This window comes from Indicator indicator, chromosome 7 (genome assembly GCF_027791375.1).
Source record: "Indicator indicator isolate 239-I01 chromosome 7, UM_Iind_1.1, whole genome shotgun sequence".
NCBI lineage: Eukaryota > Metazoa > Chordata > Aves > Piciformes > Indicatoridae > Indicator > Indicator indicator.
In genome coordinates, this window is record NC_072016.1 from 20,341,015 (window position 1) to 20,411,949 (window position 70,935).

At 42.0% G+C, this 70,935-nt stretch overlaps 3 protein-coding genes across 3 annotated transcripts; all 3 read right to left on the bottom strand.

Annotated features, from left to right (window-relative positions):
* Positions 1-617: 617 nt before the first annotated feature.
* LOC128967895 (dual specificity protein phosphatase 13-like) lies at positions 618-9,485 on the bottom strand. The gene is made up of 3 exons (XM_054382167.1): positions 9,295-9,485; positions 8,394-8,614; positions 618-1,034 (listed from the first exon to the last, which is right to left on the bottom strand). The coding sequence occupies exons 1-3, from the start codon at positions 9,483-9,485 to the stop codon at positions 820-822; spliced, it is 627 nt and encodes a 208-aa protein (XP_054238142.1). The 3' UTR covers positions 618-819.
* A 16,496-nt stretch (positions 9,486-25,981) lies between these two features.
* LOC128967939 (dual specificity protein phosphatase 13-like) lies at positions 25,982-28,917 on the bottom strand. Its single transcript, XM_054382233.1, has 3 exons — positions 28,745-28,917; positions 27,462-27,682; positions 25,982-26,317 (listed from the first exon to the last, which is right to left on the bottom strand). Exons 1-3 carry the CDS (start codon positions 28,903-28,905, stop codon positions 26,091-26,093), a joined length of 609 nt encoding a protein of 202 aa, XP_054238208.1. The 5' UTR covers positions 28,906-28,917; the 3' UTR covers positions 25,982-26,090.
* Positions 28,918-54,695: 25,778 nt separating this feature from the next.
* LOC128967956 (dual specificity protein phosphatase 13-like) lies at positions 54,696-56,658 on the bottom strand. The gene is made up of 3 exons (XM_054382264.1): positions 56,498-56,658; positions 55,980-56,197; positions 54,696-54,895 (listed from the first exon to the last, which is right to left on the bottom strand). The coding sequence occupies exons 1-3, from the start codon at positions 56,656-56,658 to the stop codon at positions 54,696-54,698; spliced, it is 579 nt and encodes a 192-aa protein (XP_054238239.1).
* Positions 56,659-70,935: the final 14,277 nt, after the last annotated feature.

Genomic DNA, 70,935 nt, shown 5'->3' on the forward strand with positions numbered 1-70,935 from the left:
ATGTTGCAATCCAAGAGGAGGTTATTTCTGGTTGGTACTGCTGCTGCTCTGAAGTGCACCAACAGGCAAGTGTGCTCTGAGTGTCCCCATTGCTTTACACCTCCCTTCCCTCTGACCAGCAGTGAGGCAGTCAGTAGCCATGCCCTAGGGTACAGCATCTAGCTCGGACCTCCAGTATCAGATCCTCAGGATTTCATGGTCTGTTTTAAGTTCTGAGTGTTTGCCATACATGTCAACCTAAAAGGACTTGAGAAGGTCCCAGCAAGAGCCTCTGTAGCTTATAATAGAGGGAGCCCAAGGTCTGAGTTGGATTATGACTGGTGTCACAATGTCAGACTAAAGGAGCATGTCAGCTTGCAAAACTTGAAGTCTCACCCTATGCCAGCTGGATGTGAAATGTTAAAGATTTACTTAAAAAAACCTCATGCTTTCTTTTTCTTTTTACTAGTTTAGCCATTTTCCCTCTTGCCATATAAATACAATTATAAGCAAGTAAAAAGGCTTTTTCAAGTTGACTGTGCTTCTGCCTTTTAATCCTGCATGAAAATCAAACTGCTCCCTATGCCCTCTCCAACAGGTAGTTAAATAAACAGGCCCAGGTGGACAAAACTGCCAGTTTGAATCTGTCTTTATTTCATTTTCTTTCCAATTAGTGGTGCGATCCAAAAAATACACATTCAACTCCACCAGCTTGCTTGTGCTCAGCCATTTCCCAAGGAGTTTCTCAGTTAAGCTACAAAGCAGTCCTGACAGCATCCTTGCACTGTCTTCAGTGAGGGCAGCATCTCTTGGTCTGCTGCCAGGAATGCCTCCTTGGCACTAGCAGGCCTCTGCTCCTCTGCCTTTACCTCTTCCTAACTGGAGGTCCAACTCCCATAGCTGCTTGAGGAAGCCAGAGTTGGGGCAAATCCCTCTGTGTGAACGCACAGTCTGAATCGCATCAGCGAGGGTCATGTTTTCACAGATCATCAAGAAAGCAAGGACAAGCGCCGCAGATCGACTGATTCCCATTGCACAGTGAACTAGCACTTTGCCTGGGAGAAGGAGAGACAGATGCAGTTATCCAGGAGCCCAAATGCTGGGGTTTATCATGCTGGAGCAGAGATGGAAGTGGTGCTGAGAAATGCAATTGCTGTATCATGACTGCTTCCTGGGTTTTTAATGTGAGTCTTTGACCCATGCTGGAAGGAGATAATATTCTTTTAAATTATGTGAAATGAAAGGAATTTTTTTTCAAAAGGATTGCTTTGAGATTAAAAAAAATCAGGTTTGTAGGACTTTCTCTCTGGATGTGAAGAGCTCATTCTGGAACTTGAAAGCTTGCATCTTGAGAATATTATAAGATACTTCAACTTTCACACTTTTCATGGTATGAATCAATAAGAAATTTCATATTGGAGAAAAAAAATCCACAAAAGTTCTCTTGTTCTACTCAGTTATAACCAAGCCTGGAAAATTTCAGTGAGGTCTAGTCTTTTCACAGAGACCATGGCTCAGCAATTGGGCATTATTGAAGTAAACAGTGATTATAATCAGATTTGAACTTCTTGACCACCTCATGGAGAACTTTGTCTCCCATCAAGGGGATAAAGACAGCTAAAAAAGTTGTTGACTGTTTTTTTTTTTTCTCCTTTGCAGAGAGAATTAAATATCTCAGATGCTGCTTCTCTGTAAAATGTAAGGAGGGGTAGAAAGGGCAGGCCTTTTGTTTTATTTGTGCTTACAAGCATCTTAGTTTCTCTATTACTAGGGAGCCAGATAAAAATATCCTTGTTGCATGATGAACCGAGATCCAGCCAAAAACCTCAGACTGATTGCCCTCAGCTCCCTGGGTGTTAATTTTGGGTACTTTGTGAACAGCTTTTCATCTTGAATCCCCTTTTGTTTGTGACAGAGTACTTATTTAGCAACCATACAGTTCTGACTAATGATGATGGCATAGCCACATGCTCAGAGAGCATGACCATGTGTTGTAAAGACCTGCTTTGGCCAGCAAGTTGAGAGGTGTTGAATTCCATAATGTGACACAGCCACCTTTCATTATCCTGGCATGAGAAATCCGAGCTCAGCCCAGATTTCTGAGCTAGGCATGTCTTCAGTACAAGTAAAGGAAGAGGTGAAAATAGCCCTAGTGACAGCAGGCTTGGACTGGGCATCAAAACCTTTGGGGGAAGGAAGAGGTTTTTCCAACATAATGTCAGATTTGCAGAATTAAAAGATCAAGTGATATCTACTTGTGTTTTCTCATTCAAATAACATATTCACAGAATTTACTGAGACGCTGATGACATTATTCCAGTTAAATTACATTATCTGTCAATTCCATTAATTCCATGGGGATTCTTGGAAGTGAAGCCCTACTTTTTATGGGAATATAGAGAAATGCTGTGCACCCCTTTTGTTTTCAGTGTGCTTGCATTATCGTTATCCTTCACACCAACCTTGTGGGTTATATATGTTGTATTTTCTTCCCCAGTGAAGGCACTCCAGGTCCAAATAACCGACGTCTGAGATTTTCAGAGGAGTCAGGGGCACAATTTCTCTTTACCATGAATTTATCTTTACAATTTTTTATACTGCAAGTAAGGCAAAGGCCAACCTGTCTTTGGAAAATTCGTGCTGCAGTAGTTTGCAGTAGGCATAACTGCAACATAGTGGCAAGAACTGGTGAAATCCATGCAGTCACCCTAACACACACCCTAGGTAACAGAAGCCTAAAAGTTTTCTTGGAACCATAACTGCCTTTTTTTTTTTTTCTATACTAGGCTACTAACACTGTAAAATTAAAAGATCTTACGTTTATTATTTGAACTTCACTGGGAAAGGGTGAAATCAACCAAACAAAATCAGACGGCCTTGTGTTTGGATTTCGTTTGGAATCACTAAATATTTTGAAAATCCATCTGAATTTAGCCAGATATTGGATGAGGGACAGGAGACTTGCTGTTCTGAACCTAATTTCTGTAAAACTGTTCTTGGATCTGTTTTTTTTGCTACCTAGATGGAGCCTTCTGCCTTGGAGAATGTTCAGCCCCACCCGCACTCTGGAAGTGAAGATTGAGTTAAGCACAGGTATGGATGCTGCTATTAAATGTTGCCTGATGTGGCTTTGTTGGGGGCACAGAAAGCAAAACAAATTCTAGGTGTCTGGCATTTCTACAGGCGGGCTCTGTATCATCTTATATCAAACTCTTTCTGAGGGGTGGAGGTAGATAGTAAGAATACATTGAATTTTCGTTGCTGCTTCTCTGGCTTATCTGCACTTCAAAAGAGTCCTTCTAGATCAGTAACTAGGTTTAGAAGGAAGTCCCAGCTACTACTGATCTTGGACCTAATCTGAATGGCTCTCTAATACACTTGTCTGCAGGAGGATGCAGGTACCTTACCTCTTTTACGTGTGCAATGTCTGTTCCACGTTGTTAGCCTGTGTTTCATCACTCAGAGGCTATGAGAAATGCCGGTATGCTGGCAATAAAATGACTGTTTGTTGCAGATAAGTCAGTCATGTGAAATGATTTAATTAATGTAAAATTGCTTTGATGAAATCAGATTGAATTTACTATGTGATTATTTGTAGCAAACAAATTAATTGAATGTTAAACTTGAGTCAGGAAACAAAAGCTGTGTTGCTGTTTGGTTCTGTTTACAGGCTCAGACCCTTGTGTCTTAGAGGTAGCTGTAAAAGCGTTAAGTGACACTCTGAATCCACCATGATATACTGTATTTGACTAGTGGGCTTGACAACAGCATCAGTTGCATCAGTCTCTCACAGGAGGCAGCTGAGATGCACTGTCCCAGCACCAAGGCTCAGATTCCTGTGTGGCTGCTGGACCCCAGCCTGGCAAAACAGAATTTTCAGAGGCAGTTGCAGTGCACACTCCTGACATAGGGTGGGCAAGGTCATAACCAGGTCTTCTGTACCACATGCCACGAGCTGACATCCTCCAACTCTCTTTCATCCTGTTTGTTTTTAACATAAAGCGCGCAGAGAAGCTGGCCTGATCCCACATTAGAGGGCCATGTTGCAACCTTCTCTCTGAGCGTGTAACAGGATCCCTTAGGAATAATGGGATTAACTGGGGAGAAGTGGGGGCACTTAGCTTCTGGCATTATTAAATCTTGCAATCCTTATTTGAAATGTTGCACCGCACATCTCAAGCTACTTTTTGCAGAGGCAGACAATAACTGTCATCTGGCTGGGATTTGTGCAGAACAATAACACTTAGTTTTTAACAACAGATTATGGATATTATATCCAGCTCATGCCTGCTGTAACTCTACTGACATCAAAGAGTTTGCACTAGGACAAAGCTCACACATTCAATTTTTTTGGCCAAATTCAAGTTGGGAAATTCAATGTTGTTGAACAAATCAGTCACTAAATCACATAATATCTTATTGTCCTTTTGCTATTCATCATTAACTGAGCTAAATGTCCTGAACTAGCCCTTGCTTTCTTGCAGGATGGATTCAGTTTGGCTTAAGACCAGGCTGCAGATCTGCCACCTGGAGTGTACATCCCAGCTGCCCTTGCTCCATTGAATCCAGTAGAATTATGCTACTCACCAGGAGGAGAGCTCAGCTGGGCTAGTGGGCCCAGGGGCTCTTCCCACTCCATGATGGTTTTCTCATCTCCTGTTGCGTTTAGCTACTGTCCTATACCCAGGTGCAGAATCAATTGACTGTTTCTTGATTAATCAAGTGTCTATTTTGTCACAACTGAAAACAGCAAAAAGCCTACAGAGAGCTTTAACTGGTGGTGTGTTCCTTCTTCCCACACTTCCTGGAACAGGTATGGGCTCTCATCTGCTGGGGAGTGGGAGGTCAAACTGATGTGTATAATGCACCTATGGCACAGTAAAGAGAGAGGACCTTTTTTCCTAAATCAAGCTTCTTCAATATCCACCACCACCAGAAGGCAGGAGAGGGAGTCTAGCTTTTTCGTTTGCTCTAGTGAAGCAAAAGAATGGAAATGCCCTTGAGAAGGCTTGCCATTTCAGGAAGCTAATGGATGATTTTTAACCTGCCTGTTTTAAGCATGTTTGGAGGTTAATAAAAGGAGAAGCTCTTTGCTTGGGAATTTTTCTCTCTGCAGGTGTTGGTTTAGCAGTTTTCATGGCATGCTTTCATCTGTGCCCTTGAGTTCTCTTTGCCTCCCTCTTCTGCTAGACTTTACCAAACTCTGTTGATTTACACTTGGGTTTAGCTGAAAAATGCAAATTGTAAAGATGGCCATGCCAGGCAGCAAGGCTGATATTCAAGGTGTTACTCCTTGAACATTAGGGAGGAGGCCAGCAATTCCATGACACCGTGTTTTGACTTGCAGAGGAGGGGGCAGATTGTGCATCCGCTTGCTCTTGGCTGACCCTTCCCACACATGGGCAAAGGAATAGCAGGGCTATGCTGAAGCAAAGGCAGCTAAGAAAGCAAGGTTCATAAAATAACATCTGTATGGCATGGCTGCAGTAGTAGTGCATGTATATTTTAATCTATATGTCAAAGATGATGAAGGATGTAATTCAAGGGTGTGAGGCAGCCATTAACCACTGTGAGAGGAATAGATCCCAATTAGGAGCATGTAAGTGCACACTCTCCTGCTACCTCTTGCTCATACTCTGGGTTTGAAGCAAATGGCTTAATAATAAATTCCTTACATGACCAAAGACAAAGTTGGTTCAGCCAACAAAGTTGGTTCAGCCAAAAATCTGGAATAAATCTGTCCACACTGTTTTCTGGACTTCTGGTGTAAAGCATCATAATTTTTGTTCAGCATGATGGGAGTAACAGTTCTTACTTAATCAATATTTGATTCATAGTTTTAAATATGTTTGTGATTCATATAATTTTAACTTTTATCCTCCCAGGTGGAAAGAAGTATTCAATTTCATTTAAAAAAAGATGTTGAATTCACTTGTAGTAGTTAAGCAGCAACCCTAAATGACTTTTCAGTCAGAGGTACTTTTTTACATCCTGAACTTAATAAGAACAGATATAATTTTTTGTTGAGCATCACTGCCTATAATAAATGCTGTTTTTTCTCTTCTAAATGATGTGAATAATAACTCCCTCCCTTGTCTCATCTCTGCACAGATCATGGATATTTAACTGCTAAATTTCTTAGGAAATTATGCTTCCAGAACGTCTTGTTTATATATTTCCTAAACTGTTGCACTTCCCTTAAAATTATGAATGTCAGCAACAGCTGGACTGCATATGACTGAATTTCACCTCATCGCTATTCCCAGAACCCTGTTTCCATATGGAGTTCAGTAAGCAGTATATAATAGCATGGGAGTGGGGGTAAATACACACTCTGTACACTGAGTTTGTTGTGTTTGCCTTGAGATCTAACTTGTTCTGCATTCATAACTTCCAGTATTTGGCATGCATTGACATGAACAAGCTGGAGAGTTGGGCTGAGGGGAACCTCATGAAGTTCAGCAAAGGCAAGTATGGAGTCCTGCACCTGGGGAAGAATAATCTCATGCACCAGTACAGGTCTAGGGGTTGACCTACTGGAAAAGCAGCCCTGTGGAAAAGGACCTGAGAGTTCTGGTGGACAAATTCACCTTGAGCCAGCAATGTGCCTTTATGTCCAAGAAGGCCAGTGGTATCCTGGGGTACATTAAAAAGAGCATGGCCAGCAGGTCAAGAGAGGTTCTCCTACCCCCATGCTTTGCCCTGGTGAGGCCACACCTGAACTATTGTGTCCAGTTCTGAGCTCCCCAGTTAAAGCAAGACAGGGAACTACTGAAATGAGTCCAATGGAGAGCCACAAAGATGATTAGGGGACTGGAGCATCTGTCTTACAAGGAGAGGCTGAGAGACCTGGAGCTCTTTAGCCTGGAGAAGAGAAGACTGAGAGGGGATTTATCAGTGCTTATAAATACCTAAGGGGTGGAGATCACAAGGGTGGGGCTGGGCTCTTCTCAGTGGTACCCAGTGATAGGGCAAGGGGAAAAGGTTGCAAACTGGAACACAGGAGGTTTCATTTGAACTTAAAGAGAATCTTCTTTACTTTGAGGGTGATGGAGAACTAGAACAAGCTGCCCAGAGAGGTTGTGGTGTCTCCTTCTCTGGAGATTTTCAAAATCTACCTGGACACATTCCTGTGCAACCCTGCTCTAGGTGTACCTCTGTTAACAGGGGAGCTGTCTAGATGATCTCCAGAGATCCCTTCCAACCCCTACCATTCTGTGATTCTGCAGTTCTGTGATCTTGTAAAGCACTGGGTTTGTTTGCTTTTATAGCCATCATGATTCACCTGACATTTTTTTTCTTTTGGCAGTTGATTTGGAACTTTGGGGGTTTTTTGTACACATGCATGGATCTTGCCTTTCTCTGGAGCATCATCAGTAATGACTTCAATTGTAAGTAGCATGGGCTGTAGTAGAAATAAGTGCAGATCTAGATTCCCCAAATATGTTAGTGGTTGCACAAAGACAAATTCTTCCTAACAGGATGGATCAAACTCTCCAAACAGAAGTAAATGCTGAGGTATCTAGCATTTACTATTTACTATGAGGCACACTATTTTCAGTTACTGTTTCCCCTTTTCATAGTTTGTATCATGTGGATCAGATCTGCTAGCTGTATATAATTAGGCTGGGTAGTTAGTATTTTAGGACACTCATTGGTGTTAAAGCTCACCATGATGCAAGCAAAACAATTTGTTGAGCGTACGAATGTTCTCTTAATAAATGCCCACTTTTGAGTGGGCATTTTGAGTGGGTTTTGTGACACAGTGGAGTCTTGGTTTTGTAAAGGTTTGTCCTTAATGATCCCCCACAAGCCCCAGGCTCCTGGCATTGTACCTGGTTTGTGTTTAGTGAGTTCAAAGATTTTAGTGATTATCTTCCAATGTCATGGTTATACTCCTCCTAGCAACAGCATGACATTATCTCCTGGCTGGTGGTGTTGCTTAGGCTCTCTTCTACAGAACTGCTTCTCAGCAAGCTCTTCCCTATCCTGTGTTTGTAGGACTTGCACAGATTGTGGCATTATAGTTGATTCTTCTTACTCAAATATGATGCTTTCCCTTGTCTTTTTACTTTATCCCCGCTTTTGTTTTAAACTCTATCAGTAATTTGAAAAGGTCAAACATGTGTGCCACCTCCCAGGTCGCTGTGTCCCTGTAGGTAATAAAGAATGCTTGCTATTTTGTCTTTTGCTAATGAATAGCACTAGGCATAGGAAAAATCCTTTTGAAAGCCTGTTCAGTTCATCCTTCCCTGTTTTAGGAGGTAGGCATGGTGCTGCTTGGTGCTGTTTCAGGAGGTAGGCATGCTCCTGCAACCTCTGTAGAAGGTTGGTATATGCCATATACTATTTGATAACTTGCCTTACTTTGCTCCTACACAGAAAATATACAACATGCACAGATGGTCTGTTACCTCTTGGGGAACTCAGTGCTGCTTTTATGTATTGAGCAACTGGGTAGAAGTAAATGCTGAGATCAAAGTTTGGGTTGTCCTTTGCTTCTACTCCATAGTAATCCACAGACAAGTCTTTGTAGAACTTGGGTCCGGTGTCAATGTGAAATCGCCCAGCAGCAGCATCCACTACATGGGAGATGCCCATTTGGCTCAGCTGCACTTTGTCACGAGCGATGTGCCTAGAAGAAGGACTGTGGGTTACATTCACCTGCTGCACTGCAATATGGGGCACAACATGCTGCTGGTGGTGCAGTTTGTTAAAACTGCATAAAGTTGTAGCAGCTCTTTTCTGACAGGTTGAACAGATCCGAAGTGTCCACCTAAATGCTTCAAGACAGAGAATTAACTGGTAGCAGACTGCATTTTGAACTTCTTGCACTTTTCTTCCAAACATCAGTTTAGGTTGTTCTTATCAGCTGATGAAAAATAAAAAGTGGTGGTGATATCTGGTTTGCTTTCTCACCAAGTCACTTCTGCTGAGTATCTGTCAGTCCAGGGGACTGATGCTATCTAGCAATGTGAGGAGAAAAGGCAGTTGATTCCGCTTTACCTAGCTCTGGCATAACTGCCTGCAGGACTGAAGCCATGGCCCCACCAGGCTCTTTCAGTGTGGGAAACCTGTACTAATGCAGGAAGAGAAATCAGGAGGGGGAATATTCTTGTCAGATATTTAAGATGCCTTTTCTCTATCCTACAGCATCCTATGCACAGTTCAGCCTTGCTCAACACTTAGATGTCCTGTGAGGGGTCCCCAAATTAGGGCCTAGCTCTCTGTTTTTAAATTAAGAATGGAACATTTGGAGGAAGTAGGATGGGGGCTAAGAGTTACATTAGTGCCTTTAACCCTTCCCTCTCTTACAGGTCTCCCACGTAAAGGTTTGGCCAGACTTCATCCGCATGGCCCATGGGCAGTGTGCGTGTCCAGAGCAGGCGCCGCAGCTCCTCCAGGGTGGGTGTTCTGGCGCTGCGCTGGCTGCCAGCCGGCCCCATTGAGGCGCTTCGTATCTTCGGGCGCAGTAAGTCCCTGCTGCACAAGCAGTCCCAGGCCATCCTAAAAGTGGAAGGCAGACATTCACTACCAGCCAGAGGCATTTCTGTGCTTGTCCTCTCTTCATCTCACATTCCCTTACTCCCTCACAGAGCTTGCCCGCGGTTACAGTAGTAAGCTTTTTGGGGCAGATAACTCCGCTTCGTGTGTGTTCACTGAACGGCTTGTCACAGCAGAGGCCGTGACTGGACTTGGGAATACTGGTGCAAGCTAAACAATGACAGTCCAGTGGCTCTCAGTCTTGTGTTGTGATTCAGGCAATGATTTGAAAGCCTGTATTTCTAAAATAAAGTTTTTTATTGTTATGGTAAATTGGAAGCGAAAGCTTTTGCGAACAACTGGGTCTCAGTAGACTTATTTTGAATGGACTGCTCAACCCTTTTTTATAGGTATGTCAAAACAGTTGATTAAAATATCATGACTATATTTTTAAAGATTTTGTTTGTTCATTTTCTTATAGGAAGCAGGAAAGTTCATACTACTGTCAGGAATTCTAGACACTTATTACTACAATGAAACAGCCCAGATCTTGATCTGCCAGCAGGAGAGTTCTGCTTTCTATGGAAAGAGGTAGTGCTGCATAAAATGTAATTCTGTAGATGTAACGACTCAGTGGGTATATAGAAACATGTTGCTTACTTGGTATGCCAAGCTTTCCCTTTAACCATGTAACCAGAGCTTCCTTATACATTATCTGATTTGTCTTTTGTAATTTGCTTAACAAACTGAGTGAAGCTGAACAGAATTGGTTGTGCAAAATCTTACTCACTTGCCAGCTTTGACAGGGGGAACTCTGTGAGGAGTATTTTGGTTCTTTTTAATCGTAGTTACCAGCCTCACTTTTTGTCCTCATAACAATGTTCATGGTAGAAAAAATCTGAATGAGTAAATTATAGTGATTCCAGCTGCCATTCATACATATTTTTTCACTAAGTTGTTTCATTTTCATTCCTCTCCTCTTGCCCTCTCCAAGAACTCTCCCATTTCTAATTTGAAGTAAATACTTCAGTTACAAGAGGAAACACTTTTCCAGCATCAGTTTATCTCTGGAATTATTCTGTTCTCATGTGATGTGTTTCTTTTGTATTAGTAGTCCTTGTGCTAGCTATAAGTTTGAACTGTTGGGAGGAATTTTTAAGAGGGGAATAGAAATTATATTTTTACTAGAGTTTTGTTTTAAGAAAATATTAAAAATATATACTTCTGTGTTTTAAAATTTAGACAAGCATTACAGAGATATTACAAAGTCTGTCAACTCATGCAGCTGTCTAGGACATGGGTGAAGTTGTAGTCAGTGAGTCAAAGCCCTGTTTTGGCACTGCCTACTGAATGTCTTTTGCATAAAAAATTAGAAGAGTCATTTGAGATACAGCAGTCCAGGACAGCAAACCTGAAACCTGTCTTTCTGCTGAACATCTCTATTGCACTTGAATATTAATCCACTGTTTTGATGAAGGAGAAATGGAGCAACTAAGTCCCTAAAATGTCCACAGAAACACAGGAGGGCAGTACTGACTGTTGTGTCAGTTTTAGGCCACTGAACATTGACTAGAAGCCACTCTTCTGCTGTGCTTTCAGTAAATTGCCTTACCACCCAGCTGCCAAGAAAGGCCCTCTGTTATTTCACTACACCTTCTGCTACCTTCACAGGCAGCCTTGTCCTCTTGAATACTGGTTGAGTTGGTCCTCTTGAATAATGAATTCCTAGGGATGGTCTTGTATTGTTTGTATTACAAAGAGCTCCACTGTGGAATGTGCTCCCTTCCCAAATGTGCATATCTCCTCCAGTGCAGCTTTTACTGTGAAAAAAAAAGCAAATGTTTTTGCCCATTTTGTATGGCTTATGCAAGAGGAAGCAACAGCTTCTTTAATACTGACCTCCCTGGTGCCCCCTGTGCCAGATTTACCTGGCTCCCACTGATGATCTCAGACACCCACACTGACTTCTCTGAAGCCACACAGGAAGTCTGCCACAGAAATGGGACTTGCATTTCTTATGTCCTGACCACAGGGCTACCTGCCAGTTCATTAAATACTTTCAAAAATAATAGCCTTCCCCAATCCTTCCCACCTCATAATATCTGCAGCAAATATTCCTCTTTTTTGATGTATCTCATTCTCAGCAGTGTGGCTAATGACCACTCTAGGGCACTTCTTACTCCCTATGAAGTTGCTTTCAACTGGTTGTTTTTTGGGTTTTGTTTTCTTATTTAGTACTGACTGTTATCTCTTCCTCTTGCTCTCTCCACTGTATAAATATTTCAATTTTTATATTATCTGGCCTCAGAGGACTGAAGGCTTCTGTCAGCCTTGCTTTCCTAAGCCTCACAGGAGCAGAGAATTACAGGGCACTAACCAAAAGTCCTGGTAATGCTGCATCATTCAGGCTGCCATTAAGATGGGGAAGAACAGGTAGCAACTCATTTGCACAGCTCTTCTGGGAGCTATGTTTTCCAGGTCCATAACTCCATCCCTGTAACAGCTGGGCATATAACTGAAGCATAGCATAACTTACAAGAAGTTCTTCTTCAGAGTTTTTTACTATTGTTATTATAAAGTTGTCTTTCTAGAAGTGACCATAACTGCGTAGGCTTGGCAAAAGTATGTAGCACGTGCTAAATGAATTTCAAAAAATGTAGAATATTGGTCTTTATCAGATGGGTGTGTTTCTTCAGAATTACCCTAAGAAGACACTCAGTTTGTGCTCACATTCATGTTGTATCATAGCTAAGAAATTTCTTCCTGTTAAGTACAGACATGAATTGCTCATGCTGTAAACAAAACTTACTCCATCTTCATCTGGTCACATTTTTTCTAATGGAGAACAGCATCAGTTCAGGTAAACTCTGTCCAATAAAAAGGAAGAACTGGAGTTCAAATTTGAAATGTTAAATAATTGGAACTAACAGACTGTGAATGATTCAAAAGCAGAGAAGTCTGCGTTGTTCAACTGATGTGTTGAATAATGAATACACTGAAGAAAAGAAAAAAGCTTTCCACAGAAAATGTACAGACAGGAAAACTTTTTTTCCCCAAATAAATGACTGCTCAGTTCTAGCATCAATCTAACATTTTAACTCACTAACTTCATACATGCAAGTGTCACTTGCTGAAATGCACATATTAAAAAAAACACAATGCTTACAATGCTATCATTAAAATTTTGTGTAACATTTTATAAGAAGCATGAACAGATTAAAACAAATTAGAGTGAAAATTATTACATATATACATACATATTTAAAAATATACTTTTAATGATTCTCAGCTCAATTCCTCTATATGTGCTTTTTATAGTGGATCTTTCTGTGATATGTGTCATATGAATGAGCAATATAATTTTAAAGTACCAGTTTCTGAATAACCCCCCCCATGGCAGGGGGTTGGAACTAGATGATCCTTGTGGTCCCTTCCAACCCTGACTGATTCTATGATTCTGTAATTCTATGATTCTATGAAATATTCCTGATGTTTGCCCTGCTGGAGTTGTACTACACTAATTATTCAATCACATAAGAGAAATTTTACCATTATATTTAGATAATTTTGAATTAGTTTTGAGTACAATTGTAATTGTATCTGAGCTGTGTAACAGAATTTTCTTATTTATTATTATTTATTATTATTAATTATTTATTATTATTTTCTTAATTATGACTAGCATGAGAAATACAGAGGCCTGTTGTAGAGCAGAAGGTCATCCTGGTGATCTAGATTATGAGACAGGCTGTACCTGAAACCACATGATGTCTGCATCTGTAGCTGCCTTTCTGGAAACCCATTTAGTGTCTTTGCTGCAGCTGGACTATGAGAATGGCCAGGTCAATGGTTCCCTGTATATAGACTATCCCAAGAAGAAAGAAGAGTAGTCCTGTGAGAGGTCTCATTCCTAGATGTAGGCTTCCTCTCTTCCCAACAGTGAACGCCCCTGTGGACTGCATATACTGTGGACATTTTGATTGTTTTTCAATTAATTCAGTGAATGCAGCTTTATCTGTAACATAATTAGTGCTGTTCAGTGCCATGCTGAGAAAAGGGCCTTTAGAGACAGATATCCCTTGACATATGTCTCAGTCTTTGGAAACATGTGCCGCCTTTGATCCGATTTCTCCAGCACCACAGTATTTAATTAAATAAGAAAAAAAAATCAAAAGTCAGTGTAATTTGGTAATTTGACATCACATTGGTCCAAGATCTAGCTTAGAGGATGGTGTGAAGGCTGGGAAAGGGTGGCACAAAACCCTGCAGCATGAGGCTGTGAAATCAGGAGGAAAAAACAACTCTTGTGCCTAGAATAGTTAGTAGAAAGCCTGTATTATCCTCTGCTTTTCCTTGCATTTTCCAATACCAAGATAAAAGAGGAATTTCAGTATAATGTAAAGACATCAGTGCTCTCATTTCAATTATGTATTTTAATCATCCTAGGCATTGTATTGGCTTTTGTGTACAAGTGGAACATAGACATTTTCCTGTAAAAATATTTCTGAATTTTTAAGTCCTCAGAAGAAAGTGCTCTACATCCTGGGTTTTAGTTTTGTGGTGTTGTTTTTTTTTCCTTTCTTTCTCAGGCTGGTGTGTGCTACAACCTTGTCATGTCAGTAGAGATACCAGTCTGACTGCACTTCAAATAGACTGATTTGTGGTGGTACAAGACCAGGCTGAAGCCCAGTGTTTGGCCAAAGCAGGTTGTGTCAAGGTCATGCCTGTCATGTATTCAAAAGTCATAACTGTTTCTTAGAAAGCCTATCCCTTGGAATGATTCCTCCAAGATAACATATGTTTGAGAGAGAGTCTTGTGTTGCCATATCTCCACACAAATGACAAGTATTACTGTCATCATTCTTACTTTCTTGGTGTTTAACCCAATAGTCTCAATGGAGCCATAATTTATCAATTGCTAGGAGCGCTGTGGGATATAGATGGTATGAAACAAATACAGCAGTGGCTGAGGTAAGGCTGGCTGAACTTGAAAGCTGAGATGGAGGCAGTTTCCAGGGAGGCATGAGGTATTTGAGTAGCCAACTGTTTGTAAGAAAATCTCTCCAGCAGCTGGAGGATGTAATCTGAACAGCACTTCCAAATTTAGTAGGAGCTTCCAGACCTACAACTTTAACCCAGCCATACATATAGGGTAAGGCACCCACTTGGTGTGACTTGGCAAAATCCATTTAAGTAGGTAGCAGAGCCTATGTTGAGGAGCAGACAAACTAAATTAGCCTCTGTATTGGATAGCTTTGAACTGCACATGGAAGAGGAAAACTTCCTGTTGTTTTTTTTTTTCCCCTCAGTAGTACACTAGTACCAAATTTTCTGTCATAACTGGAGTGAGATTGTGACATGTCTGCTCTGTCCCAGTGTGACATCCAGGGAAATTAGCAGTGACATTTCTTTGCAAAGAAGAAATTAATCAACCCATCCTGTTTCTCAAATATGCTAAATTTGGTGCAGCTTCCACTGATGCTATGAGTTGCCAGGCCTCAGAAGCCTCAAAAATGTGTAATCTTTTCATAGCAAGTCTGTGGGGCAGTCATCATGGCTCAGACCTGATGATCTTGACTGTTTCTGGATGTGCATAGGCATGCAGGCCCTAAAGCAGGATGGCCTCTTTTTTTGTCTGTAATGGTAGCATAAAATATTCTCTTGTCACCAGCTGGTTAATACACTTGTATTTACTGACCATGTGTGATTCCTGATGGTGGCTAGACAGAAGCAGCCATCCTTTCACATGCAGCAGAGTTGTACCAAATGTGCAAAAAACTGGCTACCTCCTGATTTTGCTAATTTTTCTAGATCTTGCATGTGTATTTTATTCTTTACCACAGGAAATACTCTTTGTAGAGCTATTATCCAGCTTTGACTGGATAAAAGAGAAGTGAAAAAAGGGGCAACTAAATGGATTTTCCCTGACTGCTCCTTCTTCACAGAATACAAAACCAAGGCTTTTCTGGACCCAATCACATTTTCGTAATATAAATGGGATCCTAACCACGTTTCTGAGTCTGCACTAGACAGGGCTGGCCACAGAGAGCATGCTTTACAGAAATCGTGGCTGATAGATAACACCACTAAAAGGACTACAGAGATAAGAAAAGGAAATAGCTCATCCACCCCAAGCTTTTCTGTGGCTTCTTCACCACTGAAGCTTAGGTATATTTTGTTGCTGAATTGGACCTTTTATTTACTAGTTAAAAATTTTACATGCCATTTTAATAGCGCACATTGTACCTACTTAAGGCTGTGCATTAAATGGGCTCAGGCACTGTTAACAATCTGCATGTTACAGAGGTTTTTTTGATTTTGGTTTTTTTTTTTTTTGAAACTTCTTGTTATAGTATAAGCCATTAAGAATTTATTACTAGTGCATTTTAGGTGGTGCTTTACAGTCATTTAATTACAGCCATCTAGCAATTATTACATACATGTGCATTGAGAGCAAGAACCCTGGCTTCTACCTGCCAAGACCAGAGTTCAGGCCCTCAGGTGTCGGTGATGTCATCGGCATATGTAGGGAAACACAAACATTTAAAGCTGTGCAGGGAGCTGTGTTCCTCCTGACACTAGGTGTTCATGAAGTCATCAGCTGGAGCTAAAGCACTGTAAAGCTCTAAGGACCTGAACTTGGCTCTTGGCAAGCAAGCAAAGGAAAGTCAGTTCCCCTCCTGCCCTAGTCCCAGCAAAGATGCAGGGCTTTTGGCTGTTAGCACAGAAGTTCAGCTGCAAAATTGGGCCCTCTGGAGCCCCTCGCACTCCTGTGCTCTCAGCCGCCAAGTGCATCCTTGTGCCATTAACCCAACCTGATCTGGTAGAGAATCGAACACACTGCATGTAAGCCAAAGGCAGTGTCTACCACATCTTCATGCTATTTGTCACTGTGACTGTATGCCCATATTTGAGTGTCTCTCTAGCTCCCTGCCAGGCTACTGCCCTACATCAAACATTGTTGCTAGTATCTTCTTCTGCAATGGAGTTCAGCCATCAGACTTGACCAATCATTGGTTCTAACAGTCTGTAACTCCTTCCTCCATTCAGTACTGACATTTTTCACTCCCTTTTGATGAAATAAAAATCCCAACCTGCAGTATTGTAGTACTGAACAGCTCTTGGGTGTGCCACATTCATAAGACACTCTTGTTATTGCCATGCTCCCGCTTGAAGACAAGCGCTTGCCTGAGATTCAGTTCTTCTGTGTTAAGGCTTACTCTTCTCCCATTCACAAGAGTTGTTACATTGCCTCCAGCAATGACTTGTCCTGTGCAAAAGGCAGCATACTCTGAATGGGTAAACTCAGTTTTTGCTTCTGGAAGAACTTTCAGAAGATTACTGAGAACTCAAAGGAGGAAATATTTCTGAAAGACAAGCTGGCAAGTTGATGCAGCTTGCTCTAAATCAAGAGTAACGTGTGCTACTTGGATTTCTTCTTGGAGCTGCTAGCAACCAACTGGCTTGTCTGGCTGACACTGGTGTTTTGGTACAACCACTCCAAAGCCTTCACCGTTCCCAAACAACACACATCCTGGCTGCTTTTTTCATGACTTTTAGTAATGGTTTACCAATATTTGCAGCCTCCAGTTGCAGAGAGCATGTGGTGCATGATGTTAGTACAGCATGACTCTGCAGAGAGGGCTGCATACTCTTCATCGAGCTGATCTTCATTAAGTTAATCTAACTTTCCCAGGACACCTCCAAAATTATCTGAGGAAGAAGTCATGTTTGTTTCTTGCTTCAGCAATGTTCAGAGGCCAACAATTTCCTGTGCTGTGCTTTGCATACAACCCCAGTTGTAATGCAGTTCCTTAGCCTGGCGTCCTGTGTTCCCACCAGAGTTTAGCAGGTCATATCTGAAGGTGAATAAGGCCACTGTAATGGTAACTAATATAGCAGTGTCCTCCATCTCAGCACTTGAAACTACTGACTTCAGAATGCAAAAAATATCATTAATAACGGATGGCTTCTGCCCTAAGGACTTACCCAAAAGGATGGCACAATGCAAAGCCCTTCTTCCCTGTGACTAGCTCTGGTATGTTCTTCTATCTTAAAAACAATATATTGCCTTTTTTTCTTTTTTTTTGGGGGGGGGGGGGGAGAGGGAGGTGAGAGGAGGGAGGGGAGTGGTGGGGGGGTGGTGTCTGTTTTCTTTGGAAGTATTGACAGCTTCTCTGCTCTTTGTTCTTGTTCTGTGGTCTCTACCAGGACCACAAAGATATTTCTATGCTACACAACTTATTCGAGACAGCAGATACATATCCCTATGCTGGCATAGCAGGAGGGTTGAGTAACCTGCTAGGAAGGAAGATGGGAAACAGCAGGAGGTAGGCAGCTGCAGTTCTTGAGCAATAGAATGTGTTTTATAGTTGTCTCATGGTGAGCCTGTGAGGAAGATGCTGCTGTTCCCACTGCATAAGTGGAGGTGGTAAAGTTAAGTTGGACAATTTTTCCACATCTCTCTGCAAGTCAGAGATGGGAAGTAACCCAGGGACAGAGTGCTGCCAAACACTGGTACCTGGTACTATCTTTCTAACTGTTTCTTCATCTTTCTTTCTCTTGCCTCTCTGACCTGAAACTTTCTAGCAATGTGGTAGCCGTGGCAGGACTCAGAGGTTTGGAAGGATAGTTTTAGTAGCCTCTGTTTCCCACCAGTATCTTCCGGCAGAAAGATTTACCACAGAGCTGATAGCAGGCTCCTGTTGACCATGTTTCTGGCTACAGAGCTGGGAAGGATAAACACCTCCTTAAGCACTCCAATATAGAACTAGAATGAGAGAAAGGAATAGAAATCCTCTCACAATGCAATAGCTAGAAGCAACCCAGCTGTTCTGTTTTATTCCCATCATCAGAACTATGGTCAGTCTCAGTGCAAGCTTGGCCACCTGTCAAATCAGGTTTGTGAACTAAAGCTTATTGGAATTTGACACGCTCTTGTCCTGGAGCACGCTGGTGTGATCAATATAGACTCCTTCTATAGCAGTGACACAACACGTAAGCTACCCTTGCAGTTCCAGATGTCCCTCGTAAATCATTAAAATGCTGGCCGGTTCTAATCAGACCCTTTGGGGTATAACGTAATGTACTATTTGAGAACTAAACCAAATAAATCAAGTTAGTACAGAGGTCAGACTGAGACTGAGCAGAGCTAAGACTTGCTTGCTGATGTGTGTAGAGTCTAAGAGATGCGACAGAAGGAGATAAAATCCCAAGTCAGCTAAGCAAATTGCTTTCTTCTCATTGTAAAATCTCACTGCTACATCTGCTGAAGAGAAAAAAAAGCAGAAACTCATTATATTCTGTAGCACAGATGATTTGAAGTCTAGAATTTCCCAGGAATTGTGTTAGCTCTTGGGATTACAGGTATTTGTAAGCATTTGTCCTTTAGGTGAACTGTTACCATATTTCTAAAACAAACTAGCCGTTAAAAATACGTGCCCCCAAATGCCACAGATCACCTGGTACAAAAAGAATAGAACACATTTTTATCTAGAGCATAGAAACCAATTAAGCACTAGCAAAAATAGTTCAGATTGCATTAGAACGCAGCTATTGTGGTTGCCCTCTGCAGTCTTGCCTGGGACACAAGAGGCAGCCTTGTGAAGGTGAAGGTGTGGGTGCTTTGCACTGCCCAAGTGCTGGGAACCAGTAAAAGCCTGTGTGCTGAGGTGTTGCTGCATGAACCCAAGTAATCAATGCTTTCTCTTTGATACAGAAAAGGTGAAGTGCCATCTGCAGTTTTCAAATGTTACGTGACTCTGAGGACAATACAGTATGGAGAACAACCAATCTCCATGGCAAACATATAGTTTGGTCAGCACAAATATTATTTGACAAAGAATGTTAATGAAGGCTAAATCCTTCATTCACGCTCTATCTGCATGTACCTTCCCATTGTACTTTATATTTAGAAGACAAATACCTTATAATTGATTCTTGCCTTTAGGGTGAGCAGTTTGTGGCAGAAGATCCTGTATGTAACTCTCTATGCAACTCTCAGTAGAGCTGTTTAATTCCCCTTGCTTTCCCTGACGCTTTTTTTTTTGGTCAAACCTGTCTGCTCCAAGCCCATTGCTCATTGGGCAGAGTGCTTTTAAAGCCTATACAGCAGAATAGCTTAGCACCTGAGCTTTACCTGTGGAGTTGTATTTTTAGTAATGGTCTGTGGGGAAGGCTGTCAGAGGCCCTGTCAGGCATGAATATCAGAAAAGGGTTTTGCTCTAATCCTGCAAAAGCTGCTGTTATGCTGAGTGCAGGCCTTGCTGTGGGGAGGTGAAAGTCATATGAACTCTTGGCGTTCATGCTGGTGGCTCTTGAGCTGAAATGTCTGGAGAGCAGTGCCAGGAATTGATCTCAGACTTTGCCTTTGGTAATGCAAACCAGTAATCCAGGAAGTCACCATAAAACTGTGAACAAAGTCTCTGTGAGATACTGGCAAAAATAAAAGAGTTAGCCAAAACTAGGGGGGTAAATAACTGGTGGTGACCAGAATGGAACTTCGGCTGTTTGAATGATGCACCTACACCAAAATGGGTGCATGCATGGAACAAGGTGGATTAATATTGTGTTATATTTTTAATTAGATGTAAAATAAGTCTGAATTTCTTTTAGGCCTCATAGAGAAATAGCTGAAACACAGATGGCAACACAAATACCAGTTTCATTGGAGGTGCGGCACAGCTTGTTGTGGGAACTTAGTGAAGATTTGTTGGTCAACAACTATCACCTAACCCACTTAACATGCTCTCCATTTAATTTGCTTTGCTATTGTAGTAAAATTGGAGCTCCCAGGTCAGACTCAGCTTTCATGGCTCTTGTAGTCTCTGCAGTGTCAGCAGGAAGCACAAACCAGAGCCTAAACTCAAGCAATGTGTATTCCTCTTAATGAAACCCAAAGCCAGGTGAAATATTTGGAAGAGAGGAAACAGGATATGTATCCCCTTTGGGGCTAGAGGGGGGTTCATAGTACTCAGAAACTTGGCCCACATTTCTGGTCTCCTCCCTTTCTACTGTGTTACAAAGGACTTGCAGCATTTTTAGGCAAACTTGGATCCGTCGTATGGTGTGAGAGAACCTAATAGGAAATTTGGTGATTCCCGCACTCCAGGCAGAGGAAACGTGTATTTCTGCTTTGTGTTTTTAGGAAAGTGGGAAGATGAAATTCAAAATAAAACACAGCAGATGGGAATCTCATGGAGACAGACACTGGGAATTGTTTAGACAAGCTTTGTCCCCAGTCCTTGAGCTCAGGCTTTAACAACTAAACCATAGAAAGACTTCAGAAAGACAATGAAATGCATTTTGGCTTCAAACACATTTCCTCCAGAATCCAATGAGAGTTGTGCATGTGACTCTGAAGGCAGAATGTAGCCAGCAGTATGGGGAATAGATGTAATGTGAGAAACTCTCATGCTATGTTATTATAGTCTGAATTGTTTCCATCATTTTGGGTTAAGTAATTCCCCACTATCCATCTCAAAAGTGCAAACAGTACAGCCTTGATGTGCCTCAGGGAAAGGAAGCAAACCAGCCTTTGAATCTTTACCCAACCTTACTGCTCATGTTTTGCTTTCTCTTCAAATCCTTTAATATTTCATTCCCATAAAAATATATTTACCAGGGGTTTTTGTGGCAGCAGTGAGCCTGTGTTTATTATTCTAGGAACACCACACGACTGACTTTAGAGAAAAGACAAGGCAGGAGCATAGAGTGCTGCAAATCTATCAGGGAACAGCATGTTTTCCACCTGTTGAGGCAGCAACCACAATAACAGATGCACGTAATAATTACCTCCACCTCAAAAGTGGCACCAAGTCCTGCACCTTCTGCTCCCCACCTAGCAGACAGCTTGATAACAGAATTAGAAGAGGAACACCAAGAGAGTACAGTAGGTAGTGATTTGTAAAGAACTAAAGAACAGCTCTTATTAAAGAACAACTGGAAAGTGGAAGATGAGAAGGAAAGATCTGAGGCACTGTTATGCTAAAAAATGAGTAGAGCTAAGGAAGTCCAGGAGCCTGCCTTATTTTTAGAGTGGTGATCAGGTTTTCACTAATACCTTTTCCAAGGCTGCTCTCACTTGTGCTCTTAACGTCAGAGATAATTTCTACAGATAAGCAGGAGCCACACCTACCTATTAGAGCCCACTCCTTCCCAGAGATGGATGGTCCTGCAGCAGCACAAGGGGCACAGACCCCTGTAGTGTAAGGTGCCTCATTTGAGTAAGTGACGCCACGAGTGACCATAACCCTGTGCCACAATCCTATTCTTCTTCCTCCCCCTGACATCTGGCACTGGGAGAGTGCTGGAGCTGTGCTACTCTTTTGTTTACAGGTGCCCTAGAGCATCTGGTATAAGGAGAAGGGCTGGGGAGAGGAGTAGGGATGCACAGCAGGTAAAACACCTTCAGTTCCTGATGAAGTGCTGAGGCTTCTGAGGCTCTTTTTCTCCCTTTCTTCTGACTACAAAGACGTGACATTTGGCTGGGTGAGGACTACCAGAGCCCAAACTGCGTGAGCTCTGGAGTGGTTTATACCATGGTAGTTCCTTACTTGCAGAAAGGAACAGATCTTTCCTAGCAGGGATTTGCAGGGGAAGGAATGATCTCAGCCCTGATTTAATCTTGACAGAAGCAGATGATGAGAAGACTGTGTGCTGAGTTGGAGTTTTCCTTTGAATTCCTATGGTGTTGAAGGCAGTACTATAAATAGAGACAGTATCCTTTTTACCCTGGTGCAATTCTGTCTCCAGCCTCCCATACAGACAGCAAGTCTGCTGGTAGGTATTTAGCAGGAATTAATTTAACCCAGTCTTCTCTTTCTGTACTTTTTTACTCCAACCATCCCAATGACTTCCACAGCCATACAAACATATTTCCTCAATAAAAATGTTCTGAGGAAGGTTGCTGATATTAAAAATCCCTCTATCCTAGTTATAAATAATTCATAGAAGCCTGAAAATATACAGAGTTGGTATTGGAAAAAAAAAAAAAAAAAAGGGGAGGGGGGAATAATTCCCCTTTCAAACTTCTTAATCTCTCTTTCTCTCTTTCTCTCTTTCTCTCTTTCTCTCTTTCTCTCTTTCTCTCTTTCTCTCTTTCTCTCTTTCTCTCTTTCTCTCTTTCTCCCCTCCAGGTTTTGATTTTGAATAGCACAGCATTTTCTTCATAGTCTGTTTCACATTTTCTCTAGCATAACTGGCTGGCCAATTTCCCTTCCCAGTAAGGACTCTTGTGAACATCAGCTGGAAAGGACACCCAGATACAGTGTTTCATGGCTATTATCTTAAAGATAGATCCGTAAGAAATAAATACAACATGGATTACTGGTTTAAAACAAAACAAAACAAAACCCCAAACTCAAACCCAGCGAACTCAGATTTAAGCATTTTTTTCAGTGGGAGATCCTCAGCTGGCGCATCCAGCTGGAAAGCAAACGAGAATTTCACAAGTATTGGAGTTTCTGAGTAAAATGGCAAAAATGGTAACCTGGCCTAGCCCTGCAGTTATCTCACTGCTTGTGGAGCTGGCTGTAGTTAAATTCATGCTGCTCAGTGCATCTATTGAGTTCACTGGGAGCTGGTTTGTAAACAAGCTTAAAAGTACTTGCCTGGTACTTGAAGCTCCTGCGCTGCGGTGTCTTGGATTACTTTTGTTTGAATAATGTCACTTAGTTTCCTCCTAACATGCCCGTTGCACAACAGATCTCTAGCCTCTCTGTGTTCATCTTATTTATTCAAAGCCTATTTTTAATTGTGTTAATGATAAACCATAATCCCCTACTCGCTTTGGACCTGCAACCATCAGCTCGAGCGAGGTGACTGGAGGGCAGCAGCAGTGGGAGGCTGCGTTGTGCCAGAGGCCGGTTGTCAGGTGGTGTAAGCAGATGTGACCCGGCCGGCATTGCTGGGGCTGCACAGGTCTACAGTTGCCATGCTCGTGCTGGTGGCCATGTTAGGATTTGCACCAGAGGTGTGCAAGGTGATGTGGTGCTTGGGGTTTACCCTAGAGACCCGGGGGTTTGCCTTGTGTAATTGTTGGCAGAGCAGTTGTGGCTCATCCGCAATGTAACTGAGGGGCGACTGGGCTTATTCCAGGCCCACCCCAATAGGTGGGCACCTGCGTTCATCCTTGCGGTGGACTGGTTGAGTCTGACCCTAGCTGTGTGCGTGGGTGCTGGGGTCGGGGTTGCCCCGGCACGCGTGTTGGAAGGTGCCGGGTTCTGCCGCCGGGCGCTCCCTCGGCGGGGCGAGTGTGGGTGGGCTGTGCCCCAGCCTCCCGGGCGGCACAGGGCGCCTGGGGCATGCCGGGGCGGGTGCGCTCCCACGCAGGGCTCCCCGCATCGCCTGCTCCGTTTTCCTCGGCGTTTGACCCGAATTCGGAACAAAAGGACCAAACTGGGCTTGAGGTTCGGGGGCGGCTGGGCAACGGCCACCACTCGCCGCAGTCCCGCCGGCCCTCCGCGGCCCCGTTCCCCTCTTCGTTGCTTGCCGAGGAGTCTGCCGGCCGGGGCCACGCCCGCGCCGGGCCGATGCCGCCACCTGGCGGCTAGGTGCTGTGGCTAGCGGGAGGCGGGGGCCGGGCGAGGGGCCGCAGGGGTGCGCCTTGCTCGCTCTCTGCCTGTATTCTGCCCGCTCTCAACCCATGCCTTGCTTGCACCCTGCCTGCATTGCATCTTCTGGGGGTGAACGGTGTGTGCGGCATCGTGGCCTGAGGCATTGCATGCTGCCCGTTACTCTGCGGCGTTTACAGGAATTTGCCATCAAAGTAAGAGGCAGGTTTTCCGGTTTTAAAACACCAACCAGTGTTTTAAAAACACCCAAGTTCTGTCACGTGAAATGCATTCAGTTTAAATGTTCTCTTCCCTCCACAGCCAAAACTGGCTGACTGGCCTCAGTCCTGCTGCTGCTAAGGCAAGAGAGTTTTTCTGGAGGTTGGGAGTGTGAGAAACACTTGTGCTTGGTGCTGGAGGCAGAATCTCTCCAGTCAGCCCAGGTATTCCTTTTTCACCAATTGAAAGTTGAAATTACTTTATTAGAGTTGACTGGTAAATGAACGTTAAATTTTGGGTTGGGTCTGAAGCTGATCATTGCTACTGCTGTGTTTTTGTTCACCTTGCAGAGCATATTTCCTACTAAAACAAAGGAGCACTCCAGCCCTGCTTTTCTGCTTCTCAGGGATGTCCAGTTCCCAGGGTTAGTCCAAAGCGAACCCCCCTGAGATGCTTTGTGTGAGGGTCAGGACCTCAGTGCCAAATGCTCTGCTTTGTGCTCTGGTTCCTATAGCCTGCCCCACAAAGCAGATGCAGATATCACTGAAGAAGGTTATAAAAGGTGGTGAGCAGTCTGGCCTGAAGGTAGAAGTCTCTCTTATAGGCAGCACTGGGAACAACAAGGAATGTTTTCCTTGTTGCTGCCTTTTCTTGAGTAGCCAGCTCACTTGGTGGGGAGTATTCATGCCTCTGCATTCCTGAATTTGGTACTAAGAATGCAAACAACTGCCATCCTCTGGCTGGCTTTGTGCTGTGAATGTTTGTCTGCTGGGAATCGAGAGCCAGATGTGCTTCACATAGTTTCCGAGCAGCACTGATCCATCAGATGACAGTAGCTATTCAGTGCTCTTATGGTGGCCCGGAGACACAAAGATGAAAGCCTGATGCCTGTCAGCACCTTCCCTGCCGTTCCTGTGTCCCTTCAGTTTTCACTTTAGTCCCCTTACAAAAGTAAATGCCACAGAATGCGATGTTGCAATGTTAATGACATTTTTGAGGAAAAAAAAATCCTAAGTTTTATGATGTTGAACTGTCAGACAAATTTGGGGTACGCTGAACTTTGTTGTCAAATGCTTCCTTGCACCCTCTCCTGTTGCCCATGAAGCTGTTTAAAGCCTCAACTGGGAACCCACCTTCTTCTTCAGAAACATTTTTCTTCACAGCATCTCATGGGTAATTTTTTTCTAGGGAAGATGAACAATATTTGAATGCTATCTCAAGCGAAGGTATTTTTGTGGAAGAAAAAAATACTAGTTTGATGAACAGTCAGAGGGAAAACTTGGAATGATTTCTTCAAGAGTGGCTTGTGTTATTTCCCATCTGCTCTGCCTTTTACCCCCAACTCAGTGGTTCTACCAGTTGTAAAAGCAATAACTAAATAGTGCCAGATTCGAGTCTTAAAGTACAAACCACTTTAGATACAAGGGGCAAAGGAGCAAAAGGCAAGGGGGTGGGGGTTGGTGGTGGTTCATAAAAAAACTTCTAAGCGTTATTGTAGCATAAATAATATGACATATTTCACCTCAAATAGCCTAACACTTCATAAAGTGATATGAGCTTCACTAGCTGCTGAAACACAGCTATTTCTGAAGTGGAACTTGATCTCTCTCTCTTTTTTTTTTTTTTTACCGTTTTCGCCAGCAGAGAGCAATGTTTTAAGGTGGAGAGTGAAGAATACAATGTACAACTGATCAGAAGTGTATTTTTGGAGAGCTTTGCAAAATTGAAAGATCAAGTAAAATCTCCTTTTAGTAATTATATGCATAAATGTTTTTCCTTAGTTTAAAAATGCAATTAATTTAAAACAGATACAGGAAACTCAAATAACATTGCGTCCTTTCTTTCATCAATACTGTCTTACAACTCTTTCGTAGCAGATGTTCTGGTTCCTTTCTTCTCTTCATTTAGTTTAATGTCCAGGTCCCGGAGCTGGCTAAGGAACCCTGAATTTGGGCAGATGTCTCTGTGAGCACTTACTGTTTTCAGAGCATCTACAAGTGTCATGTTTTCATGAATCATTAAAAAGGCAAGCACTAAAGATGCAGAGCGGCTCACCCCCATGGCACAATGAACAAACACCTTGCCTGCAGAAAGAAAGAGGCAGGGCTTTAGTGTTTATAAAACAAGAAACACACAAGGAGGAAAACTACTAGAAACAAGGTGAGAAAATACCAGTGACAATTAGTAGATACTCATGCTTTCAGGGATGGTTAGCTTTAAGATCATGTCATACATCTCAGAGAAGATGGTATTTCATAATGACCTCATGCATCTAACTTAGGCCTCAGATTAAAATAGTTAAAATTTTCTATGGAAGGAGAAGCTTTATATGACTAGTTTAGTTTTCTATGGAAAAGAAAAAAAACACACAACGGTTTTGGCAGAAAATTTTATCCCAGCACTGACTGTGATCACTGACAAGTCCAATAAACTCTGTAGGACAGTCTGCCTGTAAAAATGGACTCATAATTTACTGTATCTCAGCAGTCCAGTGTGAGCTATAACAAGGGATTTAATAAAGCATTCCAGTGAAAGCAGCAGATCTTGCAGCCAGTCAGAGTCAGAGCAAACTCTGGAACAAATGGAAATTATGATAACTAGGCCATAATCCAAACTCTGCTGACAAAAATTCAGCAGCCTGTGGGTCAGGCTCGTAGTTTTTGACTTAGTTCATTAAGTTCTGCTGCCTCTTTAGCTTAATAGACAGTCTGAACAAAGCTCCAGTTCTGTGAAGCACTTAAGCATGTGAACCATTTAAGCCCATGCTGAAGTGCTACTGCTCCCAGCTGAATGCACTGGGAGCAGGGCTGCTGTACATTGGACAGGATTACTGGCCTGGAGCCCATGCCAGTGTGCAAGGGGGGTGTGTGTGTGTGTAGGCACATGGATCCTGCCAGTTCCTGCAGGATGGACATGTGAGGGAGCATCTGCAGTTTCGTAACTTCTGCCCTTCCCTCTCACTTTGCTCCTAGAGTTGGCCCTTGCTCCCAGCATGCTGGGCCTGGGGCAGACAGGCTTCCCCAGCTCCCAGGAGCCTGGCTGTGGCCACCCTCCCTGCAGTACGTGGCATAGGCACCCTTGTCCTGTCCTTTGTATGGTGGTTCTGCATGTGCCTTCTCAAACCATATGGTGAATCCCAGCTTTGCTGTCTGCCTGCTACTGCCAGGAGAAGCCATTTGGCTGGCGCTGAAAAGTTCCTCCCAAAGCTTCTCTTTGCCTCCCTCTTACCTCCTGAAGTGTTTAAGGCTTTGCTTATGAAATTGGCAGCATCATAGAAGAAGATACTTAAATCAAAGGAAGGATCATCAAATGCTTCTACTCCGTAGTACTCTATTTGCAGATCTTCGTAATATTTGGCTCCTGTGTTGATGTTATATGGCCCATCTGCTGCATTAAGGATGTGAGTAATGTTGAGGCTTTGAAGAGTGGTTTTGCTCCTAGCAGCCCACCTGTTGAAAGACATGAAGGGCTTATTGGCAACCCTCCTAACATTTTACTAAAATAGCACGCTTTAAAGTTAGTGCCTGCTTTTGCTAGGGAAGGATGCTGGAACTGCATCTTGCTTACAGAGTAGCAAATTTCGAGAAGTCCATAGTGGCTTTGCATGTGAAAAATGTGATATGCTGTTGTGGAAAGCAGCACGAGCACAGACTTGCCAGTGGGATACTGTTAGTTAAGCCAATGCCTCCCAGCAGTTTATCCCCGGGAACATGGCTTACTGTATAAAGTGATCAATGTTTTCCCATAAATAGTTGTTTAGCAAGTTCTGGAGCTGAGTGTGCATGGGTCACAAGGGCAAGTACACACACAGATGCATCAGCACCTTGTTCCTGGTTCGTGAGGTGGCTACATCATGCACACCAGCCATGTTCTCACTGCTTCCCACCATAAACTGGGACTGAAGTTATTCCACAAAACTTGCTCCTTAATTGACATATTCAAGAGGAGGAAAATTACCTATACAATGTTCAGCAATCAAAATAGAAAGGAATGGCAATAAATAGAAGAATAAGAGATTTGCATGAAAATTCCTGTTTGATATTTTCAATCTAGAAGAAAGATTAGAACTGGACTGGCAAAATCTCTATTGTATAATTCATTCAGGTCCTCCTCCGTCATGACTCTTGATCTTGCTATTCTTATTTGAGTGTGAAGGTTACTGTATTTATCTGCTTCCTTAGAGCACAGTTTCCAGGACAGATAATCCATCTCAGAGTTGACACCACCTGGGATAGGTTTTTTTAAGGACTTTTGTCTAGAATACAAATAATTCTTACCCTGCCAAATCCACTGTAGTTCACAGAATATAGAAAACCCAACTCAGACAGACTTATGAGTAAGTTATTGTTTAGTATATCATGTTTTCCATGATATCCAAACTCCTTATGTTATCAGTTTTGAAAGACTATATAGCAAAAACATTCCCGAAAGCTGATCCCCAGCATACCACACCCCTTCCTCTTCCTCCCAGGGATAAACAACAGCTTAACTATAGGACCATATGTTCTTACGCATCTCCCAGGTAAATATTTGGCCAGACTTCATCCACATGATTATCAGATCCTCCTCTGAACCAAAACAGCCGCTGAAGGTCTGATAGTGCTGGTGTTTCATAGGAAGCTCTGCTCCCTGCACTGCTACTTGGAGATGAAGAGTCGCTGGTGTGAGGCATCTCACTCCTCTTTTGCACGCCGTCTGGATATATTAGAGACGACTTTTCTGAAATAAATTAAGAGGAAATTTTCATTCAGAAATAGTATTCCCTAGAAAGTAGTCCTGTTCGTTACTCTCCAAATAGAATTACATTATTACAACTAATGTGTGCAGCAGGGCCTGCAGGTATTGCTAAAAGCATCCAGAGAGCAGGACTGACTGTGGTAGTCCTCTACAGGCATGTAATTTATCCCCTGAGAAAGCAACAGCATAAGACAATATGATTTAATTTCTTGTCAAGTTATGCTGCTGAAAAAGAACATCCTGTGCCACCTGAATGCAGCATGGCTGAATCTTGTAGGTGCAAGTATTATTTCTGTTACTATAGTGCTGATGAGTGTATGTGGGAAAGCTCCAGGACTTAATGTTGGAGAACTACCAAAGTGGTCGTGTATGTGTGACTCTGGTTCCAGACATGGAAGTCTTTGAACGAATGAATCATGGGACTGACTTATACTTACAAAGCTTGTAGGGCCAAGGTAGAAATCTTCAGATGTGTACTTAAGACATACAGTGTATGGCTATACATACATAAAATGTATGTGCACACAGTTTTATTTCACTTATAGGGATGCATTTAAACACATGTACACACAGTCATGTAGATACAAGTACACATATGAACAGATTTTCACATGTATATATACATATCTATATATGTGTATATGTATATAACTAGAAGTAGAGAAAATTTGAACTAGTTTTTCTCTCTCTTAGGTGAATATCCTGAACACCAGTATACTTGTGTCTGTCTTAGTCTCTCCTCTGGGAGCTGTTCTACTTTTTATAAATAATGTGATAACTATTTTCCTCTGGAGAGAGGCAGTTTCTCTTGTCTGAGGGCTAGGGTACTTACCTGGGATGTGAGAAAAAAGAGCATAACAAAGCTCTGGCTTTGTTGCGGAAGATAAAAATCTTGTTTAGGACTATTTTGCTCCCTCACAGATTATGCAGCGGAGTATAGGCATCCCTTTTGCAATGTTGTTTAGTAATTTAGACCCAGCAAGCTCAGTCCAGCCCATCCAGTCTGACAGAGCCCAGCTGAGAGCAAGGATTCAAAGATATCCAAGCAGTCCCTTCACTGAGACTTCAAGAGCATTTCTTCTGCCAGAATCTCATTATCATGGATTGCTGTTCTCGCCCCCAGAAAATATTGATGAGCTTTCTTTGGTTGCTTGTTGGTATTAAAGTCATAATTAACACGGGAGCCAAACTAGAACTTCTGTTAAAGTGGGGTGGCCAGTGTTTATTCTGATATGGCATCAGCTTTCACTCACAATGCCTGAAAGCCTAAATCTAGAATTAATTTTCTCAGCAATTCTAGAAAACAAATGCAGATGGGACATCTATTCTGTCCCTTGCCCCACAGCAGCAGCAGGCAGATGGATGTTGCTCCTAAAACAACTTTGTTCAAACATTCCGTTTTGTTTATTCTTTGCACTGTAGGCTGTTTTGGGGAATAAGCAGAAAGCAAGTAGAAATGAGACAAGGCATATTATGGAACACATCACATCTATTTCTGTGACCTCAGCCTACATTTACTTCCCTGCCCCCTTCTCCCTCCTCCTCCCCACAAGTGTTAAGAGCAATTATAGCTTTTTGTATGTTCCAATGAAAAGGAAGGCTCCCTAGGGTAACTACTTAATAAGCAAAATATGAAAAGCACAATAAAAATGATGGAAGAGATGGGAAAAAGAGCTGACTGATTTTACTTTCAATGATGAAGGAGAAGAACTGCAGACAAGCAGAGAGCAATAAAGAGAGAAAAGCTTACAAATTTTTCAGGGCAGATAGCATAACACCACAAGCTTTGGTAAAGGAGTATGTTGTGCAATCCCAGCACAGATTAGCATGAAGAATAGCACAGATAAAGATGCTGTGCATTGTCCTACAAGTTTTACTGCTTTGCAAAAGTCATGCACTGTGCTCAAGAGCTACTGCCAGCATCATCATGATGACCTGTTTGTACTTTTATCGACACAGAACATTAAGCTGAAGCAGTAAAAGGAAATCAAGAAAAAGATAATACAGCTTCTACAGCAGGAGATTCGTAAGACCACAAGCTCATTTTCAAGGAGTGTAGCTGACTCTCAGTTGTTGCAGATGTTTAAACACTGAAGTTGTGGAGGTTAGCAGGTGGATACTAAACTTTCAGTTCTCCTAGTCCCTACTGCTTTAAACTGCTGTTGTAGTCTGTCAGCTAGTTACAGTAATGGAGATGATTAGCAAAGAGAATTACATTGTGAGGTCTCTTGTTCAAGATCTGATTTTTAGGAGGTTCTCCAAGCACTGCATAGTTTTGGTGAAATTTAGGAGGTGACTCTAGCCTTTGCAGCCAGGGAAGTGCCTTGAACTTCTCTCCCAAAAGTGCGTCAACATTATTTTCTTCATGTGACTAATGCCAGACAAGTGAGCTCCTTGTGTTAACATGGAGCACAGCTCCTCCCAAGCACACTGCTCTGTCCTGCACTGTGCTGGCCTTGAAATTGAATTGCTCTGTGGAGTCTTCAGGGTAAGCTGGAAAATAGCAATTCCAGATGACTGGACTAATGAGGAAAGTAATATGAACTTTTAAATTGAAGGCCAGGGACTTTGTTGAAGGTTTTATCCTCATACCCTTTCTACCTTATGATACTACAAAGCTAGCAAACGTGCTGTCACAGATTAGATTTCTCAAAGCTTCTTCCTCTGGGTGGCTCCCAGGAGCTGCTCTAATTGTAAAGAGCCAGTGGCTGTGGGAGGGCAGGAGACCAGGTAATTATCTGTCTGACAAGGTCACTAATGTTTTTTGCAGACATCTAGACCATGAATGTTGGATAGGATTACTTTTCTTTTAAACTGTAGCCTAGAAGTACCTTAAGATCATCTCATTAGATTCTTTCTGCCTATAGGAGAATTTGGAGACTGGACAGTGATTTCAAGAGCAATCCAGATATAATAACCTTCTTAATTCCTGGGAAGAATAAAAGGTAGCACAAATTTTAAAGCTATTTTGCCATTACACACAGATTCCCAAACCCCAGAATGCTGGGGTACCCTCCAGATGGCTGGAGCCTGCTTGGCTCCAAGGCTGAGCTGTGAAGCCTGAGTCACTCTTTGATGTCACAAGAGGCTTGGATTTCCCTGGCAGGCAATGAGCAAGCCTGAGATACAGGATACAGGGCCAGTATTGCAGAGCTGTGGGGAGCACCCATGGAGGGCTGTGAGTGCTATTTGCATGTAGCTGGGTGCAGTTCCCAAGGGACTTGGACATTCCAGGATCTCGTCTACAACAACCTAGTTGAGCTTTGATATTATCCAGACATTTGAATACTATTGTCTGCAAGGTTTTGAGGTTTTGTTTGGTTTGGTTTTTTTTTTTTTTTTGGGTTGGGTTGGGTTGGTTTTTTAGTTTTCTTTTCTTTTTTCTTTTTTCTCTTTTCTCTTTTTTTCATCTTCCCCTTTTCCCTTTTTCCATTTTTCCTTTTTTTTCCCTTTCCTTTTTTATTTTCCCTTCCCCTCCTTTTCCCATTTTCCCTTTTCCCATTTCCTTTTTTCCCTTTTCCCATTTCCATTTTCCTGTTTCCCTTTTTTCCTTTCCCCTTTTATTTTCTTTTTCTTTTTTTCCTTATTCTTGGTGTTTCTTTTGTTGTTCTGGTTTTGTTTTAAATTTCTAGACTAGACACAATTGCCATTTTCTACTGAAGATTTTTCTGACAAAGAAAATGTTAAAAAAAGTCCACACAACCCCTACTGACTTGAATGGGCTGTTGCATTCACAGATTCCATTAAAAAAAATCCCAGCAAAGTTCTAAATAAAAAGGCAAACGCTCCAATATTGTAAATTTGAAATAGTTCTTTTTGTTATTTAAAAAAAACCAAACCATTTCCATCTTTCTATTCAAAGTTAATTCAGAAAAAACAAAGTGGCTTCAGAAAAACATGTTTTGTTTAACTAAAAATCAGCTCAAATTAGCTGAGCAGCCACATATTTGCCTAGCCCTAATTTTCAGCTTTGTAACTGGGGTAAAGCCTCTTGCCATTTTTCCATAGTTCTTACCTTGTGTGAGCTGTAGAGAGATGAAATTAATATCTGAAGTACTAAGAAGAGTCTGTGTCAGAGCATTAACTGGGCTCCAAGTCATCTCTCCTCTATCCCTTTTGCTAGCACCTTCCTAGCTGGCAACACAGCTCTGCTTGTGGTTGTGATGATAGCCCAAATGGGAACAGGTGTCTTTCAATAACAAGGTCTTATATGAAATTATGGATAGCCTCAAGCGCTGCAGGTCACTGCTCTTGGCTGGACCTGTGGTTACCGCAATAACATGAACACAAGCTAACAATAACATGATATAGAAAGCTCTTACAGCCAAATATCCTAAATTCCCTGAATTAAAACCTGACAAATGGTATGGTTCCAAATTCCAAAGCATGAGATCATAATAGTTCATGTGAGAAAAACAAAGCAAAACAAAACAAAAAAACCAGCACCCAACCCAAAACCTCTTGGTGCATTTGAAATTGCTGTCTACTCTGGATTTTTTTCCTATGTACTCATCTTTTACACTCCTTTCTCTTTTCTGTCAGGTAGTGCTTAACACTGTGACTCTTTGTCCTCCTGATGGAAAATTCCAGATGGAAAGAAGTGTGGTTCACAGGGAGATCATCATGTAAGTGGAATTAATCTTTCAGATATCATAATATGAAATCTGATCTTCCTTTTTGTTAAGAAGACCCAATCTGTGTCTCTACATTTTGGTCTGATGCTATGAGAACCCAGTAGTCTCTTGAGGTAGTGCTGAAAGCCTCCTGTGCAGAAACAGACATATTTAAAAGCAATAGCAAAGTTAAAACAGCCAGATGGGAACCTAGCAGGCAACCAAGAGGGGAGCTCTCTGTTTTCCTTGCAAGCCTACAGGGGCTTGTTTGCAGGAATTAGAATCTCTCACCAGCAGTTCACTGGAGCTCTAATACCAAGTGGTATTGAAAATGAGAAGCAGGTTATGGCTGATGGTTTAAATGAGGCACCTGTGGGAATTTAGAAATGAGATCCTGGACTCGTCTCTGTGTAGGCCATGCACGTAGCAGAGCAATATTGCTTTCTTGGCTGACTGCATCATATATTATGGCCTTTTATTTTGCCCACACTTAAACAGCAGGGAACAGTAGAAGTTCATTGTTCCTGCTCACTGTTTAAACCCTGATCTACCTCACCAGAGGCAGTGCCCCTGAATAATGGAAAGCAAAATTGGTCCCTCAGCCTCAGTGTGCATATGTGTTCAATGCAGTGCTGTATTAATGCCATTGCCATTATTCTGGAGTGAAGAAAAAAGCAGAATGTACAATTAAAGTTCTGTTTGGTTCAGTTTTTAAGAGAATTTACTACCTGGGGAAATGCTGAATTGAGGGCTTTGGAAAACAGCCCCTTCTTTAACCATAGTGTTGGGAAGGAGCGAGAGCAGCCCTGCAAACCTGCTCCACGGATACCCACTCAGCTCAGGTTGCAGATGCCCCTCGCCCCATGCTGGCAGGTGTGTTTACTGTGTGGAAGAAAATCTGAGTCTTCACACCTCTTTGCTTCTTCATCTCCCACCTGACATCTCCATTCATGTTCAGCCTTGTACATTTATAGTGGGGCCTATGACTCCCCTAAACTGAGCTGGAAGGTACCAATGTCTGCTGGCCTTGAGAGCAAAAGGCTCCTTCCTCCATGAGCTCTCCTGTTTCAAGTCTGCCTGTGGGGCTGGAGGGGCTGCTGCAGGGCAGGGACAACCTACTGCTGTGCCACAGGAGCTGTGTGCACCTGGGAATGGCATGAACATACAAGACTGTTTCAAGATTGGGAATAGGCAGAGGGCTGGGATGGTGAGGGTAATCAGCCTCAGTCAGGGGTTTGGACAGCCAAGAGAGTCCACTGTGGTGAGGCAGATCCCAGGTGAAGTCTGAAGTCATGGGGGTGTGTATCGGTGTGAGCTGAAATTCCCCCCCCCACCGACAATAACCAGGCTAGCTCAGTCTGGAAGCAAATGAAAAGCTGTATTTACAAGCAGATGAAATGCAATGAATATGTACAAATATACAAAATTCACAACATTTACAAATATATACAATCAACAGAAAAACACAACCAATCTCCCTTTGCTTCCCCCCAAGGGGACCCTCCCAAAGGGGGCCTCCCTCTCCCAGGAGCTTCCCCCCCGAACCCCCCTGGACAGAGAAGCAGAGCTTAGTTAGAGCAGAAAGTTGTTAACTTAGCTGCCAAGGTCAGTAGTGTTATCTTCAGCCAGAAGAGAAGAAGAAACAGCAGCCAGACAGCCCAGCAACTGCCCCCACTGCCGAACGCAGAATGTGCAGAGTGCCTACTTTGTTTTGGGTAATAGTTCTTAAACATTTCTATCTATCCAATGGAAGTGTTTAGAACAATCGTTATTTTGCTTTCTTACACCCAATAGTGACTTATTTACATTCTTTCACTTTCTCTGTTTTGAACTTTGCAAGGAAAAATTAAAAAGACAGTTTCAAACCATCACAGGGTGTAGGCAAGGCACCCATAGAGTTGCAAGGTAGGGCAAGTGGAGATGAAGCCCACGAGTTTCAGCTCAGATGGGCTCCTGGTTGAGGTAGGAAGCCCTAGTGAGGCCTCCCACTGCTTGCTCTCACACAGCTGCTTCCAGCAGCCCCATCCCAGGTCATACAACCACCACTGTCCTTGGACAAGGCAAGCCCCAAAAAGAGACAGAGCTTGCAGAGCCAGGCTCATGGCCGTGCCAGCAGGATTCAGGCTTGTCAGGGCAGCTTCACCTGTGCCCTTCTGGTTTCTTGCTGGTTCATTCAAGTGCTCCTGGAGAGCATTTCCTTTCCTGTCCTTTGCAATAAAACAGATCTGCACATCTTTTTCCAAAACCTTCTCTTTTCAAGAGAGGAGAATCTCCGTGCTGGCTCCAGTCCCCTCGTCCTGCCCTGCCACCCCCAACCCTCCCATTTCAGAGCCATGCAGCAGAGGAAGAAGCTATGCACAGGGCTAATCCTGCAGGAAAGGGTGCTTGTAAAATGAGGGTGTCAAGTGGAAAAGTGGGGGGTCCTGCTTGAAGTGACAGACTGTGGCTGTGGCAGGACAACAGCTTTTACATCTGCAGCTTTCAGATTCAAATAAGATTTAAAAAAAAATTAAAAAGAAATAAAAAGAAGTATTACCTTGGCAGCTGGCATCTCTGAGCTATTCACAATGCACCATCCCCAGCAAGACAGCGCTGCCCTCCACAGGCTCTTACAATAACTTCAACTCTTCTGTGGGTATCTGTCAAGCCTAGGGTGAATTTTTCCCCTTTAAGTCTTTTCTGGGGCACTCCTGTCCAGGGTACCACAGCCTTAAATTAACATGCACACACACACACACAGAGACTACTGTTTTTCTTGATGTAGTTTGACCACACTCATGCTTCTCCCTGAACTAAAGTAGCTGTAAGTTTTAAGTCTTGCTGCCAGCAGCCATAACTATGTTATATGCTATAATCAGAAGAGCACACAATCACCATGCAGCTAACTGCTTCTAATAGTAGAAACTTCACTCTAATCTTATATAACACCAGTAATGGAGCAGAGAAGCTGTAGCTTGTGAGGAGCTTAGACAGAAAGCTTCCTCGGGCAGCATGTGCCCTGAGGGCAGAGGAGCTCCAGTGAGAGCAAGAAAAACAAAATGACCTTGATACTGATAACAGTTCAGTGAGTGCTGCCACAGCCAGTGCTGTGCTCACATTTCATCCGTGTCACAGCCGGTCAATAGGTGTAAGTTATGGTTAGTTCTAATACAAATGTTGTTGAAGAGACCGAATTCTGAGAGTGTGTGAGGGAAATGCCTTGCAAGCTTCATAAAAGACAAACAAGGATGTTAATATATTGCTATTAAAAGAGGCTCAAAAGCACTTGCCCTTCAGCAAGCAGTATGGATTTGTGTGACTGCTTTAAAGCTGGGGGGGGGGGGGGGGGAGTGTGTTCTTTTTGATTTACTCCTCAAATGATTATCTGACTGCTGCTGTCAATACGAAATTGGCAATCCTGTCAAGCTTGGAAGGTTTCAGAATATCTGAAGGCAAGAGTACAGGGGTTTTGATATTCCTCAGTCGTTTGGCAGGGGTATCTTTGAGCTGCCTGTCTCTCCCTGCACTTTTAACTTAAGCAGTGAAGTGCTCGCCTTGCCTTGCCTTGCCTTGCTTAAAAGGGTACCACCTTTTCTGAGGTTGAAAAAGCTATACAAACTCTTTGCAGTGGAATCGAGAGCAAAAAGACTTCCAAACTTGACAGTGAAAGGTCTATTTTGGCACTTAGTTTTTTCACGGGTACATTGTACAGCTTTCAAGGGATGTTCTTGGCTTTGTTGGAGTAGAGTGGAGTATTTTTTCTTTAAACGTTTTTAATTGCTGACTTTAAAATCATTATTTATTTTTTGATTGAGTCATCTTTTAAATAGTGATTGCATGTTACGAAGAAATTGACCACTGATGAGGTGCATGAGAACAGTTAAAAGGAGATATTAATACCTAGCACTGAGGTCTACTTTGTCTTGCAAATTTTTTATCATGTATTTGATTAATATTCGGTCTTAATTTCTTATCTTGAATTTGAAAAAATAAAATTGGGGGTAGTTTTCCTGTTGTTCTACCCCAGTATTGGGGTACCAGGTAAACCAGAGCAAACCAGGGAGATGCCCAAATCAGGGGGCAAGGTAAAGTGGTGTGTGCAGCCACCTCTTCAGACTGTGATGTATGAGGGGTCAAGGGCTGTGGGAACATATTTGCTGCACTATGGTGTGTCCAGTCTCAGGGTTAATGAGAGAATTTGTCCTGCCAATTGTTGGCTGGCAGGAAAGAGTTTCCCCACCAGGCTCTGCTGTGCTGTCTCTGTGAGGAGCTGGCAGTACCATGCCGCCTGCTTCCCAGATACCATGCTGATGCCACTGGAGTCTTGCGGTTGGCCAGGCATGACAGGAGCAAGGGTTGTTACATGCTGGCAAGTTTTCGGAGGGTCTTTTCACAATTACCTTGGCAGGTTTTTTGCTGTTCTTCTTCTGATGCTGTTTCCTTGGCGTGGGCTGCAGATCAATGTCAAAGCTGATAGGGTGATGGAGGGAGGAAAAGCCTCCACCAAAGCAGCAGCTCACAGCTTATGGCTCCAAGAGGGAGAGTCAAGCACGGGTAGCAGGGAGGGATGCAGTCTTGCTGGAGGTTGTGCCTGCTGCAGGCAGTTTATAATAGACAGTTTGGGAACAGGCTGCAAACGTAACAGTCCATTTTCCCAAAGCAAACCTGAGTGCCTCCAGCACAACCCTGGGAAGGCTGTCCTCTGCTTGAGAAAGTTGCTGTGAGCAGGAATACATTAAGGACCAGAAGCTTCTCAGGTACAGTGGTAATGGCAGCCACCCATGAGCTATAAATAGCATTAACATCCTTTCTCTCCAAAGCCTGGAATCCCAAGCTGTCATTTTTGCTGGTGCTAGTGAAAATGAACAAAGCTTTGAACAGCCTTTATTTATGTTCTCTTTGCAGGCTGGAATTCTGCAATTAGTTTTTCTTACTGGCTCTGAATTTCTAGTTTATTTTAAGGGAAAATACGGGTATTTTCTCCTCTGCATATTTTTTTTTATATCATCATATATAATTTTCATATTTTAAAGACAACTATGTGGGAAAAGCTATTGTGACAGGAGAGTGGGATCACAAGTACATTTACAAAGACCTTCTGTGTGATTGCAGGAAAAGAGGAAAAAAAATCAGGAACCAAAGGTTCAGGAACCAAAATTTTGTCTTATAAAAATCTTATATACCTTTTTAACAAAATACTGAACATGTTTTGGTTTAGATATGAAGACCTGAAATCAGAATTGGCAAAAAGGACCCTCTCCAAAATATTTAGGGTACATTTGATGAAGCCCTGTTATAAAATGATACAGCCTCACACATTATGAAACTCTCCTTTGACACACAAAAAACCACAAGGCCTACAAAAGAGACATTTTACTCTGACATAACCACTGAACTACTGCTACTATCAAATGCTAGAGCCAGAATAATTAGGCAAGCTTTTAAATATGCAAGAAGGGCTATATTATTTTCCAGTTACGCCAACTGATCTAATTACACACTGCCTTTACTGACAACCCTTGCCTTGGACCAGCACAGCTGTTCCTGAAACGCTGTGATTTTTCATATTGCCAGAAGATGGCAGAAGAAAGCAGTCTTAAATTGTTTGAAAATGACTGGAATTTAAAGAGAGCTGTTACTGATATACCAAGAAACTGCACTGGCTGGGTGCAAGAAAAATGTGAAATGTACTGGGTGGATTCAGCTGGTATTTACCTGGGTGTATATATCACAGTATCACAGTATATCAGAGGTTGGAAGGGACCTCAAGAGATCATCAGGTCCGACCACCCTGCCAGAGCAGGATCACTTAGGGTAGTCTGCACAGGAACACATCCAGGTGGGGTTTGAAAGTCTCCAGAGAAGGAGACTCCACAACTGCCCCAGGCAGCCTGTTCCAGTGCTCCATCACCCTCACTGTAAAGAAGTTTCTCCTCATGTTGAGATGAAATCTTCTATGTTCAAGCCTGAACCTGTTGTTTCTTGTCTTATTACTGTGCACCATCAAAAAGAGCTTGCCCCCCTCCACTTGACACCCACCCCTAAGATATTTATACACATTGATGAGATCCCTTCTCAGTTTTCTCTTCTCAAGCCTAAACAGTCCCAGGGATCTCAGTCTCTCTTCACAGGAGAGATGCTCAAGTCCCCTAATCATCATTGTATATATTAAATGATCTACACTGTATCCTTTCCCATGCAGGTTTTCAGTGCTCCTTTTCCTTATGCACAGTACAGTTTTGTCTAGTTTTGCCCCAGTCAAAATCTGTTGCACAAACCAGTCCAAGATAGAATGCAATCACCCCAAGTAAAAAGGATAGTGATTCTTCTAGTCTTTTATTCTCTCTGTTTCCAAATACATTTCTGTTCTCTTTCCCAGTTCTCCTAGTCACAGGAAGAGTCAAGACAGTGCAAACATCCCCTCCTCTGGCAGCTTTCTGACCTATGCTTCACCTTTCCAGTTCTTTCTGTCCTCTCAGCCTGAGCTAACCACCCTGGGTCAGATGGAGGTAGAGTGTATGTCAGAGGCTGCAGGGGAGACAATTAAAGAGTTTTGTACAAGGACCAGACCTTCTATCCAGTCTGCAGTAATTAAAAGCATCATGAGATTTGTGAAGCAGCCATCTATGGAAAGCCAAAAGCTGGAAGATAATGCAGGGGGAAGAATCACTCTCTCTTCCCCTAGATTCTGCTCTGGGCTGATAGAGAATGATAGACTTGACAGACCTCTAGGTCTGGCCTGCTACAGCACCTTTTCCACCTGTTTTATGAATGAGGTGTCCACAATATCCATTACTAAATATCATATTATATAACATGGGCACCAAACAGCATTTGCCTTCCAGGCTGAGAATACCACTATGAGCCAAGATTCATTTCACAGTTGTGGCAGGGAGGAGGATGACAAGGAATCAAGACTGAAGAAGAAACAAAAATTAAACTTTCAACTTTTGATGATGAAGAATTGATGACATGAATGTCTGTCACCTGGGCAGGAACACCTGTCTGGCTTTTTAAGGTATTGATTCTTATACTGCTTCTTTCAGTAAAAAAGACTTTGTTCCCAGCTTGATTCTGTGATTAGCAGTGGAATCAGAACATGGCTCTGGCACCAGAGGCTGGTGCCACAGGTGGTATTTTGGTTTCTTTGATCATGGGGATGTTTGCACAACACCAAGCCTGCTGGCAACAGATGAAGTCTGTTCTCAACGGGGAAAAAGGCTTCTTGCCCATGAGTTGTTGGGGTGCATCAAGAGGGCTTTAAACTAGGTTTGATGGGAGATGAGTCTAGGGATAGCATGCCAATGTTAGGAGTGAGCTCGATATCCCAGCTCAGATGCATCTACACCAATGCATGCAGCATGGGCAGCAAACAAGAGGAGCTGGAAGCCACTGTGCAGCAGGATAGCTGTGACTTAGTTGCCATCAAAGAAACGTGGTAGAATGACTTTCCTGACTACAATGCTGCAAGGGATGGGTACATACTTTTAAAGAAAGAGGTCAGCAAGGTGAGGTTGTGGAAATGTTCTTTATGTGAGAGAGCAACTGGAATGTATTGAGTTTTGCCTAGGGATGAAAGAAGAATGAGTTGAAAGTGTGTGGGTAAGAATTAAGAGACAGGCTAATATGGCTGACATTGTAGTGGGTGTTTACTACAGGCCCACTGATCAGGAAGAAGAAATTGATGAGGCCTTCTGCAGACAGCTGAAAGTAGCCTCATGATCACATGCCCTGATTGTCATGGAGGACTTCAACCACCCTGATAGTTGCTGGAAAGACAACACAGTGAGGCACAAACAGTCCAGAAGGTTCCTGCAGAGCATTGACGATACCTCCGTGGACACAGGTGCTGGAGGACCCTATGAGGAGAGGTGCATTGCTGGACCTTGTGCTAACGAACAAAGAGGGTCTGGTTGGGGATGTGAAGGTTGGAGGCAACTTGGCTGCAGTAACCATGAGATGATGGAATTCAGCATCTTGTGAGGAAGTAGAAGGGTAGTTAGTAGAATTGCAACCCTGGACTTCAGGAGAGCTAACTTTGACCTCTTCAGAGACCTGCTTGGAAGAATCCCATGGGTTCAGGCTCTAGAAGATAGGAGGTGTGAAGAGAGATGGTTAATATTCAAGCACCACCTCCTCTAAGCTCAAGATTCATGCATCCCCATGAGCAAATCAAGCAGAGGAGGCAAGAGATGAACAAGGAGCCTGGAGAAACTCACATGAAAGAAGGAAGTCCACAGTACGTGAAAAAAGGAACTGGCCATTTGGGAGAAACATAGGAATGTTGCCTGAGTATGTAGGGATAAATGAGGAAATCTAAGGCTTTCTTGGAATTAAATATGGCAAAGGATGTTAAAAAAAAAAACAAGAAGGGCTTCTTCAAGTACATTAACAGGAAAAAGAACAGGCAAAATGTGGGCCTGCTGCTGAATGAAGTGGGTGACCTGGTGACAGAGGACAAAGAAAAGGAGGAGTTACTGAATGCCTTCCTCACTTCAGTCTTTACCGCTAAGGCTGGTCCTCAGCCCCTGGAGGTAAGAGAGAAAGTCTGGAGGAAGGAAGACTCTCCCTTAGTCAAGGATAACTGCGTTAGAGATCACCTGGACAAGCTGGGGACACATAAATCCATAGGCCCTGATGGGATGCACTCACAAGTGCTGAAGGAGCTGGCTAAGTTTATGACTAAGCCACTCCCCATCATTTTTGAAAGGTCATGGAGAACAGGGAAAGTGCCTGAGGAATGGAGGAAAGCCAGTGTCACTTCAGTCTTCAAAAAGGCAGCCTCACCTCCTTCCCTAGAAAGGTGATGGAACAGCTCCTTCTGGAGGTCATCTCTAAGCACATGGAGGAGAAGAAAATTATCAGGAACAGTCAACATGGATTCACAAAGGGAAAGTCATGCTTGACCATCTGATAGCCTTCTGTTATTGTGTGACCAGCTGGATAGATGAAGAGCAGTAGATGTTGTCTGCCTCTATTTTGCAAGGCTTTTGGTACTGTTTCTCATAACATCCTCATAGATAAGATTAAAAAGTGTGGGTTAGATGGGTGGACAATGAGGTGAACTGAGAACTGGCTGAATGACAGAGCATAGAGGATTGTGATCAGCAGTGCAGGGTCTAGTTGGACAGCTAGTGGTGTTCCCCAAGGGTCAATACTGGCCCCAGTCCTGTTCAACATCTTCATCAATGAGTTGGATGAAGGAACAGAGTGTACTCTCAGCAAGTTTGCTGATGATACAAAACTGGGAGGTTGGCTTGCACACCAGAAGGCTCTGCTTCAATTCAGTGAGACTTGGACAGGATGGAGAATTGGGCATAGGTGCACCTCATGCAGTTCAACAAGGTCTAGTGCAGAGTCCTGCAGCTGGGGAGGAATAACCCCATGCATTAGTACAGGTTAGGGGTCAACCTGCTGGAAAGTAGTTCTGCAGAGATGGGCCTGGGAGTTGTGGTGGACAAGAAGTTCACCACAAACCAGCAATGAGCCCTCATGGCCAAGAAGGCCAATGGTATCCTGGGGTGCATTCAAAAGAGTGTGGACAGCAGGTTGAGGGAGGTTCTCCTTCCCCTCTAGTCTGCCCTGGTGAGGCCACACCTGGAGTATTTCATCCAGTTCTAGGCTCCCCAGTTCAAGAAGGACAGGGAACTGCTGGAGCAAGTCCAATGGAGGGCCACAAAGATGATCAGGAGATTGGAGCATCTCTCTTATTAGGAGGGGCTGAGAGACCTGTGGCTCTTGAACCTGGAGAAGAGAAGACTGAGAGGGGATCTTGTCAATGCTTTTAAATATCTAAAGGGCAGAGATCATGAGTATGGGGCTGGGCTCTTCTTAGTGGTACCTGGTGATAGGGCAAGCAGCAGTGGGTACAAACTACAACATAGGAGGTTTCACTTGAACTTCAGGAGAAACTTCTTTACTTTGAGGGTGATGGAGGACTGGAACAAGCTGCCCAGAAAGGTTGTTGAAGTCTCTTCTGGAAACTTTCAAAACCTGTCTGAATGTGTTCCTGTGCAACCTGTGTTAGCAGGGATGTTGGTTAGATGATCTCCAGAGGTCCCTTCCAACCCCTACTATTCTATGATTCTATGAATCAGCTTAATCTTGTGAAAAAAAAACAAGTGATGGAAGCTCCACAGCTGCTAGCAACACAGCAAGAGCACTGCCAGCACCCAGGAGCTTTATTTTGCCCTTTGGCTGCCCACCTCTGAGTTACAGGGTCCCAACTGCTATTCAGCAGTGGATGAAGCCTTTCTGAACGTGAATAGGTTTAACAGAGCACAAAATTACTTTGAATCTGCCTTGTCCAGGACATCCTACAACTGGGTCCTTTTGCCAGGCTTCCAGCAACTGATCATCTAGGTCAAAGTATTTCCAGGATATGCTTAATCCTGCTCTGGGGATGAGGTGAGCAAGCACAACATGCCCTTTACATATTGAGGTTTTAGCAGGTATGTGTGTATGGGAGAAACAACACTATATAGACATCTGTTCCCCTTCCATGCTTAAAAGGAAAATCTCCTTTCAGCACTGAAGCATTAACTATGCTATCTTTTATTAGTGGATGCCAATAGTGAGAAACCACTTTATCCCCAAAACAAAGGCAAACTTGGGGCTGTCCAGGAATTTGAGAGCTCTGTGTAGAGGGATTTTCTATTTTTATGCTACTGGGTAAGGTATATTTACCTGAGTTTTCTATTTCTGTTCTATTGAGCAAGGTTTATATACTTTAGGAGGAACAAGCATGTGTGCAGGTCACCTCAGAAGATAGGAAGCTTCTGCACAGGTGACAAAATCACAGTTCTGGTACTGGATCAGGTCTTGAGAGGGCCACACTGAACTCCGCTCTCCTCTCTTGACCATTGCCACAAATATAGCCTGAAATGTATTTCTGGGACCATCTGAACATAAGAAGGTGGTTGCTGACTTGCTGACTATTGGAACACAAAACCATGCCACAGAGCTGAGGTGCTTTTTTATCCTGACCAGTTACTAAATGCCTGTCCCCTCTTCTTCCTCCATGGTAACAGAAGACTATGATCTGCTGATCACACCTGTCCTTCCTTCTGTCTTTCTAGGGTCAGATGCAATTCTGATTACATTTACTCAATCTTGTCCCTCTGTTAGCTGAAGATTCTGTTAATGAATTGCAAACTCAGTGATGACAGACAAGACCTCAATGGTTAAGAATTCAAACTGGCATTTGAAGGCCAATGAGGATCTCTTTGCACATCTACAGCTTGTATCTGCTCAATGCAGGGTGCTGCATCTTGACCTTACAGCTCCTCTACATCGCTACAGCAGGACCTATTAGCACCAACCAGCTCCCCTTCCAGAGATCTGAAAGCACTCTGCCTTTTGGCACAGGAATGCAGTCTGCTACCCCCAGGGGAAATAAAGACAAAATCCTGGACAAAGAATGAACTATGAGAACAGAGCTAAGGTTATGACTTTCTAAATATTTATCTTCAGTCTGTATTTGATGTCTGGATAATAAGGTGATCATCTCTTACAGAAACTAAAGAGAAGTTAAACAACACAGAGGAAAACAGTGGTTTTCCTGAGCTGCAGGACAGAGGATATGCAGGGCCTCACTATTGCCCACTAGCAACCTTTCTGGCTGAGGATTTCATGCAGTGCCTCTTCCTACACCTTTCCCATCTGAGCTTTAAGAATGGTCGATACAGCTGTACTTGGTTTTGATTTCTAAAAAAGAATAGCTTTCCTTTTGAACTGTTCGCATTTCGTCATGCTGCTGTGGTTCACTCACCATTTTCCTGAGACTGGTAAGGAATCTGTGAAAAAAAGAGTGGAAAAAAGGAAAATTATCAAGGACTTAAAAAAAAAGTATATAGTGTGTATATAGATATAGATATATAGATTCGGGAGGGAGAACTTTCAAAGACAAAAAGGGGAGTCTATCAGGTTAGACACCTAAGTACTATTTATACCCTTGAAAGTCATTCAGTTAGAGTGCTTAATTGCTCTGTGCAAATCCACTGCCAGAGGAGTTAATTGACCATTTTTATAGAAGGATCAGTAACAAAAACACTCCAGGCTATTGTTCTAGAAATTAAAAAAAAAAATAAAAAATTAGGAATTATGGAGAGAATATGTTTTAAAGGCATTAGCCAGCCTTTCCTGAAACTATGGAAATTCACTTGGTGAAAACAACAGCAGATACAGTGAAATGAGTTGTGTATGAAGAACTGAGATCTCAGATGTAATATTATGCAGAAGGTAAAGAGTCTGTACTAGATAAGTAACAGCTCAATGTGTTATCAAGGGTGCACTTTGATTTTGATGAATGTTAAAAGAACCTTTAGCCTTGAAAATAGAGAGGATAATTTCTCTCTAGGCAATGGCTGCTCATGAAAGTAATAAAATAAGAGCACTGGAGCCCTAATTTTATAGTGCTTTTTAAATGATTTTCAAATGGTCCAGCTGCTTTGTGCCATAATAACACAAGGCAGAGATATTTACGCTGGCAATAAGAAGCATGCATCAGCCTGCCTGAGCTGCTCTCTGCAGGCAGCCTGCGCTAGGCGAAACACACATGGAAAGCTGATACTTGCCAATGCAGATTGATCACAACTACACCGTGGCTAGAGAAATCCCAGGGAGCTGCTTTTTCCACCAGACAACTTGATTGTTTTTCTTGTCTGTGTCTTGTCTCTGAAGCTCGGGATGCGTGTGGCTGGTGATGCTGGTTCTATTTTGACACTTGAGAGCCTGCCAGCTCTGTGTGCCCCTTAGGCTGTACTGTCCTTGGCAGGCTTCTTTTTTTTGAAGTAGGAGGGTGAACTCAGCCCTGAGTTGCACCATTGGCTTTTGGTGGGAGTTTCCCCAAGGATTAACCAGGCCCCACTATTGGTGTTCCAATGCTGAATGTGTTATCTTGTACAGAAATGCATATATGCAGCAAATGAGCCCTGGGTAAATGTTACATTGTTCTGCTGAGATGTTGAATTGTCACCACTACTTTCCCCAGATATTTTACTTCTGCATATAGGACTTCAGTCTAAAACTACAGTTTGTTTTCCAAGACCTAATGTATGATGAGAACTACCCCCAGGTGGTCCAGCTTAGTTTGCTAATTTGGGTAGTAATTAAAAAAAATCTGAGTAATATTTGATCTTTGCAGTTCCCTTTTCTTTGCAAGATATTGATAGAAAACAGGATACTAGGAGAAACCTGTTTTCTTAGCAAGAAGACTAGGGTTGAAAGACCAGTTATTTTATGAAAAATTCCTGTAAAATTAAAGAACTTTCTGTGTTCACTAGTGCTAAGGACACATCAATGTCTGTGTAAAAGAATTTTGGTGGAAATTAGGAATTTTGAGCATGAAAAGAAGGCTAATTATCCCTGAAATTTTATTACATGTGCTGTGAATCTTGGGTCCATAAACCTAAGACAGAGCTGGGCAGGAGACATGCTGTGAGGAAGGTACTTCTGGAAAGTCCCTGGCCATTGAGCATCTATTCTCACCAGGGTGGGAAAATTCTGTCCCCCATCTCAGTGACTTGTACATGTTGGACTGTTAACATTTTTCCCTCCTTTCATTTGTTGATTCAAATTCAGCAAAGCCAGTTAGCTTCTTTTTGTGCTCAGGGATATCCTTGAGAGCTTTAACTTTGAACAGAAGCCTGCTTTCTCTTGGAGCTGACTTTTAATGAGCAGAATGGACAACAAACTGGGAATGTATCCTGGAGGAGTTTCTAGCACATTTGTTGTCTCCACTTAACCAAATGATTGAGGAGTATCTGGAGCATATGGATTCAGAAGCCTTCTACCCCCTAAACAGAGAGGAAAGACTGTTATGATGCTAAAACTTTAGGTCATGTTGCTTTCATTTTTATCTCATCCTCAGAGTGTCTGTGTGATATTTCTCCCTGCCACTTTGATCTTTTTTATTTTCCTAAGAGTTTAGAGTTTACCCAGGTGTGTCCTGTATCTCAGTTCAATATGTAAATCTTGCAGACTGATGAAATTACTCACTACTCTTCAGATAGCATTGTCTTGGGGAAAATGACAGAAGATCATAAGCTAAGTCAGCACAAGGGAAACAGATCTGCTTTTTCTATGAACACAATGAATGAACCTTTTCCCTTCAAATTAGAAATTAATACATGCAGTGTTGTTACAGGCTGCACAGAATACTGCCATAGTCACAGATTACATAATTTCATACTTCTGCTTCACTTGCATCTCTTACCATCTCTGAGAGATCTAATTTACAACAGTTGCGATAAAGTAGCCTCCAGGGTATTTCATAAATCAAGAACCACTTTTTTTTCTCTAGAGATCTGAGTCCAGAAAGAGAGGAAACACATGCCATTAGACTTTATAAAGGGCAATTAACATGTCTCTCTACAATAGTTCTTTGCAGTTTTTGGCTGTTTCACAAACTAGAATCATTTTTGTGTTTTGTATTCTGATGAATCAACACAGAAAAACTTTAAAAATCAGTGGTTAGTGACTGAGAACTCAGAACTTTCTTCTTACTCACTAAAATACAGCGTCATTCCCTTTTATAATTGCTATTTTTTCCTTTTCCTGCTACAGAAGGTATGCAGGAATGATTACCAATAGACCACGAGTGATCCTTGCCACCAATTAGGATGTGGTTTTGTTGGTTACTCCTGGTCTTTCAGGATCCTGCTGTCCTGCCACCTGCCAATAAAGACACTGTCTGTAAGTGAATAATTAGGCTTACCCAAGTGATTGAATGAGATTTAGCTAATGCTGCTAGAATAATATGTGATCACTTAATGAAAGTGCTGTGTAAGAGCAGTGGTTTACCACCAGGAGAGGGACTCACCATTCTGCCTTGTGAATGCACTCAGAGGCAGTACAGAAGTGTGTGACAAGGTGAAAATTGATCAAGTTCTCAACAAGTATTCTATTATAATGCAAGTCCTGGCTATAGTTGCTCTCCTTTGCTTCTCTGTGCAAAATGTGCTACATTCAGTGTGTGACACCAAGCCTCTTCAGGTCTTCCTTGTTATTGGCTACGGAGCTGTAGAGAATCATGAACAAAAGCTCACAACAAAAAGCAACTCAAGGTATCTTGTTGCTTTGTAATGCATTCATGTCTGCAGAGGCCAGTGCCTGCCATGCTTTGAGGCATGTTGTCTCAAAGAGTAAGATAGTGAAAGAAAGGTAGAAGGTCATGCAATATACTCCAAAATATATGTGGAAAATGCAGAATTCCAAATTATCTCACTTCTGCAAAGTCTCCTGCCTATAACCTCCCATAAACTTTACAAGTGTTGCAGGCTCTAGTTGACTATAAGGACACTGGGAATTACTGGCCCACCTTACAAAAATTCACTTCATGAGGTAGCTCAGGTCCTCACATAATTGTAGTTGAAATATTTATGTCAGAAGAACATACTCAAGGTTTATCACAACCTGTACCCATTTTGTCTCAGGCTGTTTCATCCTCCAGGATGAAAGTCATTAGGAAAGTAATCCATCCATCCCTACTTCATTTTGCAAGAGATATTTAACTAGTTTAAAGAAGCTAACAATCTAATTTCTGATAAAGTCACAAGGAGAAATATTTCTGCTAAAATACAGCAGAGGGGTTTAAAACATGCAGATGTGTTGGTGAGGGACATGGTTTAGCACCAGCCTTGGCAGAGTTAGAGAATGGTTGGACTCAATGATCTTACAGGTCTTTTCCAACCAAAACAACGCTATGATTCTGTGATTCTATCTTTAATTTCCAGGTAGTTCCTCAGAAACAGCACATTACTGGTTCCACAGAACAAGCAGTGAGAGTTTATAGTACTGCTTTGGGTTATTTTAGCTCTGGCACAAGTCCTGATGCTGACGTGGGTTTGCACAGTAACAGAAACACCCTGTATTTACTGACTTCACTTAGTATCAGGTTGAGCCCTAAATGCAAATAGTCTCTCTGTTCCCTATGTCCACCTTAGGAAGATCCCATGAAATGTTATTCTCATGTATGGTTCATATTTGTCTTATTAATGTTGGAGAAATAAAGAAAATCCTATCTATAGCACTTGATAAACTTCCAGTTTCACTGATTGCAGTCTGTAACTCAGTATTAGTAATCAGCTGCTGCATTAGCAAACACTTTTACATTTTAATTCCTCCTAGCTGAATGTTACGAAAGTTAATATTTGTTGTTATTATACATTGTTGTTATCTATACATTTTTCCCAACCTATTTTTTTCCTAAGACAGATGTAACTGAAAATAAACATGCAAAAATAAATTGGAACATATATATCCACATGCATTAAAAGGAGGTCTTAAAACTGCACTTAGAAGAATGTCTAAAATCAAATGGTGTTAAGACAATACAATTTCAGTGACTTTATAGGTCTTAAAACTTGGCTTTTACTACCTGTTGGGCTCAATTCTGTAAATCCTGATTTCTTCAAATGATTATAATAAAGTAAAAAAAAAAAAAAAAATTCCAGTTATAGTTTCCAAACATAGAGGTTTAACTCTCATCACTAAGGCAGAAGTTCAGTGAAGTACTACATGTTGTACTGGCTTCTGCCTTCCCACAGCTGAGGCCAGACCAGCATAGCCATGATTTGAGTGCCTACCAGTGCATAGGGCTCATCTGCAGGGTGTCACACTCCTGATCAGAAGTGTGCTGTGATTAGGAAGCAGGCTCTAATTTGCAAACCCATGTTTTGTAAATGCAGATTATTTCCCCAACACCATCTAGCTCATTTCTAGACTTTGCTTTTTCATAGCTGAAAGAATGCCCATCTCTAACTGTAATCAATGGGCAATTAGCCAAAGGATTGTTAGTTCTTCCTGATTCCTTCATATTGGAGTTACTGTAATTGTAATCTTTAGATATTTCAACAAGTTCATAACCTGCTCCTGGTTGTAAGAACTTGTTTTGGCATAACATTAGGCACTAGGCATGCTGAGTGCAGATGACTGTGTGCTTTCTCCATGCTCCAGAGTGGAATAACCATCCACACCAGTCTAAGAAATAAAGAGTTAAATCTTCTGTCATTCAGAATATCCCCAGAAACTTTGACTGCAAATCAAGTTGCAAAACAGCAAATACTTCATGTGAAAATTTCCATGCTAGTTAAAATTAAACTGAAAAATACAAAACCCAATCACAGTTCAGCTTTACAGCTACACTGGATCATGAGTCTGTATCTTGTGTATGGTAAATTTTGCAGCATTTATAAAATCTAGATGTTGAATAATTATAAAATAATGCAAAGCAATAAAGAGTCTTATTCACATTTCAATTAATTTTATTCTGTTCTGTAGGTTCTTTTTTAATGGATAGTTCTTTTACTTTCTTCTATGGTAACCTTAGGCCTATTTTAAGGCACTGAAGTTTAACAACGCTAACTAAATAAAGTAGTTGGACAGCATATGTTAGCAAAGCACTGTATTCCCTAGCCCTTCAGAAGAGCTCAGCCTTAAAGAACACTTACATATTGCCTATGCAGAGATTAGGATACTCTTCACCCATGTGATTTAATTCCACCTTGCAGCTGTCCAAAATAACTGTCAGTTCCTGGGCAGAGGCAGTGCCAGGTTCAGAGCATTCCTGGGCTGACCCTGAGGTCTGAGTGTCTTCAGGTGTTGCTCTCTTTGGTGGCCACAGGCAGATTTAGGCTGGGGAGAGCTGGCTGGATGCCACAGGGGAGTATTTTTGCTGAAGCATGCTTTTTGCTGCCACTTGATGTTCCCAAGCAGGTGGCTGTCTCTAAATAGAGTACACGCCTTGACGCCTCCTCAGATTAGCTCAGTGCTACATCCATGATGGAACAGGGAACAGCCACAAAAATGAAAAGTCTGCACTAAGTGAGTCTTAGGCAAAAAAACACTACTCCCCTCCCCACATAAGCTACAGTGCTGGGCCTGACAGCATAAAGCTTTCCCTGTGAAAGAAACGTCAGTCAATGCAACTGAGACACAGTCCCAAATGCATTATCTGACCCAGTTCTAATAATTAGCTACCAGAAAAGAGAGGAGGGCTCATCTTAGAGGCAAGCTCAAAATAAAGACCATGAGAACAGTTGTTCTGAGCCTTAGCTACCAGGAAAGAGAGGAGGGCTCATCTTAGAGGCAAGCTCAAAATAAAGACCATGAGAACAGTTGTTCTGAGCCTCACCAAAGGTCCACTGAGCCCACTAGCCTGCACGTGACTGTGGCTGTAAGTGGATGCCTACAGAAAATAAGAACACACAAGCATGCTTTCTAACACCCTCCCAGCTTCCAGCTGGCTGCAGATCATAGACTTCCAGATCTAGATGGTCTCTAAGTATTTGTAACGCTGGATGGATTTCTCTCCCACAATGTTTTCCAGCTACCCCTTGAACACTTACAGGCTTTTACCCTCTGCAACATCCTGTGACAAGGCTTTACAGAGCCCACCTAAACCTCCTCCTCTCTGTTTCAGGCATGGCTTCCATTAATTTCAACTAATGCCCTCAGTTATTGTACTGGAAAATGAAAGTAAGAGAAGTTTCCACTGGAATTTTACATGATTGCCTTTAGGTGATACTGTGTTTCTGTGACTGCTTTAAGCAAATTTAAGCTTCCATAGCTGTAGCTGTGACAGTCCCTCATCAGCATGACTGTTCCTGTAGGCTCCTGGAAGGGAATGCAGGCACTGCTGCATGAGCCTAGGTGCCCTGGTCAGCTCACCACGCACCTAGCTTACCTTTAGCTACTTAAATACCTTTCAAAATGGAACCTTCCCTCAGTTAGGAATTAACATTCAGTGTCTTTAATCTCCTGGGTTGGTGTAGACTGTTGACAGATGCGCATTTTCTGAACATAAGTGCCACCAGTGAGGTATTTTTGCTTTGGCTCCTTAGTTTAACTTGACACACCAATATTTGAAATACAAGTTTTCCTGGTGATAGTGGAAAACAATGAGGCACTAATGTTATGTCATGAACTATGGGCAATGTAAGTAACAGGTGAGAAGGTCTCTTTTCCTCCTAGCAAATCACAGCAGACAGTATTTTCCAGTTTATAAAGTTACACGACTAATTCTGCCTCTTTTGCTTATCTTGACTGGAGTCTTCCTCCCTGAGCAGACCTGGAGCCAAAACTGAACAGTATATAAGAAAGAGCAGTACAAGCAGGAAATACAAGCAACACACTACACAGATTAAAATAACTTCTGTGATTTGCCAGTCCTCTTGAAAACAGTTTCTAACTAATGCATTCCCTCTACAGTGGTAAGTCAGTCTTGCTTTAGATGACCATTATCATGACACTGGTGGCATCAATAACACACTGACTCAGCTTCATGCTGTACTTCTCTCTACCCTGGTGAAACAGTACTCTCTCAGAATGAGCAGTGTCTCCAAGAGCAGGTACTAAATTATGACAGGAACAGATTTCACAGCTGTAGCTTTGTGGGATAGATGTTCAGGGGCATGCAAAGCATTATCCTGATGGGAGGTTCCAATAATCTTGCTTACATGTGTCTAATTTTGCCCAGCCTAAAGCCATTAAGATGCATTATTTCACTCACTTGAATTTCAGATTTTTCAATATCATGTCTTCAAAAGGTTTCCAGACTAAAACCTACTGTAACGTGAAGTATAAATTATAATGAAGTATTAATTCATATAAATCCCTATTAACTCTACTGGAGAACTTAAAAGCAAACCCAAATCCTCCACCACTACTCTTTTACTTTCTGAGGTATAAAGATTGTCCCAGCACCTTGGGGTTTTTAATCTGAGTTTCTATTTGATCTTTTGTACTACATCTTCTCTTTATCTTGTCAGTGAAAAATCTGAATAGACGATAACAGACTTTGGAAAGGATCTTAAATATGCTTATTTTGCAAAGCACTTGTGTACAGTGAAATAAGGAGGGATTTCTACATTCCACTAAGTGCTAGGCAAAATCAACATCACCTCTCTGATAACTAAGGAGGATAGAGGGTCTGGGAAGGAAGAGTTTCAGCTCACAAGTTGACACTATTTAAGTCTTGTAATAACCTTGCAAGTCTCTTCCACCACAGAGGAAAATGATCAGAAGCCATGCCCCAAATGCAAACAAGTGGAAATTTATTTACTTAATCTATCAGGGAAGGTTTATAAGATCAGTTAATCAATAAATCAAATGAGTAGCAAAGAGCAAAAATCGATTTGATTATCACTTCATGGTTCACCATAAGATAACAAGTTAATTTCAAATGCTGTTGCTGTATTAAAAATCACATTGGTTTAAGTACCAATTAACTGGTGATAGGAAAAGTAATGTCCTCAAAACAGCTTAAAACTAATTTGTATCAATTAAGCCTAGCCATCAGTGTAAGCTAAGCTCCTCCTACCAATGTTAAACCAGGGATGATTCAAATCCACTTACACAGAACTAATTTGGGGTAATTTGAAGGGAGTGTGAATTCATGAGTTCAAGCTTACAAAGTGCTTTGAAGGTCTGACATCTTTCTTTTAATGTCCTCAACATAATACATAATATACATTATCTTGCTGAAAACATACTTACACAAGAAAAGCTTAGTGGGTTTGCTGACCCAGAGAGTGCAGAGAGAGCTGCACAGAGTTTATGCTGCTGGTGTGGGTCTTCAGGCTGTCACAGCTTTCTGTATCAGTGCAATATTTAGCAGGATAGTGAAAGAGGAATGTTTCTGTAGCTGTGCCTGGGCTCTTAAGAAATTGTCCTTGCCACATCACCAGGCCTGAAACACAAAAAACTTTTCTTATGAGAACATGCACAAGAGAACTGTAACCAAACTGAGGAAGCCTGTTATGTTACCCTCTCAAGTAAAGGCAACTCAAACAAACTTTCAGCTAGATGCAATTATTGAACTTGCCTCTGGCAATAGCACAAAACCAGTAGCAGACTTGGTCCATATTTATCACTCCAGCAGAGTGATCTGATAGAAGGCACCCTGCTAAACACAGCAGCTCCACAGCTCCACAACAGTGTTGGCTGTGCTGGTCTTGGAAGAACTGAGCTGTGAGAATTAATTTGTGTTCAGTTGTATTAACGTTCTTCTTTGATGCATATTTTTTTCTTTTTTTTTTTTTTTTTCAGCATGCATTGATCATAGGAAGCTGTATATGCACAATGGCTAGGATGGCTGAAGCTCAGAAAAATGGAGGTACATGGCTTTGCCCTTTCAGCAGTCCTTCTTTTGCCGTAGCTGAATATCCAGATTTTGCAGGTGTTTCAGAAAGCCACGATTGGGTGAAATCCATCGATGTTCCTTCACTGTTTTGATGGCTTCAACCAATGGGAGGTGGTGTTTTATCATGAGATATGCTAGGACCAGGGAAGCTGACCTGCTTACTCCAACTGCACAATGCACCAAGATTTTAGCTTGTTAAGAAAAAATAAAAATAATTATAACCATGAAAGAGAAGCAGTATGGTGGATGAAATTTTATTTAAAGGAAAGGCAAATTTTTTTCTGCCTTCTCCAGACTAGTCACAGTAACACCACAAACTTGATGTATTTCTTACTCTTCTGATAGATCACATCAAGTGCAAACAATTGAGTCTAATTTGCAATTGCTACACTCACTTTTATGGTAAGTGCCACAAGAACCCAACCTGAACTCAGAAACACTGGTAAATTAAAGAAAACCCTGTTGAGAGCAATGAAGTTGTTCTTCATTGTTGTGAGAACAATGTTGAGAGATAGGACCCACTGATTTCAGAGGGGCTTACGTGAAGAAGAATGCCAAAGTCTGGCCTGAAATGATGGCACTAACACATTAGCCACCAAGAGAAATGACTGGCCTAGTACCATTGCATAATAAAGCAATTTGCTGCAACTATAATTTTGACAGCAGAATGTGTGATACAGCTCAATTAATGCCAGTTTACTCATTTTAAGAAATGGATTTTTATGTAATACAGGTTAATTAGTATTTTATTGTACCACTGCCAAGAAGCTCAGTGTTTTGTGCAACATACTATAAACCTCCTTGGATAAAGGTAAATCTCCTTAGGGGCACAGCCCTGCAGGCCCTGCTCACACAAGAAGCTCACCTGCAATATATGCTTCTCTTCATGCAGTTGATGGTTGCAGAAATCAGAATTTTTGTCAATTCATTTGTTCTTTCAAATACAGTTGTCATAAAAAGGTCTCAAAAGAGGGTTTCCATTTTAAATATATGGTTTTACTCTTCCCTCTTTGAACAACCCTTGTGTTCCAGATATTTTTCTCTCTACTCTGCCTCTTCTTCTCTCTGCCTAGGTCTCTCTCCTGCACTGTTCGTCCCATTTCCCACATCAAATTTCTGGGACCTAGTAAGAGCTATATCCATGTATATCCCATTATTCCCTCCTCCTGCCACCCATGGTACAGGTGACCAACAGCTGGCGGGTCCACCACTGAGCTCATGGAGCTGACCTGTTATGACAGTCACATAAAAATTAAAAACACAGTCATTTCATACCTCCTGGCGTGTTCAAAGCATTGTGGATAAATTGTGCTGCAGAGAAAAAGAATTGGCTTATATCAAAGCTTGGGAGGTCATGGGCTGGTACACCATAATAATCAATAGTTGCACCATAAAAGTCCTGGCCTCCGTGGCTGTATGTTGTGCCGTGGGCAGCGTTTAAAACATGGGTCACACCCATCTTCCACAGAATAAATCTGTTGTGAGCTGTAACTCTAAGGAAAAGACAAAAACAAACAAATCAAGATGAGTGTAGAGATAATCACAGAGCAGGAGAAGTGCTACAGCTGCATTTCCCAAGTGACAGGCTGGAGTGTCAGCCCATGCATTGCTTCTAAGGGCTAACCGAGACACAAGAGCCAGCTTAATCATCATTTTATCTCAGAAACCATAATGCCTGCGGTGTGAATGACAGCAATGAGCAAAACCATGAGCTAGCTAAAGCCACACCGAAAAGGCATGCTAACAGACATTCAGAATGTATGGCCGAAGTGTGTCTGTAAATCTGTACTTACAGGTCTCCTAAAAAGAGATTAGGCCACACTTCATCAACATGGTTGCAAGAGGGCCGCCCAGTGTTCAGGAGCTGCTCAATTTCTTTAAGGGAGGGGATGCCCTCCATGCATGTCCCGGCACCTTCAGGTCCCTGTGAGCCCAGCGCCTCCACCCCAGACATGCCGAAAGCCAGGGAGAGACCTGGCTCCCACTAGCCTGAAGCACGGTGCTGTGTGCTGGGGTGTTGCCAGCCCCCCGGGCGGTCACAGGGGAGGCTGGGAGATGGGCTGGGGCAGCTGCCGGGCAGCAGCTCCCACCATGGCACCGAGCCACCCCTGCACTACAGTGTCCCCTGCCAGGGCTGGCTGCTCACCCATGCATTGCCCTGATAGGCACAGCTAGTTGAAACAGATTCATATACCAAACTGGGCATTACTGGGCTCTTGTTACAGTCCATTCCCCAGAGCTCATCCTCAGAGCCACATTGCTCTGCCACACAGCAGTCTCAGTGCCAGGAGTGTCAGCCCACAGGACACTCAGGAAGACATGGCTGTAACTGTCCTCAGTGGTGTGTTTGGTGCAGGAGCAGCAGTTAGCGAGTCTAGCTGTTTATCACAAGCAATTAAAGGCCTGTTAAGGGAAAACCAGAAACCTGTTCAATGCAACAAGAGTGGCAGGTCTCTCCCAGCAACAATTATCTCCCATTTATTTTGCAGTGCTTAAAAACATAGCTGTGAAAGGGGCTGAAATGCACAAGGAAGTCCAACTGACATGGTCACCAGGAGATTAAACAGCAAGCAGATGATGTCTTGCCTATCACCAATAATTTAGAGAAGTGTATTTCCTGAAGCTACCAGTTTTTTCACCAAGTAAAATTATCTGAGCCTAAATTGTACATAATATGTACAGTCACTACTTTCCTCACTGTGTCAATACAATATGCCTGCTATGTATTATATGATACCTCCCTTTGCTGAAAAGAGAACAAAGAATGTGAGTGTAATGGTTGTCAGGTGGAACTTGTAAGCCACTGAGTTAGTTTATATAGAAAGGTCTTGTGAGTCATATGCTGGAGACCCATTGTACAAAGCTGTAGTATTAGTGGGCACTTTTGAGTACAGCAGTCCCTGTGCTTCTGGTCTGCAGGATGTGACTCCTGGTAGGAGACTGCAAAACTGTCAGTGATGGAGCTATAGGGAAAAACGCATGAAAGGCTTATTTTTCTTTGTAAGCTTGGCAACTGACCTGCAGAGTCATGGCTCTTCTCCCAAAGCAGCCCAGAAGAGAAGCTGACCCAAGAGGAGAAGTTTGCTGGTAGCATTATCTCCTGCAGTAAAAAGGCAACGAATAGAAAGAAACCTTGGCCAGGTTTGAGCCACCTTTATTACACATGCATTGATTTACTATGATGGAGAGAGGGTTTGCTTTATCTTGTTTTGTCAAGAGAGACATCATGCAGGGCTATTTGAAACCAGGTATTAAAGTCTGGAATAATTAATTATTCTTAGGAGTACTCAGAATGATAGATTACCCTAATACAAGGCAACAGTTTCTAGCACGAGAGGGCAAAAGTTACACACATGAAGAGAAAAAAAACAGAAAACCAAAACACACCAAAACCCCCCAGTGACTTTATTAGGAGTCTTGCATGAGTAGAAATTGCTAAAATTGTACACAGAGAGCCTGCTAGTTCCTGGTGGTATATATATGTTCTGGCCTAAAAGGTGAAATAAGGGAAACTGCAAGCAACAATGCCGTAATTTTTATCTGGGAAGGCAGTAGGACAGGCATCCAGACGCTGCTGTCAGTGAGACAACCAGTTGGCCAGATCCAGCAGTTATACTTCAAGCACTATGTATGTGCACTTAATATGTTACTTTTCTGTGTGTTGTGGGGGTTTTGTTTTGTGGTTTCGTGTTTTGTTTTCCCTGTGGTAAACTAGTGCTTTCTAAGCTGATTGATTTGTGCTTGCAAATGAGGAAAACTAACTGAGAACATGAAGTTGTTTAATTTAGTTTACTTTTCTTAGGTTTCTGGGTGGAGGCTGAAGGTGAGGCTTTACTAGCAGGTGTTTTTATATGTAAGCCCAACCCATTTGTAGCCAATCAGGTTCTCTCAGAAAGGTGAGAGTCATGTTTAAGTTTGGCCCTTCTTGGCTGTAGAGCTTTATTGGCCTCTACCCCAAATACACTAAGAATTCAGAGTTTCTTTGTGACATGAAAGCTGATGAGCATGACAACATGAGCTCCAGAAGAACGACCTCCACACCCTGTGTGCCTCCAGCAATTGTATAGCACATGCCCATCTGCTTCAAAACTCTAGCCTTCCACACCTAGAGTCTTCTAAGAGTTTAATAGTCTTTGAATAAAGCTTATGTAAAGCTGTGATACTTTTTTTTTTTTTTGCCAAAAGTTGTCTTTGAAACAGACAAAAAGCAGAAATACGTCTTTCAGAGCAGCTCTGTTATGCACTAAACCACAAGATGTAACCTCACTAGAGAGAACAGCAGCATCTTTTCCTGCTTCATGTTCTCCCTCACCTGACATTCTGTCTTCAGCATTAGGCTCAGATACTTCAGCATACCTCTCCTTCCATGTGTTTACATGAGATTTGGTCATCAGGCCTGTGGATCAATCCAGGACAGTCAGGCTCTCTGCTACTGATATGTGCCTTGACATGAAACTCTCAGGAAGCTGGAGATCCCCCTCAGCAAAAGTGCTAACTCTTCTAACTAAAGCTGAAGGCTTTGTTCCATAATGTTGTTGCTCTTGTAGGGCTTAATTTTGTCCACAAATCTCTGACTTTGTGAAGAATTGTTTTATTTTGGTTTATGTAAGTGTAGCCTACATACAAATACTAAAAAACTATGAAAAACATAAACTAAGTTTTGTCCTTAAATTCAGCAGGTGATTCCTTCCAGGTGTAATCTTTTGCCCAGATGGATTTGTCTCTCTATAGCTTTGCTTGTATCCTGGGCCTTTTAAAGCTACTAAGGATGAATGTAAAAAACAACAAACTGATACATGGTCACACTGAATAGAGGTGAAATTAGCTTTCTGTGAAGTAGGAGCTTTCTGAGATTCCAAGAATTTGGACATTCTCCTGTTGGAACAGTGGGCAGCTGAAAGCCAAACATCTGTGTGCAGTTACATGCAATCTTGAAATAGCTGCTGTTTCAGTTAAAATTACTGTGTGATTCATTTCAGAGCACTCAATAGAAGCCATCTTTCTATTCAGACTTTTTTGGATTACTTTGTAGGTTGTCAGCCTTTGTGATTACTTTGTAGGTTGTACTTGGTACAATAATCTAAATCAAACATCCCATGGCTAATAATGTAATAGGTGGCAACAGTGTAAAATGCCATGGAGTGCTCTAGCAGCATGCAGCATGGTGTTACCAGAAAAATGTGCATTAGCTGAAACCAGGACATTCATGGAGGCTCATCTATTGAAAATACTGCTAACAGTACTAGCTGATGCCATGCCAGTGACACCGTCCCATCTCTAGTGAAAACATTCTCAAAGAAGAAAGCTTTTACAGTGAAAATGATACAACATGAAGTTCAGCTAGCTATGATTCTATGGATACAGTAGTCTCCAACCAAAAGTTCTCCTCATTTCACTCATCAGCCTGTTTTCAGAATTTGATTTTTGGGATAGTCAACGATTGAAGAATTGAACTAACTGAATTCTAGTACATTTAGGTCAGTACTAAGTGAGACAGAGTTTTCTGGTATTCTACAACATTAATGTATTTTTAACATATGGAGCAATTTTATCTGATTATCACATGGAGTTTCCTAGTTTACTCCTTCCTTTTGTGTTTTTTTTTCTTTTTCTTTTTTGTTTCTTTCCCTTCTAATAAGCTCATTGCCTGCCTTGAACAATGATTGTTTCACTAATTTGGTTAGTTCTTAGGTATTCAGTCTCTTTTTCTTCCGCTACAGGAGTATGAAATTTGAAGATAGAATAGATGCTTGGAAGTTCACACATACAGTTCTAAGTATGCTTCAACTGAAGTACAGAAATAACAAAGAACCTATAAGGCAGGACCTGATCTGTACAAATATGAGATAAAAAAAAGTCTCCCCAAAGCCCAGAAAAATAGATTTAAAAAGCATGATTTAGATCAATTAGTACTTCTGAAGAGAGAATAGCCCCCTCCTTGCCATGTTGTATTATTTGCTGGAAGAGAATTTTCATGAGCAATGCATTCTCTTTTCAGCTCAAGCTGTTCTTTCCTGTGTACAGTCTTGAGATTTGACATAGATTGAACATTTCAGATTATTAAATGCTAACAGTATTACCTAATGACAGAGTGGTTTTTGGAAAAAAACAAATCACCATTACATTAACACATTTTTTTCCTCTTTACTATATAATAAATTGTAACAAGAGTTAGTTGGGAAGTGTCAATATAAATTTCCCTGTTACTTTCTTATTGTCAGCCTGAACATTGAATAAATATAGTATATGAATTAACTATATGAATTAAATTAATAGTTTTCAGTCTAAAAATGTACCCATACACTTTAAAGATCTTTTTTCCTTGCAATCTGTAGTAGTTTTAAAAAAATCTGTGAAACATAATTTGTCATAACTTCTCAGACTGACACGTCATCCTTGTCATTGCTTGTCAAATTTACATCAATGCATTCATGTCACATGGCATCAAGTAACATAACTAAAAGTGACAGAATGAGGTTTATTGGAAATTTCTGTTAAATAAAGCACAAACTATTTAGATAATTAATCCTTTATCAGAACCTGAAATGTTGGTCAGGCGAAGCAGTTCTCAGCTTTGAAGTGTAGTGGCTAAGAAGCTATTACATGACTACTTTCATTTAAGAGTTACAGGTTTTAAATTGTGTTATCACTTTTCTGTGCAAACTAGTTTGAGGTTTTTCAAATATTTATTAGTTGATGAAACTAGACAGGGCAGAAAAAGCCATTTATGGTGATATCTTCAGATAGAAATCAATGGGCCAAGGTTTCATCCAGTGCGGAGGTTCCAAAATGTTGCTGCAAATCAGCCCAGCAGCCTCCACAGCCAGGCACAGAGCTCTCTCCAATGGCCAGGCTGTGTACATCTGTCTTCTCCACTTTTACTACAGATGTGACTGTCCTGGATTCACAGGAACATAAAATTATGGTTAATTTTCTGACCTGGGCTTCTAAAGTCTGGAGACTGAATTTGGGAAGCTGTTTGTAGGTGGATTGCTGGTCTTACTATAAAAAGTGTAGGAAAACAGGGTAAGGAAGCTTCTGCTTTCAGTTTCACTTCCTTGCTGCAATCAGATGAGCTGGTGGATTCGAGTGCACATTTATCTTAGAAAACACACACAACAAAGCCCTAGCGCTCTGAAAAATTCAACGCTTTCCTGGCATTTCCAAATGAGATTCCAAAAGGTGAGTTAGCTTCAGGACTGTGCTTAAGACAGACATGATGATCTATTCTGTGATAAGATAGCTCTGTAGTCTGCTACAGTCATTTTTGCAGCAATTTTTAATTTAACTTTTTACTTATTTTAATTTAAGCCAGTTTTGCAGATACAAGCAGATGCAGCAATGTATTGTAAATGGTACCAACTCAGCACCTGGAAGTGTGCAAAAAGTTGTGATTGACTGGCAGTTGGTGAAGAAAAATTCACAGCAGAAGCACATAGTAGACAAGCACAAACTCTTATTTAACTGAATTTTCTTGCTCTCCTATAATTTTGTTTTCCTTGTCAGATAACTGCTAGTCAGTTTGAATATGAATATGTGGAGTTAAAAAATACCTCTGCTTTCAACTAGTTTTATTAATAGGCCCATTATTAATAGCAAGGTAAGGTCCTTTTAATTTTTTTTTCCAGATTTGTATGTATGTGTTCTGTGATTTGTCACTGATGAATTCAGACTTGTCTTTGTCATCTAGTGCATGTAAAAGGACAGAAGGGGAACACTGCAAGGACCAAAATTGCACTTAATTCCTACAGTTTGCAGAGGCTGCTAAACTGGCAAAGAAAGCAGAACATTCACTCCAATTCATTTGGGAAACTACACATCATTTGGTATAAAAAAATAAAAGGAGGATGGAACAGACTGCTTAGAGATGAGCATCTTGGAACCAGTATCAGGGCATGGGACAGTGACCAAAAGTTTTAACAGCTTGTTTCTTTTCTGAATATCCAGTATTTGATCTATTAAAAATGCATATACAGACCGTTACAATTGGGACTTTACAAGTGGGGCCATTTGCATTGGATTGCTCAAAGCCTTGACAACTTGACATAGTTCTGAAGCATTTTGAAACACAAAATTTCCTTGTTTTATTGTAGCAGCATATAAGCATTGCAAAAGATTTTTTTCCCCTTCTGTGGAGAAAGAATACAAGCCAGATTCTCTGGAAGTTCTAGTGTCATAAGCTTAATGGAGCTACGCTGGCACCTACTTTTTACTTCAGCTGAAGCTACAACTTAAGACTTGTCTTGGACCTCATAGTAATTACGTCATCAACACAGGAAATGCTCAATGTTCTCTAGACTGCGTTATGCTGCTGCAAATGGCTGGCTATTACCGCTACCAATTGCTATCTAAAACAAATTTACTTCTGGGGTAATTATTTTCTAATTTGTATGTGTCCTTTGACCCCATCCATGCATATTATTTATAGGTTATGAAGCTCCTGAAGTTGCAGTGTCTTGTTGAAGCTTTCATAAGTAATCTGTGCTGTTCACGCTTGTGCTTTGGATCAGCTAGTTTTCTTTTTTTCTACAAGCAACAGAAAACAGTAATGTTGCAAAAAAAAAAAGGTACATCTAAAGAGAAATGTTTTGTAATGATTGCTTGATATGAAAATTGACAGGATAGGGTCTTGTTTTCTCTGCTACTTTGTCCTCACATAGGCCTTCAAATGAAGGATGGGGATATGTACATTACTACACTTGTGGGAGCACTGTGGGATCACTGTGTTTATTCACATCTCAGAAAAAAAAATTAGTAAGAAAAAAGTCTTACTTAGTGTAGTAAGAAACTTTTATCTCTTTCTCACATCCAGGCTGCAGTAAGGTACTTTTCAATGACTTCTCAATGATCAATGAAAGATCATAGTGGGAAAAACCATATTGCAGTATCTTACAGTAGTACAGTTTTATACCCTTAGCTGGGTTTAAGTATCTTCTGTTCCTCAGTTAGAAAAGCAAGATAACCAGTGCTTCTCCCTTCAGATGATCTCTGTAGGAATTATGATTTATTTCGCTGACTTCTTAAAAAAATGCTGCCATCTAAGAATTTTGAGTTTCTTAGTTTGAAGGAGATGCGAATTCCACGTATTTTAGACATTCGTTCCATGAGTCCAGAGCCGAGGCAGTTCAATAAGCCCTTCCCATGCTGTACGGCCTGAACCCAGCGGGGAGGTTAACGCAAGGACAGCAGGGTGTAAACGGTCTCGCCAGCCCAGGAAGCCGAAGCCCCCCACTCAGCTCACGGGCGAGGTGCCAGCAGGCAGCAACCCTCCAACTGCTCTAAACTTATGTCGGCAACGCCCTTGCTAATAACCCGGCAGGGACCCGCTGGGCACAGGCGGACCCCGCACTACGCCCCCGGCTCGCCGCGGCTGCAGGTGACTCGCGGGTGGCAGGGACCGGTGCGCCGTACGAAGCCGAGACCCCGCGGCACTGTAGCCAAGAAACACGCAACACACAGACGACCCTCCCGGAAGCGGCTCTCGCGCCGTCCCCACCCCTTCCGCCACCGCCCTCTCGGCGCTGGCGCTGCTGGCCGGCACTTCCGGCGGGGTGATGGGGTGGCGGCGGTGGCTGCCGCCGCTAGCGCGAGGGAGGGCGCGCAGGAGCCGGCGCTGCCGCCGCCCCGAGGCCGGGTGCTGCGGCACCGCCACTTAGCGTTGCTGCCGCGGCGGCAGGTGAGGCGGGGCGAGCTGCGGGGGCGCTTACCTTCTGTCCTCATCCCTTTTCTCCCCTCCCCTTCCCCCAGGGGGTCGCGCATCGCCCCGCGATGGAGCGCGGTGCTCAGCGCTCGGTGCTGGGCCCGCAGGGGCTGCCCTGCTGCCGGCCGGGGACGCGGAGAAATCGCCTTGGCGCTGGGAGCTGGCCGCCGAGCCGCCTGGTCCCCGTGCACCGCCCCCGCTGCGGCAGGGCTGGGGTTTGCCGGCGGGCCCCGCGGGTCTCGGGAGTGAAAAGGGCTGCTTCTCTCCAGCTGCCGTGCTGGAGAACAGCTTCGTCTACAGCTTCATTTGCAGCTGGGGTGAAGCCTCCTGTGTTATCTGATTGCACTAAAATCCGCTCCACCTTAATTAATGCTCACATCTTTCCCGGACACGTCTGTCTTGAGGTCTGACCGTCGACTTGTGTTGGCTGGCGGGCTTTCGGCGGAGTACCGCCGGGGTTTCGGTGCCAGTTTTTGAGGAAACCAGTCCCCCGAGAAACTAACGCTTAAGTTAATTTATATGCCGTGGATGAGGTGGTTCAGGCATTGTTCCAGGTTGTATCGATTTCGCCCTGAACTTTGTATGTTTTGTACTTGAACAATAATCAACGAGGGAAGAAGTCTCGTTAGGAGTCCGAATGTGAAGGTGCGTGCCGGGGAGGTGGCAGGATCCGCTGTGTTCTGAGTGAGAGCGTGGCAGGTCTCGGGTAGGTCCAGGGCGTGCATCTGCTGTGCTCTTCTCTTGTGGCAGGTCTGGGAGGAGAGTGAAATTGTTTGGTTTCACATTCCTCTTGTCAGCCTGCACAGGAAACAAATCGTTTCTGGAAATGATGCTTTGTGTCAGGCTTACGGTTAGATAACAAAACAGTCATAGCAGGTCAAAACAGATATTTAGCTGTCATACTGTTTGCTCTGTAGTTGGGTAAAGTTGGTGGGATTTCTGAGGACAGAGTATTTAGTTTTGAGTAAAAAAAGTTTTCGAACATGTACGATTTGACAGTTGATAAAGCAGCATGGAAAAGTGCTGTTGTGGGTCCGTGTATGTGCTATTTGAGTTTCAGGATTAAATGGAGGAGTCTGCCTATGTGGGGCAGATTTTGTCTAAGATCTGTGTGTGTTTAGAAACTTGAAACTCCTAGGAACTGTTACCCATTCAGTCTGTTGCATCTATGTTGTTAGGTGACCTCTAGGGCTATTCACTTAACCATTGCTGATTGGTATTTCTTAAAAATAATACTTCGAAAGGGTGGGTTTTGTCAGCTTCGCAAGTTAATGGACGACAAGGCAAATGAGAGGCAGTTTTAATGTTCACATATTTATTGGCTTCAAGCTGAAGTGGTCTCATAGTTTTGTATTTGATGCTTCAGATTGCAAAATTCATTTTATGAGAACTTGACACACATTCTATGCTGTAAGATGCCTTAATGCTGAATATGCTCTGTCTCCACAGAGCTCCCTGGTACAGCTGAACATGGTGTTTGGTCCACCTCCATAGCACGCCTGATGGTGCTGTCAGGCTCTGATGCAGCAGGAACTCAGCAAGATGCTTCCTGGAATTTAAACACCCCTCCATGTTTGGTAGGAGGTGCCTCTTGCTGAATATCAGAAGCAGGAGAATTTCTGTGATCTTGTTCTTAATTTTGCTTTCTATTATATAGGAAAAAAGGTGGAATTAACTCACAGGACTAAAGTATTTTTTTATACCCAGTGTAAGGAAGTTCTATGGAAAGTTTTTTTAAGTTTTTGTTGGGAAAGTGCTATTTAGATGTGAAGGAAACATTCAGTGGGTTTATGAAGAGCAAGAATTCTAAATTACCTTGTTTGCTGTTCTATGTGATCCTTTTGGTGGCTAGTTGGGTGGTGGGTTCTGGGGTTTTTTTTGGTACCATACAATTGAAAACATAGCTTGGCCTAGAAGTTGCAAACATTCGGGCTCTGTACTATCATTTTTCTTAGTACAGAGCTCGGTTTTGCAACCTGCTAAGCTGGTTGAGATCTGTAAACCATTTTATATTATAAATGTTTATTTGATAATTATATAACTTTTAAAGGTTGGTGTTTTTTTAATTATTTCTTCTTTATTTAAGTGCATCTAAAATGAAGAAGACTTTCACTAGACCAGAAAGGTTGGGTTGTAAATGGCTGTGGAGAGTAAGAACAAACACAGTTTAACTTCAGATATTGTTTTGGTGTTAATATGGATGGAGATTTGTTCATTTCTTTCTCTGTTTCCACCCTAAGATGGGGCTGTGGAAAGAAAAGATATAAAAGGGGAAAAGCAAACCTGAATTGTTTTATTGCTAAGTTGTGTAAGGATAAAGAGCAGCAAACATTCTATTGAGAGATGGATATACTATTTCTTGAAGTTGAAGGAAAAAATACTTGATATCACATGTGAAAGGTTTGAGATCTTGTACAAATATTAATGAATGCTGTCAACTACATCCTAATATAAGTGGTGGAGTACTTGACCAGTTGTTTTTAAAAATCACTTGTGTGTGCCTTGAGTAGGATGAAACATGTTTTATTAGCTGGATAGTAGATGAGGAGTCAAGCCACTCAGCATTTCCTTGAGTATAGTACAACCCAAGTGGCTCAATGAGGAGTAAAAGTCAGAGAGCAGTATGTACTCTGTTCAGCTTACTGCAATATGTAACTGCATTTGTTTGTTCTTAAGACAAATAGGTTTAGCTTTCAGGACTTTGTGTAGTAATTGCTGTCAGTTTTGCATGGAGACGTTTGACAGAGAGACTTTTCTAAACATATGGAGCTAATCTCTGATGTTACAGTATCAGTTCTATATTTTCCACAATGTGACACTTCAAGAAGTAATTATTGAAAAACACATCTTCCTTGGTTTAAAACCTAAGACATACAGTAAACTTAAAAAGTGCCACTTCATGAGATTTCTTATCTTACCTCCATAGGTAGCACTAAGACCTTTGAGTACAGTTAAAGTACTGCTGATAAAATCTCACTGGAAATATTTATGAAACAACTCTGATAGCACAGTAACTAAGTAAAACTGAATACAGGAATATTTCTACATTCGATATTATTGTATATTGGCTACAGGAAAATGTCGATTTTTTTCAGTCTCAAAGTGGTCATTTTGCTGTATTTGGCTCTGTATAGAGTGTCGCAACTATTAAAAAACTCTTGAAAAATCAAGTAGCATTTTTGTAAATACTCTTTTTCTCCTCTTGTTTACAAGATACTGTACTATATATGGTGGTATTTAGAAGGTAAAGATTAAGTCACTGTATGCTATATGACAGTGAAACCTTTGGAGCTATTTACTTTAAAAAAGCACTGAAGAATTTAGAGTTTTCAGGAAGAGCAAGTGACAAGCTTCTGATGTAAGTCAGCAGACTATCTGAGACTTCTGATTCATAACAAGGCAGTGCTGTATGTTCTTTTTCCAGCACGGCATTACTGAGTTGGTATGTGACAGTAGCCTTATTATTGCAGGCTGGCGTAGCACAGAGTTTTGTGTGTGGCTTTTTTGTGCTGGGTAGCCAGGGCCTCGAGTCTGGGTCTTGTCCCTGTTGCAAACCTGCAGCCTTTGTACAGAAAAACATTTCCCCCAAGGTGTGCAATGTCTTGCTTCTAGGCCAGCACACTCTGTGAAGGAGGGGCTGAATTGGAAATGCCTATATTCAGACTTCAGCTTGGAACCTTCCACAAAGAAATGTGGGTTAAATCTTTTGAGATTTGATAGTCCTTGAGCGTCCTTGCTAAAATCACTCTCAAGGGTGGTCAGAATTGAACCTATCTGCGAAAAAAAAATGAAGAGGCATGTCAGCAAGGACAACCACAGGTGGGCTGAGGCACATGCAGGCAGGTGGTGAAGCAGTAGTGGTGCTGGTAGAGTTTTGCATGCGTGTCTGGAATAAACAAATCTTGTCAGTGTTCTGCTAACTGCTTTGAACTAACCAGAATCTTATTTAACCCTTCAGCTATGACTGTGGTGTTTCTGTAACAAGATTGCAGCCTAACATTAGTGTGATATTAATGCTGCTGTTCCTTGGCTAGAGTAGTGATAATCACATCCAATTTTCTGCATTTTTACCTCAATATACTGACTTCAAGTCTGTGTGCTAGGAAAGTTAGACACTTAATGGTGGATCAGTAGTAATTCAGTAGAGGAAAACATGATAAAATCATGGATAATCCTGAGAGAGATTTGTTTTCCATATGCTTCTAGGAAAAGTATTGTGCTAACAGGGTGCACTCAGTCTCTCAGAGGCATGTCATTTCCTAAAATGGCCTAAGTAAATTGTAGAAATGTTCATGGCTTATAAAGTAACATTAAAAAAAAAAAAGTATACACTTACATACAAAGTTCATAGTCAGTTGTGTTCATGCTGCTAACTAAAAGGCTGGGAAAGGAAAAAGGGAAACAGGACACATGATACATACTGCTGATGAGCTGACTAAATATCAAGTCACAGTAACAGGAAAGTAATCAACCTGCTATCTACAGACATTGCTGATGTCAGGCGAAAAGTCTATTTTCCCCTCTGACACGTAAGTCTGCTTGCTCTGTTTTATTCATGCGTGATATTCAGCATTAAATAATGTTATCCATTATTTGCTTTCAGACATAAAAGTAATAGTGTAGGAGGCAAAGTAGTTCCCAGTGTTGTTTTCTTTCAGGAGACAGTTATTTAGGTGACTCAATCTCTCCTGCTACTTTAAGCCAGTCTTGTGTTGCAGACTGGTGATGTTGGAAATGTTATGGTCTTACACTTCAAAAATGAAGAGGAGCAGTTAGGCACAGAGATCTGTATTGTATGCCTGGTGCTAAGATTATTAGAGCAAGTACTTTCTACCCTATAAACTACATAAGTGTCACTAAATGAGTGGTCTGAAGGAGAAGGCAGTTTCTGAGTTGAAAGAAATTGCTTTGGCGTCAAAACTGAGCTTAACTGTTGCTATTGAGAAGAAATAGCTACCAGCTGTGTGGAATGGTTTAAGTTTGTGCTTTGTGTAAAAGCATGTTTCTTTTATTGATTTGTCTTTTCCAGTTGATTACATGTTTTGTCTTTGACAGAATTTAAAAACAGGAGCAGGTCTCATCAAGTGCATTTTAAGGTTAGTGTAGACTTTCTCCCAGGTACAGCCCATTCAGGCAGTAATGACCTTTGATGGGTATGCTTACTCAGTGCTGTTAGGTTACTTTTATTGCACCTTTGCTAAGGGTTGATATTTATTCCTGCAGTTCCAGATGAAGAAACAGTAGGGTGGGGTGGCTTGTGACAAATGAACAGAATTCTTGTAGGTAGAATTCTTCTGCCTTTACCCTCAGAAGTTGCTTTGGCTAGAAGACAAAGTTGACTATTTTAATTACAAATTAAATGTCAGAATTTCTTTCAATAGCTGTGTAAGCAAAGCAGTTGTTATAGTTGTTTTGAGCAAGACAAAATACTAGGATGACATAGAAATTAGAATATACCCTTTTATATGGAGAAGGAAGAGTATAGTAAATGCAGATGTTCTACTTGTGGTTTATGGATGTTTTGGCATCTGTTTAAATCTATGTATTTGGGCTTGTATGTGTATTGACTGTATATGGAATTCTGTGATTAAATTTAAACTATGCCTTAAGTATCTGATCTTAATGTACAATCAACTCCTGAAAGAGTATCTTCAGAAGTATTGCTCCCTTAATTCTCTTAGGTGGTCAACTGTGATTTGCGTGCTCATTTTTCTTCTAAACTATTTCTTTTGCACTGTTGAGAAGTCTTGTTGAACGAATTGAATCTTCTCTGATACAGAATAAAATAGCCTATGATCCTACTACATGTAAGCCAGTAGATGTAAGCTGAAAGAAAAAGAAGTGGCATCCAATGATTATGGTAAGAGCTACTTCTAGTGATACGTGGAGTACCTCTTCCAAAAGAGAAGTGAGAAGGAAAGATCTGGTTTTAGATGACCTCTGCCCTTTAAAAAAAATGTAAACCTGTGGAATATTCATGATGGTTTTGAGTACCTGTTTACTGTATACAGAAGCTAAATAATAGATTAAATAAACTGTTTCCATGCTTCAATTCTGACAACCTTGAGTGATCTATGTGGCACTAGTGTATTGTACTGTCTTGCATTTTCTGAGATTTGGTTGGCTTAATTGAAGCATTCTAATTAATTAGACTTTTTTTCAAGTGCAAAAGAGCTGTGAAATTATGACAGTTTCTTAGATAGTAGCTGTACATAAGCTACCAAATATAAATTATGCACAAATCCATTCTGTATTATTGTGGGTCTTAAATATCAGATAAGCTTTTGATTGCTTTACATCCCTGGTAACCTTTCAAAAGTGTTTTCATGTACTCCATGTAACATTATATAGTTGATTTTTTTTTTTTTCTTCTGGCTGTTCTAAGTCGTTCTGGAGACTTGTCAGCTCCGTGTGACCAATATGTTGGTGAGATGTCTTGAATTCCTTCAAACAATATTCTAGAGTCAACAAAGCAATTATTGAGAAATCCATATGAAGAGAATATGTATTTTTCTGGGGTTGTTTTGTGTG

Coding starts and splice junctions, on each gene's coding strand:
- LOC128967895 (XM_054382167.1), bottom strand. CDS start 9,485: ATGGCCTGGGACTGCTTGTGCAGCAGGGACTTACTGCGCCCGAAGATA. Junction 8,615..9,294: donor AACCTTTACGTGGGAGACCT/GTAAGAGAGGGA, acceptor TCCTTCTTCTAG/GCACATCGCTCGTGACAAAG. Junction 1,035..8,393: donor AGCACTGAGTTCCCCAAGAG/GTAACAGACCAT, acceptor TCCTTCTCCCAG/GCAAAGTGCTAGTTCACTGT.
- LOC128967939 (XM_054382233.1), bottom strand. CDS start 28,905: ATGCCTCACACCAGCGACTCTTCATCTCCAAGTAGCAGTGCAGGGAGC. Junction 27,683..28,744: donor AATATTTACCTGGGAGATGC/GTAAGAACATAT, acceptor GTCTTTCAACAG/GTGGGCTGCTAGGAGCAAAA. Junction 26,318..27,461: donor AGCCTTAAACACTTCAGGAG/GTAAGAGGGAGG, acceptor TTCTTTCTGCAG/GCAAGGTGTTTGTTCATTGT.
- LOC128967956 (XM_054382264.1), bottom strand. CDS start 56,658: ATGTCTGGGGTGGAGGCGCTGGGCTCACAGGGACCTGAAGGTGCCGGG. Junction 56,198..56,497: donor AATCTCTTTTTAGGAGACCT/GTAAGTACAGAT, acceptor TCTTTTCCTTAG/AGTTACAGCTCACAACAGAT. Junction 54,896..55,979: donor TGCTTTGAACACGCCAGGAG/GTATGAAATGAC, acceptor TTTCTTAACAAG/CTAAAATCTTGGTGCATTGT.